Below are 72,089 nucleotides of genomic sequence, written 5' to 3'. Positions count from 1 at the left end.
CTACAGAAGAACCATCTGAGAAGCACCTCAATATTAAAAATGGAAAAGGAAGCAACATTTTCCAGCACTTATGAGTTACAAGAAAAGAGAATCAACTCAGTGGAAAATATACATAAAGACCTTGGACGTTCCAAACCCATCATTTCTAATCAAGAGTTCTATGTTTTTGGTGCCATCAGAAATTTGGGGCTTTAAAATGTGAGTAGGAAAAGTATAATGATGGCGGGCGCCTGTAGTCCCAGCTACTCGGGAGGCTGAGGCAGGAGAATGGTGTGAACCCGGGAGGCGGAGCTTGCAGTGAGCCGAGATGGCACCACTGCACTCCAGCCTGGGCGACAGAGTGAGACTCAGTCTCAAAAAAAAGTGGTACACTTTTATTACATTGGAGAGAGGAAGAGACCCACAGGTGAGGAAAAGGCAATCTTCCCAACTCTAATAAAGAAAGCTACTGAAATTAACCTAGGGTGGTTAAATTCAGCAGTGGGCCATGGCAACAGAAAACATTGCAAAAAAGTACAACTCAGCAGGACTATTTGCCAATAATTTATTTTCATCAAGAAAAGAAAAACATATCCTTGGTAACCTGCCAATTCTCAACAAGCTAATTCACGTCAAGTCTTTCTCTGGGAAAAGAGATAATTAAATCTTTCTGAAATCTTTGCTCCCTAACTACAGTGGTCATTAGGGCTGTTCACAAACATTCTTGTTCTCTTTCCTTCCTGACATATGGTGGATTGTAATTTCCCCCATACTTGGAGGCACTGCCATGTGACTTGGCCCATGAAATGTATGTGGAAGCTGTAAAAGTCAAGATGCTTCACCAGCTTATCTTTTTGTTGTCATGGCAACCAGCAATATTCCTATAGTGGTCGCTCTGTCAGCCCCACGTCTGGAGTAAGGATGACAATGGTGTGGAATAAAGCTTCTAGCAGACAATGATAGAGAGTATAATGAGTAAGAACTATATCTTCAAATTTAAGTCATGGAAATTTTGAATTTACTTGTAACTGCAGTGCAGCCCAGCCTAGCCTGGCTGAAATACTGATAAATAACAGAAGTTTATGTTCAACAGTCCTGTTTCTTCAGATGCTGGATTAGCAGCTGTTGGGGCTCAGAAAAGGCTACCCCAAAATATGGTGCTTTGACATGCTGAATGGAGGAAGCAGCCTCAAAATTCTCTCTGACCTCCCTGCACCCCGTCTCTTAATCCTCCATCTCTCCCAAAGCACAGGATGAAGTTGTTATCTAAAGTTCCCGTATCTGCCTACAGTCCAGATCTGCCAAGGGAAAAAACAAATCCCTCTCATCCCTTCCCTGAGTTTTAATTAACTAAACTCATATCACAGGAAGAAAGACAAGTCTATTGGCCAGGCGCGGTGGCTCACACCTGTAATTCCAGCACTTTGGGAGGCCGAGGCAGGTGGATCATGAGGTCAGGAGTTCAAGACCAGCCTGGCCAAGATGGTGAAACCCTGTCTCTACTAAAATAAAAATGCAAAAAAGTTAGCCGGGCGTGGTGGTGGGCGCTTGTAATCCTGGCTACTCAGGAGGCTGTGGCAGAGAATTGCTTGAACCCGTGAGGTGGAGGTTGCAGTGAGCCGAGATCACGCCACTGCACTCTCCAGCCTGGGTGACAGAGTGAGACCCAGTCTCAAAAAAAAAAAAAAAAAAAAGGACAAGTCTGTCAACAAACCTGGACAGCCTTTTGTCCCAAAACATTGTCTGCTTTGTGAGCCCAACAGGCTTTGTCTCTCAGGCCATTATATGTTCTTGGAGCCCATTAAATTCCCCTAAAAATCATTTACTAACCCCCTTACATCACCCATACTTCCCCATCTCTCTTTCTTCTAAGAAGAAAGGCATAAAAACATCTAGACCCCAATTCATGGAGAAAGAGGGGATAATATCTGGGATTTTCCTCCATGCACTTTAATAAATTTATATGCTTTCCTCCTATTAATCTGCCTTTCGTCAGCTGATTTTCAGCAAACCTTTAGGGGGCAAAAGGGAAGTTTTCCTTTGGCTGCTACACAGCTCTGAACTGATGAGGAAGAGCTACTGTGTGTAAGAGTCTGGCTACGAGCCAGGTGCCTTCCATCCTACATCTCAGTTCAATTCCACAATAAAATGGAAAGGCAGGTATTATTGAACTCATTTTACCTATAAAGAACCTGAGAAGCGAAGTGACTTGCCCCAGCTCATTGGCAAGCAGCAGAGCTAAGACAGGAAGCCAGGTTTTCCGAGTATAAAACCCAAGCAGAGTCACTATGCTGTACTGAGACCTCCTATTACTGATTATGAACCAAGGTAATTTTATCCTACTTGATAACTCAGATGTCACCTCCTCCTGAATTAGTCACTTTTATATGCTCCTCTTGTCTCTCTTCTTTTCTATTTTCTCCAAGAACTGAGCTGTGGGATGCTTACCCTCATCATATTCCCTTACTTTGAGATAACTGCGATTCTCTCACTTAATGGCAAGGAAAAAAATACTTGGAATGTGGCCCCTGAAAGGTAATGTTAAGCATTTTATATACATTGCAATCTTGTTTAGTCTCTATACAAACTCATAACAGAAGTATTATAGATCTATTTTAAAAGTGGGGAAACTGAAAGAAGAAAAAACTGAGAAACTGAAGCCATGGCAGGTTATATAAATTGTCTAAGGCAGAGGCCGGGCGTGGTGGCTTACACCTGTAATCCCAACAGTTTAGGAGGTCGAGGCAGGCAGATCGCCTGAGGTCGGGAGTTTGAGACCAGCCTAACCAACATGGAGAAACCCCATCTCTACTAAAAATATAAAATCAGCTGGGCGTGGTGGTGCATGCCTGTAAAATCCCAGCTACTTGGGAGGCTGAGGCAGGAGAATCGCTTGAACTCGGAAGGCGGAGGTTGTGGTGAGCCGAGATGGTGCCATTGCACTCCAGCCTGGGCAACAAGAGCAAAACTCCTTCTAAAAAAAAAAAAATTGTCTAAGGTTGGGTGAAGTTCAAGCCTGTATCCACCTGAATCCAAACTCCTTCCCCTTTACAGTTCCTTTTCCCACAGTAATATTTGCTGTGTCTCAATTCTTTTTTTTTTTTTTTTTTTTTTGGTTGGGGGTGGGAGATAGGGTCTCACTCTGTTGCCCAGGCTGGAGTGCAGTGATGTGTTCACAGTTCACTGCAGCCTTGAATTTCTGGGCTTAAGCTATGCTCCCACCTCAGTTTCCAGAGTAGCTAGGACTACAGGTCCCAGCTAATTATTTTAATTTTTTACTTTTTGTAGAGATGGGGCCTTGCTTTTTTGCCCAGGCTGGTCTCGAACTCCTGGCATCAAATAATTCTCCTGCTTCAGCTTCCTGAAATGCTGGGATTACAGGTGTGAGCCACTGCATCCATGCCTGGCCCTGCTTTCAATTCCGTTAGCACTTGGAATTCCCTCACCTCTATGATGGCACTCAAAGAAATGGATCTAAACTATGGCATTTGGACATTCTTGAGCAGGCTCTACTAGCATTTAGTGAACTGAGACCAGGGAGGAGAGACACGCTGCCATAGTGAGACAGCCCATACAACAAAGAATTTTCTGTCATCATATGGGATCTTCTAATGTCCCAACAGATAAAGGTTCTTGAACGTGGAAAACCTGTTTATATTTCCAAGCCTAAGGTCTAATTTCATTTTATATACAAATATGAACCATTTAGGAATGCAATAACCAGCTAAACAAAGGGAAGATTGTACTGTGTTTTGTTTGGACTTTTCAAGAAATGATCACCACTTCAGAAAATATATCACCTATTGCAATACTGCTCATGGTATTTGACTCACTATAATGCCACACGTGTATCAGTCTGCAATTGTAGCTGTCAGGTGCAAATACGTAGTGTAGAAGCTTTGACACATCTTTCAATAGACTTAGAATTGATCTCACTGAATTTTATGACTAAAGATCATTTTAAAAATATTTCATATTATTACTCCCTATATTTGAACAAATTTAGCAGTTTGATAAGAAATCCATAATATGAAAATAATGAGATGGAAGGATTTTTATTTATTTTTGTGTTATTTGGATGCTGCCCCCAGAGCTGTGCCGCATAACCTCCATGTAACTCCTAATTTCTTTTCTTTTCTTTTCTCTTTTTTTTTTTTTTGAGATAGAGCTTTGCTCTTGTTGCCCAGGCTGGAGTGCAATGGCACGATCTCGGCTCATCGCAACCTCCACCTCCCAGGTTTAAGTGATTCTCCTGCCTCCGCCTCCCGAGTAGCTGGGATTACAGGCATGTGCCACTACGCCTGGCTAATTTTGTATTTTTAGTAGAGACAGGGTTTCTCCATGTTGGTCAGGCTGGTCTCGAACTCCCGACCTCAGATGATCTGCCTGCTTTGGCCTCCCAAAGTGCTGTGATTACAGGCGTGAGCCACCGTGACTGGCCACTATTTCTTTACACAATTTATTATCAAGTTCCTGTTGTCCATCCAAGAGCATGGTCCCCAAGGTCATTTTAAGTACTGGTGCCTAACTTGATGCCACAAAGCACAGAGGGATTTCAAGAAAAGAGACCCTACTCTGTCCCATGAAGTAGCATATATATGTACATATAGAGAGACCCTATGTTTATGACAAGACACAACTCAACTGGGGATATCAGGGTCCTCATGTTTTCAACTTTGACATTGTAATTTGTTTTGCATGTTATCCCTATTCCAATTAAATTGACACTTTTTCCATTCTCACATGAATAAATTTAAATTTCTCTAAACTATATTTTATTCTAGTGTAGCCCACATCCTTGTTCTTTCATTTTCTTATTTCTTGTATAGATATGCTTACTTATATCCTAACATTCATTATAAGAAAGTGTAAGCAGGCTGGGCGCGGTGGCTCACACCTATAATCCCAGCACTTTGGGAGGCTGAGGCGGGCGGATCACCTGAGGTCAGGAGTTCAAGACCAGCCTGACTAACATGGTGAAACCCCATCTCTACTAAAAATATAAAAATTAGCCGAGTGTGGTGGCGGGCACCTGTAATCCCAGCTACTCAGGAGGCTGAGGCAGGAGAATCACTTGAACCCGGGAGGCAGAAGTTGCAGTGAGCCGACATCACGCCATTGCACTCCAGCCTGGGCGACAGAGCAAGACTCTGTCTAAAAAAAAAAAAAAAAAAGTATAAGCAACTGACTAGTTCAATGTGTCTTCTCATGTAACCTGGCCCAAGCAAAGTCTTCTAATACATGATAATTTATTTTTAATTACTCTCCTTTTATTGTTCTTTTTTTTTTATTATGGTTAAGGCTTAGTGCTGAAAATCTCTGTCCCAGAAAAATCCCTTAGTCCAAGGAAAACCAGGATTGTTGGTCACTCTAGATAGTGCTGGGTTTTTTCCTGAAATTATATGAGTAGGTAGGCTTTATTTTATTTTTATTATTTTTTTTGAGACAGATTCCGATCCCTGCTCTGACTTAATTATTCTGTCTAAGCTTCTCTTACTGTAAAACGAGGATGATAATAACGCATCTGTCTCACTGAGTTAATGTAAAGAATACAATGGACTAATGTCACTAATTCTTTGCACAACACACAGTAGATGTCTAAAATATTTTATTTATCATTCTTCCCAGGCCTACCCAGCTCTACCCTTCCCAGTAGTAACTGGTGAATCAAAATGATTCATTTCTCATTCCTTGACCTCCTCTCTCACCTGGGCCGCTGGTTTCTTATGGCTTATAGGAAAGCATTCCACTCAATGAAGCAATTCATATTGAGGTGTGAGTTGCTAATAGACCACCCTCTTAGCAGGCTGTAGGTATTTTAAAACTTATTACCCTCCACCAGAAGATTATGTATGAGATATTTTTTGAATTGAAGAGAGAATAGGAGTATATTTTCCAATGCCGCCTGTTATGGGCTACATTTGTGACACCCCCAAATTTATATGTTGAAGCCCCAACCCCCAGTACCTTATGAATTATTTGAAGATAGAGTCTTTAAAGAGACAAGGCTAAAGGAGGTCATTGGGGTGGGCCCTAATCCAAAATGTCTTGTGTCCTTATCAAAAGAGATTAGGACGCAGACACACACAGAGGGAAGACCATGTAAAGACAGAGAGAAGATGGCCATCTATAAGCCAAGAAGAGAGGCCCCAGAAGAAATGAACGCTGCTAATACCTTGATCCAGGGCTTCTTGCCTCCAGGATGGTGAGAAAATAGATTTCTGTTGTTTAAGCTACCCAGTCTGTGGTACTTGGTTATGACAGCCCTAGAAAACAAAAATGGTCCCTTATTTTTGTCACATATCTTTTGTAGATTAAAGCTTCTAGGACCAGATTCCAGATTAGTTCTCTGAGTTCTCTGTTCTGCTTTTTCATTCCATGGCAAACCCCAGAACTTCAGTCTGTGGGTTCACCATGGGGAACATGCATGGCATTTAATCATCATGGTACTTATGATGGTGGTTATGATTGATTGCAGATTGGGAATCCGAGTGTCAGGGAGGTTATATGTCTTGTCTAAAGCAATCATTTATTCAACAAGTATTTATTGAACATCTATACGATATTTATACACCAGGCACTATGAGAGATGCTGGAGTCACATCAAACTGACTTTGCCCTGCCCTCATAGAGCTAAAGGATTAGTAAGAAAAACAGATTTTAAATAAGTAATTATGTAATTATAATAAATATCTGTGAATGTGATAACTTATGAAGGAGCATAATATTTTAGTAGGAGAGCCAAATCAGCTTAGCTCCACCCAAAACAAATTTAGTGAGCACCTATTATATGCCAAACATTGTGCTAAGTGTTTGAGAAATATCAGGGAACATGACAGATATGGACTCTTCCCTCATAGAACTTCCATGTCTAAAAGGAAAAGAAGACATCAAACAAGGCGTACAAATGAAAGAGAGATGATACAAGGCTTAACTTCAAGATTATGTGTGAGCATTTGGCAAAGGCATATAATTTAGCATAAGAAGTCCAGGTAGGCCTCCTGGAAGAATCACTGTGCATACTGTGACCTGAAGAATCAGGTAGCCATGAGCCTGACAGAGGTGTTGGAAGCCTTCTTCAGTGAGATCATCTCCTGTTTAGACAGTGCTTTCCTCCCTGTACATTTTCTCTGAAGGCATCTTTGCTCTGCCTGCCCATAAACATGTTACTCAGCTAGAATACTGAACACTAACCAGAGAGCTATTTCAGTACTGTCTTGTCTAGAACGGGACTTTACCTTTTAGGGCATAAGCCTGAGAGCTTCCCATCTCAGAGGGTGACTTTAGATTGCTTCCTCTCCCTTACTATTCTGTTTGTGGCAGATGCTGGGGGTTGGCTTATCCAAAACCTTTTTCCTTATTGCCCTCTATTATAGAAGCCAGAAAGCCAGAATATTTATCTCCTGACTTAAATGTTGTGAGAGGCTACTAAGTCTGTCAATCTTAGGTGTTTTTGTTTGTTTTTCCCTTTTGTTTTTATTTGCAAAATATGTCCCCAGTTGATTCATTCATTGTCCTACCTCTCTGGTAACAAAACAAACAAACAAACAAAAAAAAACCAGAGGCTTGAACCACTATACCTAAGCTTTGAAAGAATCCAGATACTTTCTTAATTCTGTTTCATGTCAGGATATTCCTGGTTGGAAAGCTCTTGGCATTACAACAAATTCAAGCTGAATCATATTTGTTTAGACTATTATATTCAGGATTGCAGAGCCAGCTGCCTTTTGAAGTGCTTTGATTTAGATACCTGGGGCCCTTATATTTAATGCTTCTTGTTAAAACAGGTAAAAGTATTTGGGAATATGGCCCCTCCCAAAAGTTTGAACACAATAAAAAATGATGCAGATTATCTTTTAAAAAGTATAGATAGCTAAGCATGGTGGCTCACATTTGTAATCCCAGCACTTTGAAAGGCCGAGGCAGGCTGATCACCAGGAGTTTGAGACCAGCCTGGGCAACATAGCGAAACATCATCTCTACAAAGAATACAAAGATTAGCCAGGCATGGTAGTGCACACCTGTAGTACCAGCTACCCCGGGGCAGGCTGCGGTGGGAGGATCTATCGAGTCCAGGAGGTTGAGGCTGCAGCGAGCTGAGATCACGCCACTGCACTCCAGCCTGGATGAAAGAGTGAGACCCTGTCTCCAAAAAGAAAAAAAGTATAGCTAAAGGAAAAATGGAAAAGGGAAAAATGAAGAGAGGAAAAAAAGGCAAAGGTATGAAAACTAGTTCTAGGTGGTGAGTTAGATTATACTTCCTTTTATAGTATCTAGGTGAGTGGAAAATACATCCTCCTGGATAAAGTCTTTGCTTGAGATAGAAAATTCCTTCAAATTACTCCTTTCTTCCAACTATTGTATCTTTTAGTCACAGAGAGGTGTTTAGAAAACAGATTTTGTAAGGCCATCACATTGTTCTGCAGTATAATTTAAAAAATAGTGTCTCTTTTTTTCCTTTTTAATTTTTATTTTTTGAGACAAGGTCTCACTCTGTCACCCAGACAGTGTCATGGTCATGGCTCAGTGTAGTTTCAACCTCCTGCTCAAACGATCCTCCTGCCTTAGCCTCCTGAGCAGCTAGGACTACAGGCACGTGCCACCACACCTGGCTAGTTTTTAAATTTTTTGTAGAGAGGAGGATCTTGCTGTGTTCCTCAGGCTAGTCTCCAACTCCTGGGCACAAGCCATCTTCCTGCCTCAGCCTCCTAATGTGGTGGGATTGCAAATGTATGACACCATGCCCAGCCAAAATTATTCTCTTACTGAAACAAACCTACCTTTTTATTCGTAAGAATCTTTCCCCTTGGAACACAGTATCAGAGTTTGTCAATCAAAACTACATGTTTACCTTATCATAGAATAAATTGTTTGATTCAAAAATTTTGATTTTTGTAAAGTTGATCTTTGAAGAGCCAGATTAACCACCTGGATTGAGTAGTGTGTCCTGTGTGTTGCCTGCCTCACCAGTTGAATTGGAGAGACCACAATGAGCCGAATTTCCTGGTTTGGCCAGAGCCTTTCTTTGTGGGCAGAGAGGAAATGAGAGCAGCAGAAAATCTGGAGATAAGATCAGCCACCTCCCCTAGTGAGATCTGAGAGACTCCCTTGCCCCATATCTCTTCCTGTTGGATAGCTGACAGGGGCCACTGCTTTGGAATAAGTCAGCAAAGATCACTACCAGGTAGAGAATGGAAAGCCTCCTTTGGTTTTAAGGAGGAGAGAAACACTGAGGCACTCCAGGAAAGGGAGTGTTTATCATAGATACACAAACTGGAACCAGAAAACTGTTGGGGGATTGAGGGAGCTCTAGGGACTGGGTGTTTCCTTTATCTTTCTCATAGCCAGGATCATCTCCCTCTTGTTATCTTTCTGCTTTTTTCCTATGAAGTGTCTGCTCTGTTTTCCCTCTTTATCAAGAGGCCAATCCCGGCCGGGCGCGGTGGCCTGGAATCTCAGCACTTTGGGAGGCCGAGGTGGGCGGATCGTGAGGTCAAGAGATGGAGACCATCCTGAACAACATGGTGAAACCCCATCTCTACTAAAAAAAAATACAAAAATTAGCCGGGTGTGGGGGTGCACACCTGTAGTCCCAGCTACTCAGGAGGCTGAAGCAGGAGAATCGCTTGAACCCGGGAGGCAGAGGTTGCAGTGAGCTGAGAATGTGCCACTGCACTCCAGCCTGGCGACAGAGTGAGACTTCGTCTCAACAAAAAAAAAAAAAAAAGGAAAAAAAAAGAGGCCAATCCCTCAATCCAAATGCCTGAGAGAGCAAGTCTAGTTGCCTTTGTTCCGTGAGGCTGCCCTTTGGGTAGAGCTCTTTGCCCAAGGCATCTTCATGAGTCATTAACCAACTGATGGAAAGGCTGCCTCAGGCCAGGTGTCTACCTCTGGTCCACTTAGGGTCCCTTGTGCATAGACACCAGCCTAAGGTAACTTCCTGATCCTGGGGATTATGGATGTGGCAGTTTATACTAAAAGCAACTGTTGGATGACAGTGCCTGGGATCTGCATTTAGTCTGAGTCCCAATGCGATCACATGCCTTATTTGTTTGACCAGTCAGCGCTGATTTCTTCCTCTGTAAATAGGGGATAATAATGAAACCAACTTCACAAAGTTGTAGTGAGGCTCCAACAGGGTAATATATAAGTGAAAGGGCTTTGTAAACTATTAAATATTATACGAATGATATTATTATCAAAAAGAGATAACCTCTTAAGCCATTTTGACCCCTTTGGGTTCTCAGGCTAGTCATTCATCTTAAAAAGGAACATGGCAGGGAACAAGTGGGGAGTGTCAGGGGGCCAGGAATCTCTTGTTACCCTCTATTAAGGGATGTCCAAGGACAGCTAGCTGGGAGTCCTGGGCCTCAGGGCATCACAAGGCTCTGGGTTCTTGATGTGTATATGTATAAAATGAGGGGGAATAGAGGACCCCTCTTCTCCTTGCCTCTAGTGACACATCCCTTTTCATTGATAACCCCTCCAAATTTCTTTAAAGAGAAAAGGAGACGAGAAGTAAGAAAATGAAAGTTGAAAAGAGAGAGGTGATAGTGACTAGGCAGAAGTAATAAGATACTGGGTGTGAGTTCCCTAGAAGGGCTGGGCAGTTCAGCTCACAGAACTGAATTGCTGGGGAATTTTGGCTCACAACTAAACATCCTGCAGCTGCCAATAAACGGCAACCCCTTTGTATGAAATATGGCCCTGACCTTGGGCAGAGCTGCATCTGAGCACCCCTGGACCCCCTGACTCACTGCTGAAGTAGCTAAATGAGGGTGGAGCACTGGACGGAGTACAGTGGCTTTGTAATTAAGTTTACCAAGTCCCTCATTGCACAAGGGGAAAGATGGAAAAGAGGTTGGAGAGATACTTCTTTAATAAGATCCCTGTCCCAAATCTGAAACCTAGGTCCTGTTTGAGTAGGCTCAAGTTGCTCATATCTAGGCTGTCATGTAAAAATGATCTGTGTGCTCCAGAAATTTATAATTTATTCATAAAAACACATTTTCAAAAACACACTGCAAACTGGAATGTTTTGGTGCAGCACAGACTAGCTATTAAATTCCGATGGCCTAGATGGGCCTCTGCAGAGCCATGTGGTGTGAGAAGATTAAATAGGGAGGAAGAAAAGTAGAAGCAAACTTTTGATATGTTCCTTTGAGAAGAGTATAGGAAGGTCAAGCAAGGGGAGATAGGGAAGTGAAGAAGTCAATGAATCATTCTCCTCTATATTTGGCTAATTTCCTCATTGGCATTGGCAGATATGACTTCCAAGTTCCGGGGTCCTGACTTTCTTTTTCCAGGGTTTTTCATTCTCTGTTAATTAGGACATTGGAAGAATTGTCATGATAATTATAACGTCTAGACTAGGGGAACTACAGGAGGCAGTAAGAGAATATTTAATTGCAGAGCTGAGAAGACACATGAAGATGACAGGATTGTGTAAGTCTCTCCTTAGAACAATGCCACACGGAGCTGTGTTTCACAGGTGCTCTGACATTGCCTCTTATGTAAGGGGACTCTTTGGTGTTTTCTCTGAGCATTTAGAGTTTTCAAAATTCCCATTTCCTCCAGAAGATACCAAGGATCTGCAGAAAAAGCAGGGCTGCAGTACTCTGACGTTTATCAGCTTTACCCTCAGAGTCTGTCATTGTAAAGGTAGGGATGGATGCTCTGAGAGTTTCTTGCCCAGACTAAAAGACACCCGCTGATTCCTTTGGAGAGGTAGGAAAAATGATCAGGCAGGGAAATCTCTTACCTTGCCAAGTTTGGTCATCATATTTCCTCTCCCGCAATTCAATTGTATGCTTTTTCCAGTTGGTTAGTAGAAGTATGGCGCAGAATGTTTTCCTTTCCAACACATAGTAAATCCTTGCTTATTGGTATCCAATTAACTAGGAGAAGACAAAATGATTGGTATTTATAAGGATGCCTGGAATGTGCCAGGCCATCTCCAATTACCTTTTATTTTCTCCAAATGGAATTATCACTGTTGTTTGTGCTGATGATGGATGTAAAACTAGCTTATTATAAAAATTCAACATTGAAAACTGGGGTGGTGAAAAATCCCTTTGCAAACGTTTCACCTCATAGCTGACCTTCCAGTTAACCACTCTATAGACTAGACCCCTTGGAAATTTTCATGCACATAAATACACACATGTATATATAATGTAAACTATATGCAAATAAGATCATACACATCCTGTGAGTAAGCTGCCTTTTCACTTTATATGTTATTAACATACATTTCAAACATATACCTCAACCTTTTCAGTGGTTACGCTTTTTTTTTTTTTTTTTTTTTGAGACAGGGTCTCACTCTGTCACCCAGGCTGGAGTGCAGTGGCATGATTATGGCTCACTGCAGCCTCAACCTCCTGGGCTCAAGTGAATCTCCTGCCTCAGCTTCCTGAGTAGCTGGGACTACAGGCACATGCCACCATGCCTGCTAATTTATTTTTTGTAGAGACGGGGTCTTGCTATGTTGTCCAGGCTGGTCTTGAACTCTTGACCTCAAGTGATCCTCTCACCATGGCTTCCCAAAGTGCTGGGATTACAGGTGTGATCCACTCTCTGCCTAGTATAGGTTCTTCATAGTTGATTTTACTAAGCATCTGATAATGAATATTTCATTTGCTTTCCATTTTTGCTACTGTAATCAATTCTTCAATGACATCACAGTTCTCTGATTCTTTTTTTGTTGTATTTGTTGTTGTTGTGTTTTTTTTTTTTTTTTGAGATGGAGTTTCACTCTTGTTGCCCAAGCTGGAGTGCAATGGCGTGATCTCGGCTCATGGCAACCTCCGCCTCCTGGGTTCAAGTGATTCTCCTGCCTCAGCCTCCTGAGTAGGTGGGATTACAGGCTCACGCCACCACGCCCAGCTATGATTTTGTATTTTTAGTAGAGATGGGGTTTCACTATGTTGGCCAGGCTGGTCTGGAATTCCTGACCCCGTGATCTGCCTGCCTCGGCCTCCCGAAGTGCTGGGATTACAGGTGGGAGCCACTGCGCCCGGCCCTCTGATTCTTTTTAAAAAGATAACTATTATTGCTTCACAATTTTCTGATTTTTTTTTTAAAAAAAAGCTAACTATTGGCCTGGTACGGTGGCTCATGCCTGTCATCCCAGCACTTTGGGAGGCTGAGGCGGGTGGATCACCTGAGGTCGGGAGTTCGAGACCAGCCTGACCCACATGAAGAAACCCCGTCTCTACTAAAAATACAAAATTAGTTGGGCGTGGTGGCACATGCCTGTAATCCCAGCTACTCGGGAGGCTGAGGCAGGAGAATCGCTTGAACCCGGGAGGCGGCGGTTGCGGTGAGCTGAGATCGTGCCATTGCACTCCAGCCTGGGTAACAAGAGCAAAACTCCACCTCCGCCCCCCACCAAAAAAAAAGATAACTATTATTGCTTTTTATAAAGTTAACTTTGTTGAAATATAGCTTATGTACAATAAACTGAAACCATGAACAGCTGTAGTTTGATGAGTTTTGACAAATGTATGCACTCATTTAACCTCTACTGCAGTCAAACTATAGAAAATTTCCATCACCTTAAAAAGTTCCCTCATTCCCCTTTACAGTCAACATCACACCCATCCTCAGCCCCAGGTAACTGTTGCTCCACTTTGTGTTACTATAGGCTAGTTTACATTTTCGAGAATTTCATGTAAGAAAAATTATATAGTATGTGCTTTTTTGAGTTTGGATTCTCTCACTTAGCTTAATGTTTTTCAGATTTGTCCATGCAGTTGCTTTTATCAATAGTTTTTTTTTTTTTTTTTTTGACAAGGTCTCACTTTGTCACCCCCGCTGTAGTGCAGTGGCTCAACCTCCTGAACTCAAGCAATCATCTCACCTCAGCCTCCCGAGTAGTTGGGACTACAAGCTCACCCATTAGGCCCAGCTAATTTTTTTGTTTTTTGTATCTTTTGTAGAGACTGGGTTTTACTATGTTGCCTGGGCTGGTCACGAACTCTTGAGCTCAAGCAATTGGCCTGCCTTAACCTACCAAACTACTGGGATTATCGGTATGAACCACCGTGTAGGTCCGGTTCATTTCTTTTTAATGCTGCATAGTATTATCTTGTACAGATGAATCACTATTTATTTATCCATTCACTCATTGATGGATATGTATATTGTTTCCATTTTGGTAACATATAAAGTTGCTATGAACATTTGTGCAGAAGTCTTTATGTAGACATATGTGTTAATTTGTCTTCCCTATGAACTTTATAAGAAACTGACAAATTGTTTTCCAATGTGGTCGTACCATTTACATTCCTATCAGCAGTGTGTTAGAGTTCCAGCTATTATATATTTCTAGTTTTAGTCGTTCTATTGGATGGATGGTAATATATCATTGTGGCTTTAGTTTGCATATCAATGATGACTAATGATGTTGAGTGTCTCTTCAAGAGCTTTTGACCATGGGTATGTCTTATTTTATGATGTATCTATTCAAATATGTTGCCATTTAAAAACAGTAGGTTGTTGTCATCTTATTATTGAGTAGTAAGGGTTCTTTTTTTCTTTTATATTTTCTTTTAATATTTGACTTTTATTAGTATGATTTTCCTTATTTATTTATTTTTGAGACGGAGTTTCACTCTTTCGCCCAGGCTGGAGTGAAGTGGCACGATTTCGGCTCACGGCAACCTCTGCCCCTGGGTTCAAGCGATTCTCCTGCCTCAGCCCCCTGAGTAGCTGGGATTATAGGTGCATACCACCATGCCTGGTTAATTTTTGTATTTTTAGCAGAGACAGGGTTTCACCATGTTGGCCAGGCTGGTCTCGAACTCCTGACCTCAGGTGATCCACCAGCCTTGGCCTCCCAAACTGCTAGGATTACAGGTGTGAGCTACTGCGCCCGGCCCATATGATTTTCGTTTATAGTTTTTCTCCAGGTGGAAAGAGGTCTTTATATAATCTAGATACAAGTACCTTGTCAAATGAGTGCATTGCAAATGTTTTTCTCAATCTGTGGCTTGCCTCTTAATTTTCTTAACAATGTTTTTCAAAGAGCAACATTTTTAATTTTAATAAGGTCCATGAATTATTTTTGGAAACATCTAAAAAAAAAGAGAGAGAGCATGATAGGTTAAATAGTGGTCAGTCTAGTTTTAATGCTGAACTCATACAAAATTTCAATTCCTTGAAAACTGTCAACTATGTATTAATTAAAGTGTTGGATCAATCAAAACATCCCTTTTTCTTATTGCCTTTGATAACATAATTTGCTGTATTTATGTGTCCTCATGTAGTGACTCTGAAATTTAAATGCTATCTTAAACCTTTTTTTGTTTGTTTTAAGATGGAGTCTCACACTATTGCCTGGGCTGGAGTGCAGTGGTGCTATCTTGGCTCAGTGCAACCTCCGCCTCCCAGGTTCAAGCATTTCTCCTTGCCTCAGCCTCCCAAGTAGCTGGGATTACAGGTGCCTGCCACCATGCCCGACTAATTTTTTTGTATTTTTAGTAGAGATGGGGTTTCACTATGTTGGCCAGGCTGGTCTTGAACTCCTGACCTCATGATCCGCCCACCTTGGCCTCCCAAAGTGCTGGGATTACAGGTGTGAACCTCCAATATTAGCCTCTCAACGTGCTAAGATTACACCCAGCCTCCAATATTTTTTTTAATGCCAATGTTTTATGCTATTAATAGATGTATAATAAACAGTCCATCTTAACCACATTTTTTATTTTTAAATAGTTTTTATGTGGATGTCTCATTATCCTTATCTAGGCATTCATTGATTTTGAGGGCAAACTATTTTGAGATTTTAAAAATATTTCATTTTAGCCTCAATAAGAATTTTCTCAATGTAGAGACTGGAGTTTTAAATTCATATTTGCCAATATTCTCAAGTAAAAAAATAGAAGATTCTAGTATTGAACCATTTAGTTCACTGGCAATGTACAGCTCCCAAGACAAAAATCTGGGAGGATGGAGAGAAGCTGCTAAGGGAGACGAGGTGTGTCCCTCATAAATAAGAAATTTTGCTAAGTCACAGCTGTCCTTCATTTTCAGATAAATTAATAAGAATCAATGGAAGCTCTCAGTGCAGCACAGGGTTGCCTCCTAGGAAGGGGTGTATTTTCAACACGGGATCCAAAGAAATGGTTTATAGCACATTAGTGCCTTGGTTTTTGAAGGTTGAATACGGCTTTGTTATTCGACTCTCCAGTTACATCCTCTAGAGGATACAATCACTGTTGCCCTGGGGGAATAATATCTGAGTAGAGTTACAGAAGGCAATTGTAGGGTATGGAGGAGGAAGGACCTCTCCCTCATTACTTTATGCTTTAAAAATTAAATAAACAGTCAAGTGTACTGTTAGCATTTTTCTTTCTCTTCTCCAGTTTCTGGAAGCAAAAAACAACAAAGAATTAAAAAGTACGGGAAAAAATTCATTTTGCTTAATATATATGGTGTTTTTTCTTTTTTTTTTTGACGGAGTCTCACTCTGTCTCCCGGGCTGGAGTGCAGTGGCGGAATCTCAGCTCACTGCAACCTCCGCCTCCCAGGTTCAAGCAATTCTCCTGCCTCAGCCTCCCGAGTAGCTGGACTACAGGCGCCACGCCTGGCTAATTTTTTTGTATTTTACTCACCATGTTGCCCAGGCTGGCCTCAAATTCCTGAGCTCAGGCAATCCACCCGCCTCAGCCTCCCAAAGTGATAGGATTACAGGCGTGAGCCACCGCACCTGGCCCCTTTTGCCTAATACTAATTTACTGAACTAAACATCATACACTTATGACCTTCCTTTTTTCAGTAATTCATATCAGCATGAACATTTAGGAATAAGAAAACTTTGAGGAGAAAGATTTATTATGTAAATATGAACATCTGCTATCCACCCGATGAGAGATATTTAATTGTAAAGCCAGGGCATATATTTTGTCAAAACAAGTAGAGCCAGGCCTGCTGTCTGTATCAGCCCCACCCAGGGAGGTTTGGGATAAGGGAGGGAGTGAAGAGGGAAGGCAAGTCCCCAGAGTTCTCTTATCTCAGCCGCAGCAAATAGATCCCTGGAAAAAGCAGGAGACACTTTCCCGGCGAGTCCTCTTAGCCTCCCACCGTACCCCGCCCTCTCTCTAGGCCTCTTTTTAGAATTTCTGAAAAGGATATGGTCAGAGAGGAGAAGACTGGAGAGAAACAAGTGGGAAACAGCGATTCCAGGTTCAGGATGGGGTGTGTGTCAGAAAACTCCTCTGGCCACCCTTGTTTTTTTTTTGAGACCGAATCTCGCTCTGTCGCCCAGGCTGGAGGGCAGTGGCGCGATCTCGGCTCACTGCAACCTCCCCCCCTCCCGGTTTTAAGCAGTTCTCTGCCTCAGCCTCCACAGTAGCTGGGATTACAGGCGCGTGCCACCATGCCCGGCTAATTTTTTTTGTATTTTTGGTAGAGACGGGGTTTCACCATCTTGGCCAGGCTGGTGACCCACCCGCCTCGGCCTCCCAAAGTGCTGGGATTATAGGCGTGAGCCACCGTGCCTGGCTACCCTTGTTTGTTTTCTAGTGGTGATGCTTTCACTTATTTTATTAGCTGAATGACCTTGGACAAGTACCTTCAACCTTTCTGTTAAAATAACTCCTTTTCCTACCATCATGTGCTTCTTTAAAAACAAGTAAGAGAATTGTATTGATCAGAATAACTTGCTTCTAGAAATATCTGGGGCAGGAAGGTCACTAATTGATGGAAAGTACTATTTCTTTTTCCTTGAGTACTAGAACTAGCCCAGTATAACACTGCATACACTTTTCCTTTCTTTGAGTCAGATCTCAGCTAGTATACTCTAGTAAGTATTGATGAAATTGTATGAAAGGTGAAGTAAGTTTCTCTTTTGAGACAGGAGAGTGAACCTATATGCACTCACCTTCCCCCATGACCTCACTGAAATAAAAGTAAATAAGCACAGGGAAAAAAAAAACAAAACAAACAAACAAAAAAAAACATGTAGTAGGGAGAGGTAGAAAGCAATAAACTGGAAATTTCAACAAATCCTAAAATAAAGTGAAAGGGGAGGGTTAATGGTTAAAATGGGTAGAAAATGCCACGGGCTAGAATACACAAGATAAAATGACAACTGGAAACTTGAGAGAAACAAAATTCTGAACAATAAAGTCACAGACCACACATGAAGCAAACTACAACTGGGCAGGAAAATAAGCAGTTAATGGAGTGTACGAAAAGGCAATTCATTTGACCTTCATGCTAGAAATAGCCTCATTTGAGAGACCCAGGGGTTATAACATTAAGTCCATGGAAAAGAAAATATCCTAGCACATTAACATTGAACAATGTTTATATTAATCATAATTGAGTATGTGCAGTATATTGGATTCTTTTTTTCTTTTTCTTTTGGAGACAGAGTCTCTCTCTGTCACCCAGGTTGGAGTGCAGTGGCACAATCTTGGCTCATGGCAATCTCCACCTCCCAGGTTCAAGGATTATCTTGCCTCAGCCTTCCAAGTAGCTGGGACTACAAGCACACAGCACCATGTGCAGCTAATTTTTTGTATTTTTAGTAGAGGCAGGGTTTCACCATGTTGCCCAGGCTGATCTCAAACTCCTGAGCACAGGCAGTTGCCCACCTCAGCCTCCCAAAGTGCTAGGATTACAGGAGTGAGCCACTGTGCCCAGCCTGTTTCCATTTTTAAAAAAACATTTTAAATAACTTTATTTTTTAGGACTGTTTTAAATTTACAGAAAAATTGCAAAATAGTACAGAGTTGACCCTGCAGTTTCCCCTGTTATTAACATCTTACATTAGTATAGTCCAGTTGTTACAATTAATGAATGAGTACTGATGTTATTAATAACTAAAGTTCATAACTTATGCAGATTTTTTTATTTTCTCCCTCATGTCTTTCTTCTAGAATCTCATCGCATCCAGGTTATCACATTTCATTTCGTTGTCATGTCTTCTTAGGCTCCTCTAGGCTATAGCAGTTTCTCAGGCTTTTCTTGTTTTTGATGATTTTGAATTTTGAGGAGTACTGATTACGGTTTTGTAGACTGTCTCTCACTTGGGATTTTTTTTATTTTTATTTTTTTCTTATTATTAGACTGGGGTGATTGGTTTTGTGAGGAGGATCGCAAAGGTAAGGTGCCATTTTTATCACATGAAGTCAAGAGCACATTCATACTATGTATAGATAGTACATACTATCAGTATGACTGTTGACCCTGACTTCAATCACCTGATTGAGCTAGAGTTTACCAGGTTTCTCCAATGTATGATTACTTGTCTTCTCCCTCTTTCCTTACTATACTTTTGTGTCCGGAATTGGTGGGTTCTTGGTCTCACTGACTTCAAGAATCAAGCTGCGGACCCTCGCGGTGAGTGTTACAGCTCTTGAGGTGGTGCATCTGGAGTTTGTTCCTTGTGATGTTCGGATGTGTTTGGAGTTTCTTCCTTCTGGTGGGTTCGTGGTCTCGCTGGCTCAGGAGTGAAGCTGCAGACCTTCGCGGTGAGTGTTACAGCTCATAAACGCAGTGTGGACCCAAAGAGGGAGCAGCTGCTGGATTTATTGCAAAGAGCGAAAGAACAAAGCATCCACAGTGTGGAAGGGGACCCCAGCAGGTTGCCACTGGTGGCTCGCGCAGCCTGCTTTTATTGTCTTATCTGGCCCCACCCACATCCTGCTGATTGGTCCATTTTACAGAGAGCCAAGTGGTCTGTTTTGACAGGGTGCTGATTGGTGCGTTTACAATCCCTGAGCTAGACACAAAGGTTCTCCACGTCCCCACTAGATTAGCTAGATACAGAGTGTGGACACAAAGGTTCTCCAAGTCCCCACCAGAGTAGCTAGATACAGAGTGTGGATTGGTGCATTCACAAACCCTGAGCTAGACACAGGGTGCTGATTGGTGTGTTTACAAACCTTGAGCTAGATACAGAGTGCTGATTGGTGTATTTACAATCCCTTAGCTAGACATAAAGGTTCTCCAAGTCCCCACCAGAGTCAGGAGCCTAGCTGGCTTCACCCAGTGGATCCTGCAGGGGGGGGGCTGCAGGTGGAGCTGCCTGCCAGTCCCACACCTTGCGCCCGCACTTCTCAGCTCTTGGGTGGTTGATGGGACTGGGCGCCATAGAGCAGGGGGCTGCGCTCGTAGGGGAGGCTCGGTCCGCACAGGAGCCCACGGAGCTTGGGGAGGCTCAGGCATGGTGGGCTGCAGGTCCCAAGCCCTGCCCGGTGGGAAGGCAGCTAAGGCCCTGCGAGAAATTGAGCACAGCAGCTGCTGGCCCAGGTGCTAAGCCCCTCACTGCCTGGGCCGGTGGGTCCGGCTGGCGGCTCCGAGTGCGGGGTCCGCCTAGCCCACGCCCACCCGGAACTCGCGCTGGCCCGCAAGCAGCACGCGCAGCCCTGGTTCCCGCCCGCGCCTCTCCCTCCACACCTCCCTGCAAGCTGAGGGAGCCGGCTCCGGCCTTGGCCAGCCCAGAAAGGGGCTCCCACAGTGCAGCGGCAGGCTGAAGGGCTCCTCAAGTGCCGCCAAAGTGGGAGCCCAGGCAGAGGAGGCGCCGAGAGCGAGCGATGGCTGTGAGGACTGCCAGCACGCTGTCACCTCTCACTTTTTGGAAGGAATTATGTAGATTTTTAACTTCTAAAGTCGACCTATAAAAAAAGTAGAAAATAGTTTTTTATGATGGCAGTACACAATACAAATATTAACCATTTTGTTAGTTGTAAAGTATAGCTGACAAAAATGGAAGAGAGAAGAAAAGTGCAGGAATGGGAAGGGGAACCACTACATTTTATAGAACAGAAAGCCAGAGATATGCTATTAAAAATCAATAGAAATTTGAGTACTTATTTAAAAATATAAAAGTTTAGTTCCAAAAGAGGAAATAAAATATATGATTACTGTTTTAAACATTGGGAAGAGGAGGGTAATATGAGAGACGTGCTCATTTTTATACTGTGAAATTAACTGCTATTGATTAAAGTTGGTAAACCAAGAAGAGCAATATAGAGTGCAATGGAAGTAAACACCAAGTGATCTCATACCAGATGAAACAAGGAAGTTTTTCTGTGCAGAAGAACTGGAGCTCAGCAAGAATGGGAGGGAGGAAAGTGTTGCTTTTCAATGGAAATTATTTTATACAATGTGATTTATTACCACATGCACAAATTATTTGCTTTAAACAAAAGATGATGTATAGGGTAGTACCAGGACTCCTACTGGACAACCTGGTATGACCCTTTTTTTGGGTAGCACCCAGCTTCAGTTACACAAGCAAACCAGCGAACTGCAAAACCTTCATCCATACAAACCACATTACAACGTGGTGTTTTGTTGGAACCTCACTTGTGAGATAGTCAAAGGAGCAACCCTCTTAGGTCTTTGATTTGTAGGAAAGGCATTAAAAAAAGAACTTCCTTTGTTTCCCTGGGATTAAAGATTAGGAAGATTTCAGTTGCAAAAAAAAAAAAAAGAAATTGGCTGAAAGATGTGTCCAATTGTCTCTGGTTGCAAAGTATTGGCAATCAGTGGGAATCCTCTGTGTGTTTCCTGTGTTTAGCATTTATATAACATGTTTCAAGTTTAAAAGCCCTTTACTGTCATTAGCTAATTATCTCCCAAGGGCTGCAGGGTAGTTAGAGGAAATGTTGGAATCAAGCCAGTTTTTAGAGCTGTAAGTTGTATACACACATACAACTGTGGCAGCCCTGATTCAGGGTGTAGTTGTTATACCATTTCCCACACATAGATCAATCAGTTAGTGTGTGGTTATTCAATCTCTGAAGTTCTTTTTCTAGACTTGACATTTTCTTCTCAAGAGGTACAAGTTACTGAAACAGAAGAGCACTTATTCTAATAGCACCTCTCCTAAGTGTCTTGAAAATAAACATTGTTGATAGTTTTAGGTTCATCATCAAATCAGAATCCCTGAAGTGAGGCCTGAGTTTGGCGATGGAGATGTGCCCTGGGTGATTCCAGCGAAGAGCCACTATCAAGAACCACGGACTTAAATGGCCAATAGAGGTTCCCCACACCCACCATCAATAACTATATCTCCAAAAAGAATGAAACACAATATGTGGCTACAGAGAACTTTTCATAAACGCTACCCATTAATAAATATTAAATCTTGTTTTGTGCCAAATATATATTTTACATTATCAAAGTGCTCAAGAAATTTGGAGGATACAGAAAAATAAAAATGCATGTATATCTAAAAAGTCATCACAAAGAGAATCACTGTTCATGTTTCTTCTTTCCATTTTATTTCAATGCTTTGTCTTTTCTTTTTTCTTTTTCTTTCTTTCTTTCTTTTTTTTTTTTTGAGACAGGGTCTCACTCTGTTATCCAGGCTGGAGTGCAGCTGCGCATTCACAGTTCACTACAACCTCGAGCTCACAGACTCAAGCGATCCTCCCGCCTTAGCTTCCCAAGTAGGATAGCTGGGCACACACCATCATGCCAGGCTTGCTTTGTCTTTTAAGAAAATGTATTGACATAGCAGTTATCAGATTTCATATTGGCTCCATACACCAATAGACCTAAGCAGTTTTGTATCTTGCTTTTCAAATTTGCCATTATAATAAGCATTTTTCACTGTTTCATTCTTTAAAAGTCGTCTCTGAAAATGAAATGAGGCAAACAGGAACATTTCTATCCTGATTACACCAAAATAGAAATACAGGTACTTGCAGAGCACAGGCCAACAATATTCTCTGCTTTGGTGTCCATTTAGAATCCTTCAGATCAGCAGGAACTAGAACTTGAACTCAATTTCTGTAGCCACATTCTGACTTCATTTGGTGTGTGATGCCCTCTACTGGCTATTCTAGGATGGTGCCTTTTCCGTTTGTAAACTGTGTAAGGACTCTAAAGAAGGGGGTTTAGATTGTGTCCATGCATATTTGAATGTTCTGTGTCTGTATTTTTATTTATAGGTGTTGCCTTCATGTAGAATTGAAGCTATATGAATACAGGAGCCGGCTGTGTGTCTGTTTCCTTTTTTTTCATTCAAGAAACATTTTAAAAAATCTACCACATGCCAGGTATGGTGCTAGGAGGCTGGAGACACAAAGATGAAATCTCCACCTTCAAGTGGCTCATTATCTTAACTACTGGGAGAGACACAGTCAGGCAGGGGAACCTACTCAACATGCCTTGAGTATTCCAGCAGAAGAACTTGATTCTCTGTAGACCGTGGTCTTTCTCCATCTAGAGAAATCATTCTCTCCAGTAAAGTGTCCAGATTTTGGAAAAACACATGTGGCAGAGCCAGGAAGAAATGGGACACCATCTTAACAGGGCAGATCCAGCAAATCAATTCTGGCAATCAGTGAGGTTGACATGTCACAGCCAGCTTGCTGTCAATATACTTGGTAAATTAAAATTTATGATGGAGTGTAACACAAAAGTAAGATAAAGTGAATGGCAATAATTCAGAGTTGTAATTGAGTTCCTATAAGGGAATATACTTCATTTTCCAGAAAAGTGTACTTTATATAATATGTAACCAATGAAGGAAGGTATCAATTACATTTTGAAAGCAGTTTGTATTTGGAACTTTACCTTGCTTTCTTGGAAAAGAAATTCATATAAAATGAACCAGTTTTTTTTTTTTTAATCTGAGGAAGACCTGGAGCATAGGACAAAGCATTTGATCGCTTACATAGTTACCTTATATGTATTAATAGTTCTGTTTGACTGCATTATGCACAATTATATAAAAATCCTCTATAGATTAGCAAAGTCTTTTTTTTCAAACCTGAGGACTCTGATGATGGTATTGGCTCTACAAGGTTGGCTCCATACACCAATAGACCTAAGCATGACTAAACAATATTTATCATAAATATGAAGCCAGCAATTGCTGGTTGTATGGTCTTGAGTGAGTTACTTAACTTCCTTCAGTTTTCCTTGTTTGGGAAAGGGTATAACTTACCTTATTGTAAAGAAATGGGCTTGTAAAGTATCCATCAGAATTCCTCAGTAGAGCACAGTAGGTATGTCAAAATGACAGAGATGCAAGCTTAAGCCCTGGAGCCAGGCTGACTGGGTTTGAATCTTGGTGCTACACTTCATTAGCTTTGTGACTTTGAACAAATCTTTACCTTTCTGGGTCAGTTTCCTCATAGATAAATTAAGGATGATTATAATACCTACAATCATAGCATTGTTGAGCAGATAAAATGAGTTAACACCTGTAAAGTGCTTTGGAACATTTATGAACATATAGGGCTTAATAAAGGTTAATTGTAATTTATATTGCTATTCCTTTCAGCTTTTAGAGACACTTGCATCTTTTTGTAGTTCTATATTAAAACCAGGGAGAGACATCTTCCCGTGTATAAAATAACATTTCATTCAATGCTGTCATACCAGCTGTTTTCAGCAGTTTTCCACTATTGTGGCCCTGTAACTAGCTCTTCTTTGATATGACCTCAGATCCTCAGTAGAAATTACTTTAAGTTTGGCTGCTTGGCTGTACCATAGTAATTGTTAGCTCTTGACTTCCTTCTCTAAGCCTCTATGGATTCCCTAAAGAACATGGAGGAAGATGGCCGGGCGCGGTGGCTCAAGCCTGTAATCTCAGCACTTTGGGAGGCCGAGGCGGGAGGATCATGAGGTCAGGAGATCGAGACCATCCTGGCTAACACGGTGAAACCTCGTCCCTACGAATAATACAAAAAATTAGCCGGGCGTGGCGGCGGGCGCCTGTAGTCCCAGCTACTCGGGGAGGGGGCTGAGGCAGGAGACTGGAGTGAACCCGGGAGGCTGAGCTTGCAGTGAGCGGAGAGCGCGCCACTGCACTCCAGCCTGGGCTGCAGAGAAAAAACAAACAAACAAACAAACAAACAAAAAAAGAACACGGAGGAAGAATTATTTGGCGGCAAATTAGGAAAGCATCGTGTAATCAAGACTCTCCTTTGCAACTCTATTGTCACTTTCTCTCCAAAGTAATTGTACAACAGTGATTTTCTGCAGAAGAAGCTCTGAGACCTCATTTCAGTCTAAGTTTTTTCATCATTTGGTTGATGCTCCTCCCCTTCAACATACATAGTGACAATGTGCTATGTACAGGCCATACAAAGGGTTGCAAAGAAGGGTCTCCACACTCAAAGTGTGAACAAGGAGCAAGGCAAGGATATAACTAATTCACTCACTAATTATAGCAAAAATCCAACTGTGATAACCACTTATAAGGTTACAGAGAGTGAAGGGGATTCTGATTAAGAACTTCGGGAGAGGTTTACAAAGAGGCAACACTTATATTGAGTCTGAAGAATGGCAAAGGAAGAGAGGAAACATGATAGAGGCAGAGAGTTCAACATGAGCAAAGGCCGGGAAATGTGAAAATACACAGCTTGTTTGGGGAACAGCAGACGGGCCTGTATTGTTAGAGCAGAAGGAATGTAGGCAGGTGGTTAGGAGATGAGGAACAAAGGTCCCTGGCTCCTCAGGGAGTCCACTCACTTAGTTCTTCTCAGGTTCCAGGGTGGGGCTTCTCTGACAACTCCCTCAGGATCAGGTCCTAGGTGTAACCTCACGTTTCCTCCTTCTCCCAGAAGACTTCTCTTGACTTCAGCCCTATATCGTTTTACATCTTCACATAAAAAGCCCTATTCTTTTTTATTTTACTTCGGACTTTGCTGGTCTGGCATTATTTACCTACCACCTGTTGTAAAATATATGGAAGATGAAATGGCATGAGACTTTGTACAAAGCATTGGCCCTTTAAGATAAAAATCTGCGCCTAACAAAGTAAGAACAGGACAGGCAGCCTAGCTAGACTGTGGGGTGTGGGGGGTGGGAGAGAGGTAACTGTGAAGTAAGAAAATGATGCTTGGTACATAGTTGGTGTTCAGTCAATATTCGTTTAATAAATGAATTAGGAGACAGCTTGATAGTCTCATGTATTGTGAGATATCTCTGCAGTATGGCCATCTGCCTCTGGAACAGCACCTCCTATTTGGGAAAGAGGAGGGAAACAGGAAGGAAAGGGAGAAAATATATGTGTATTGTGGCTTTCCATGCATTTGTGCCAAGGTCAGGTTTGTTTCTGAGTTAGGAATTCCTTGTCTGGCAGTCTTCTCTTTTAGGGAAGAGGGGCGTGTGTGTGTGTGTGTGTATGTGTGTGTGCACACATACACACATGACACACAAATACAATGACCCAATATTTATTCCCTTCTAGTCATGCCAACACCTAAAGACCTCAGGCTACAAAATCATTTCTTTGCCAGAAGGTAAACTGGGGGGAAAATGATACGAAAAAAAAGCTAAAAACATTCAGTGAAAACTCAGTTTTCTTGGTAAACATATATATTTGGCACTTAAGATGCAAAGAAGTCTTGATTCTAATCCCAAAGAGCTTTTAATATGGGAAGACATAAAGCCAGGGTATTTAATGCATGGGAGATAGTGCAGTCACAGAACCCAAGGCCTTCCTACTCCACGTATGGCTCCACCAGCGGCAGCATCTCCTGGAAGTTTGTTAGAAATACAGACTGTCCAGTTCCACCCAAGATTGACTGAATGTGATTTTGTCTTAACAAGTCCCTAGGTGAATCATTTGCAGGCTAATATTTGAGAAGTACTGACCCAGGGGGTGGGGTTGGGATCTGGGACTGATTCTTAGAGGAAATAAATCCTGAGCTGTGTTTTGAAGATGAGTACGGTTAACCAGGTGGTGTTCCAAGCAGAGGAAACAACATAAGCAAAAGTTCAGTGGTATGAAAAAGCACAGGGGTGTTTTGGGAACCTGTCGCCTAAAATTGCTAATCAAAAGAGAGAGTGTGGGAGAGAGGAGGCAAGGGAAATGCAGAGAGATGATGCAGTTCAGGCAGTGGCCAGATCCTGCTGCATGTGTTCTAGGGTAAGGAGATTTGACTACACCTAATCCTTGATAGAGACGCATGATGACATGTTCAGATTTGCATTTAGATCACTGCAACCCTGAGGAGGCTGAAAGACAGAGAGATTAATTAGGAAGCTGAGGCAATAGTTTTGGAGAGAGATAATGAGAGTCTAAACTTAGGTTGTGGCAGTGGGGATGAAGAGGAGGAGGCAGGTTTAAGATATTTTAGGCGCTAATAAACAGATGAAAGACTTCAGAATGGATTGGAGGTGGGAGGATGAGGGAGGGCTGAGTTTTGACTAGATGACTCGTAAGCTGGGATTAGTGTGTGGCTGTTCATGATGCCACTAACAGAGATGAAAGGATACAGGAGGACGAACAGGTTTGAAATTATGAGTTCAGTTTTCAAAATGTTCAGCTTAGGTGAATATAAAACATGTATAGATGGTCTCTGACTTACTATGGTTTGACTGTATAGCTGTGTGAAAGTGACGTGCATTTAGTAGAAGCTATAATCCAATTTTGAATTTTGATCTTTTTGCAGGCTAGTGACATGAAGTAGGATACTCTTTTCCAAGGCTGGGCAGCATCTCCCAGTCAGCGATGTAATCACAAGGGTAAACAACTGATATTCTACAACTTACTGTGCTGCCAGATGACTTTGCCCAACTGTAGGCTAATGTAAATGTTCTAAGCACATTTAAGGTAGGTTAGGTGAAGCTATGATGTTCAATAGGTTAGGCATATTAAATGCATTTTTGACTTGTGATATTTTCAATTTATGAAGGGCTTATTGGGATGTAACCTCAAGTAAGTGGAGAAGTATCTGCATAGAAGGGAAAAAAGGAGGAAACAAGAAAAGGGTGGAGAACAGGGTGAATCAATCAGGATGGAGGAGGAAAAAATGCCCTGCCCATTTTTGGGGCAACAGTAATACACATAGTGTATCTGTGAGCTTTTCTTGTAGTTGTATTTCCAGAGGTTGCCTCCTTGAAACTTGGTTCCAGCAAGTGGGTGGACCCTGAAAAAAGGTAAATAATTTGATTCATGGTTTCCTATCTGGTGATCAACTCATTGTTGCCACCGTTTGCTCTATGAAAAAAAAAATTTTTTAATCTGTGGTTCAAACTGCTCCAGTGTCAGTTTGTCTTTTTCCAGATTCCTGAATGTTTGAATAACTTTGTCCATGTCTCAAACACTGTTTCCAAAGTGGCAATAATACAATACAGTATGTGTGTGTGTGTTTCTATAGGTCATCCTTCAAGCTCTAGATGACTCTTCTGCCACAAATCTTACCCATCTGTGAACTGTTACAGCTCTTTTATTTGCACCTTAAAATTCAGAACTGGATCATAGCCTGTCTCTAAAGTTATTTTTTCTAGACTTGACATTTTCTCAAGGAGTACAGGTTACTGAAACAGAAGAGAAATTAGTCCAATAACATCTCTTTTAAATGTCTTGAAAATAAACATTGGTGACAGTTTTAGGTTCATTATCAAATCAGAACCCCTGAAGTGAAACCTGAGTATTGGCACTTACTAAAAGTGCCCTGGAGGATTCCAGAGTAGAGTCACAATCAAGAACCACTGACTTAAATGGCCAAGAGAGCCCACCACCTCCGCATCACTAAGTATATCTTCAAAGAAAATGAAACATAATATTTGGCTAAAGAGAACTTTTAATAAACACTAATCATTAATAAATAATAAATCTTGTTTTAGGCCAAATATATATTTTACATTATGAAAGTGCTCAAGAATTTGGAGATATAGAAGAATACATAATCATGTGTACATAAAAAGTCATCACAAAAAGAATCATCGTTCATGTTTTAGAATTCTTTTTTTTTTCTCTAAGCAAGAACTTTAATGAATTGAACTGTTACCGACAACATAAAAAACCAGTATAATATATACAAAATTATCATTTTATGTCGGGATAAAATTTATCATGTTGGCAACAGAATATGTCCTGCCGACCTCCAAGTGGCTGGCACAGTACATCCACCCCGTGACAGGCCCACTGGGACAGTGGTGAACATGCCTGTACCTCAGTACAAAGTCCCCTTTCCCTGAGAAATGTACAGAAGGAGAGATGAAGAGCGCGTATCCAAAAGGAAGAGGAAGAGGCTGGGTGCCCTGTGCCCCGAGCTCAGAACTTCAGGGGGATGACCGGCCAGTAATTGGGCTGCTTTGGATCACAGTGCTTGTCAAAGCTGAGCTGCACGGTAGCCTCCATGGCCTGGATCTTGGCGGCGCTGTCCCAGTACAAACGCTTCATTTCGGCTTGGCGCCGCTCACCAGGCCTCTCAGCTGGGGCCTCTACCGACCGGCGGGTGTTGCAGTACAGGTCGTGGTCAGCGTTCACGTAGCTGTCCAGGCGCTCCGCATCCAGCTGTTGCCGCCGCAGTAGTTCTTCTCTGTGCCTCTCTGTCTCTGCAAAGTACTGGCTGAGCTCTTCGGTGATTTCCATATTGCTCAGGTCACATGCTACCTCTGCATCTGACTCGGTCTCCATCTCTTCCTCCTCGGATAAAGCTTGGTCTTCTCTTGTGGATGCCTGGATCCTACTGCTGCCATGTGGATGTTGTCCAGACCCTCTGAAATGTGAAGAACTGCAGGGGGAGTCCTGCTAGGCCACATGATGGTCATAGAAGGACTGAGGATACGCAGCCTGGTTATCGTAAGAGCTTTGGGGAAGAAGCGCAGGAAGGAAGAACCATGGAAGACTGAAACAGGATTCCGCCGCCTTCCTGTAGGCATTGTGGTGGCTTTGCATCCAAGCCATTGCTTGATGATAATGTTGCCAGTATCTCGCATATACTGGATGAGAATACCAAGGCCTGGTAGCTTTTGATGTTGATGCCTTCACCACTGCCATCTCCGATTGTGAAAGTCCAAATGGGTGCCGAAACTTGTGGGCGCGCAGCTTGCAGATCCCGGGCGGTGGCCAAGCAGGCCATGTTTTAGAATTCTTTCCAGGCGGGTCGCGTTGGCTCACGCCTGTGATCCTAACACTTTGGGAGGCGGAGACAGGGCTGGGGGTGGGGGGATCGCTTGAGTCCAGGAGTTGGAGACCTGCTTGGGCAACATGGCAAAACCCCCATCTCTATAAAAATAATTTAAAAAATTTTTTAAAGAATTATTATTTCCATTTTATTTCGGTGCTTTGTCTTTTAAGAAAATTTACTGAAGTAGCGATAATCAGACTCCATACGCAATTTTGTATCTTGCTTTTCAAATTTGCCACAGGCTTCTAGAAACGTCCCAGACTTCTGTGTCTCCATGGAGGAAACCCCGTAAGTACTTACAAATGTTATGATTAGTCATCCCTAGCCAATACTAAGCAAAAGGTAGGCATGCGGTTTTATTAGTTTGGGCAGGAAGAAGGCATTCCAACCGGCTTCTTTCGCTCTTGCCAGGTTTAAACATGGCGGGCCGCAGCCGGCCCTTCCCGTACACTCGGCTTGCTTTCCCACAACCCCCGCCAATCTTTAGCGCTCCTTTTTTACCTTCCTTCCCCCTCAGCGGCTCCAGAGGGTCAGCACCTCCGAGCGTGACAGCGGACCTGCTTCCCGCCCCCCACGCGAGGGCCCGCCCACCAGCCCACGTCAGCCAATAGCAGGCCGCGCCGATGGGGCTGGTAGCGCCGGTCGGCCCCGCCTCCCCAGCCTCGCTGTGGCCTGCGGTTCCCGGGCTGGTAGCGCGCCGCTCTCGGTCGCGCGGACTGATCGTGTGGAATCGCGGATCGCGTACGCTCGCCGCCGGCCATAGCTCAGCCTAGCGCCGCCAAGGCCGACGGCCCCCAGCCTCTGCCATGGACTTCGAGGACGGTAAGCGCTGCCTCTGGCTGGTCGGCGCGGCTGGCAGGAGGCGGGGTGGCCTACGCAGGGGGTCTGTTTACCGTCTCAAGATGGCCGTGTGGGCTTTGTTCTGCGGGCCCGGAGGCCGCCCGCCCGCCCCGGGCCCAGCGCCCGGAGTCGGCCTCTTTGGGGACCCGCGGGCCCCGATTCGGCCCGCTCGGCGCCCGCTGCCGGCGGAGACAAGAGAACTCGGTGTCCGGTAGGACGCGCCTAGAGCGCGAGAGCCTCCGGGCTGGAGCCCCAGACTCGCCTTGGCCCCTGGTAGTGGAAATTGCCCCGACGTCTCCAACTTCCCGGTCTCGGGCAAACGGGCGAGTGCGGCCTCACCCACCTAGTCTCGCATTCGCCCCACAGGGCAGCGACCCAGACCGTCCGTTTAGTTAATCCTCAGCCTCGGGTTACTTCTTGCCAGATAGAATTTTCAGAGGCTTGTTCACAGTGATGTTTCTGTTTGTCCCGGTTTAAGATGAGTTGAAAGGGTGTCTTTAAGTGATATGTATAGATAAATATCTATGCAAAATGGAAAGCAAGATGTTTCCTGGTTAGTAAACTGGGGTGTTTATCACCAAAAATTACCTGCTTGTTAATCCCTAACTTGAAATATTTATGTGAACCAAAGCACTTTTCTTTGGATCGTGTGTAGATAGGATTTAAGTTAATCAGAATTTTGGCACAGCAAGCATCAAATGTCCTTCACATTTAGACCTGTACACAGCCTTGTAAGTGTTTGACTTACGGATTAAATAAACTGTATTTTAGCAATACTTTTCAGTTGTCTCAGATACTAATTCTTTAAACCACTTTTACAGGGTCACAAAATAATATTAATTTGGTCTTCACTTTTGTTTTCAAACCTTGCTTGGAATTGGTGTCAAGATAAAGTGGTATGTAGTGACAACATTAGGGAGACATGGGAAAGGACTTGCATGATTAAACTGGATTTAATCCTGAGTAACCAGGCATGCTTAAGTAAAACCAGTTCACTAAGTAGGCTGTAAACCTTTAACCCCACCAAAAAAATGATCTTTAAATGAGGTGTGATCTCAGCATATGTCTTATTCGATGAGCTTTTGATTTTTCATAACATTTCATGCAACAAAGAATTAAAGCTTTCATATCTAGGTACAGATTTGTGAAAGGGGACTGGAATAGCCCTCTTGTAGATACTTTTCAGTTACTTTGAAATAGTAAGTTCAGCTCTTAAGAGTAGCACACTCTCGTGGTTTGGGTTGGACTTTAACTCATTTTGATGTAGATACCTTTAAACTATGAATATTTGGGCTGGGCACGATGGCTCACACCTGTAATCTCAGCACTTTGGGAGGCGGAGGCAGAGGCAGAAGAATCACTTGAACCCGGGAGGCGAAGGTTGCAATGAGCCGAGATCGTCCCATTGCACTCCAGCCTGGGCAACAAGAGCCAAACTTCGTCTGAAAAAACAAAAAACAAAAAAAAAACCAACAACAAAACAAAAAACTATGAATATTTGAAGTGGCCAGAGTTGGGAGTGAAAATAAAAAATATATTATTGTATTTTCATGCAGTAGTTTGATGATAATGCCAACACCCAAGGTATAGCAGAGGCTAACAAAGTGGAGGTGGGGCAGTAGAAACAGTTCTTTCCACTCCCCACCCAAGGCAATAAGGGAATCCATTTTCTATGGAGAATTGAAAAACAATAATAAAATGTAGTATGTATGCTTTCTATTATTGCCATATGCCAGAATTCTAAACAGTGTCAGTGATAGAAATTCTAAACAATATTAGTGATGAAATACGCCCTGTCTCACTGCCCAAATATACCACTGCTGTATTTGGAAGATGGAGTTTGACTAACACCATATATGAATCTATTCCTGTATAGTGTAGCAGGATTCTGTTGTATCCAGATGACCACTATATTAAATTCTGTTCTTTCAGTATATATTTGTAAAATTAACTAAAGAATTTAACAGTTGTTGAATTAGTTTTGATGAGGAAATTGGCAATATGGTTTTCAGTGATGACACATTCTGGATGAATATAGAACACAGTCATATATGTATATGCATATGCATGTCTCAGATAAGATCTTGAAATCTTTTTTTTTTTGAGACAGAGTCTCGTTCTGTCGCCCAGGCTGGAGTGCAGTGGTGCAATCTTGGCTCACTGCAGTCTCTGTCTTCCTGGATTCAAGTGATTCTTCTGCCTCAGCCTCCCTAGTAGCTGGGACTACAGGCACGCACCACCAGGCCCGGCTAATTTTTATATTTCCAGTAGAGAAAGGGTTTCACCATATTGGACGGGCTGGTCTCGAACTCCTGACCTCGTGACCCGCCCACCTCACCTTCCCAAAGTGCTGGGATTACAGGCGTGAGCCACCGTTCCCGGCCAAGATCTTAAAATCTTTAAAGAGCAAATTAAATGGTAAAATAAATTAACTTAGCAAAAATTTCATGTTACGTACAATTCTCAGATGTCTTTGCTTTTGCATTATTTGATACATAATTTAATCTATCTGCCTTTGTGTTACTTGGTACAAATCAGTGCTGAATCCCCTCTTTTGGCTGTTATTATGTATCAGGTGTTGTAAACTAATGTTTACCATAATTTGGATAATAAACCTACCATTTGGGGAGATAGTGAAGAAAAAAGAGATACATTTTCTGGAATGGAGTATTGGTAATTATTTGTTTTAACTATTCTCAGTTTTGCAGATAATTGGGTTAATGTCATTTTAAAAATTGTGCTTGTTTTTTACTGGATCGGCATATAATTTTGAATTATTGCTAATATCACACTAATTCCTTTTTGTTAAATGTGTCTTCATAGATTACACACACTCCGCCTGCAGGAATACTTATCAGGGCTTTAATGGTAAGTATCCTCTTTCAGCTTTTCTCTTCATGCGCATAAAAATATAGTATCAATGTAAAAGGCCAGTTCTACCTATTTCAGTCCTTGTTTTGGTTCTTGATATATCATTTATGTGTTAATATTGTCTTACTATATGTAGTATTTGAATTGGGGAATTTGCTATCAGAAAATGTTAGGGGTTATTCACATTAGTTTGATTTTTTTTTGGTCCATTTTGTTTGAATTATGATTATTTTAATGTGTTCCAAAGGGCCTAACTACATTCTGAGTGATGAATCACAAGACACTGGCTGAGTTATTTTGGTTGAATTAGAGGCTTTGGTATTGAGTAATGTAGACTAAGTGGATTATTGGCTTGGTTCTATATAGCTTGTATTGTAATGCATTTTGACCTTGTTTTTGAGGTCATTTTCTTCAGTGTGTCCAAATGTGTTAGTATATAAAGAGCTGTCTAGAGGAGCACATGAAGAAGCTTGATTGTTTATTGACATGAGCATGACCTTAGACTTGTGACTATAGAACTAGATAGAGTCATGAGAGGTATGTAGAATACAATTGGATGTCATTTTGATAGTTATTAGAGTTAGGGCCCTGCCACACAAGATAATAATACAAAAAAAGAACACAGAACAATTAATGCAGGTTAAAAAAACATATGAAGGACTTGAGGCATTAAATATCCTGATTGCCAGAGAAATGTAAAATCCAACTTTCGTACAGAATAGAATATATTCACAAAGTAAAACTGAAGCAAATGTATACTAAAGACTATGCCATTTATGGGAATAATTACTGAACAGTTAATTTTTATTTCATTATCTTTAAAGATTAAGATAAACTTTGGATTTCATGTGGGCTAAAAAGGCTTAACATATAGGGAGTTAGTACTGAAGAATGTGTTTGTGAGCTGGAAATTGAAAATTACCAAAGGAAGTTTAATTTGCATCCACATGTAAGTTATATTGAAAACTGAAAAATTAACGAGAAAGCCATTTCATAAGTTTTGATATAAAGATTTTAAGGCCTTGAACTTGGGAGGTGATAGTAGTAATCTTAAAAATAAAGAGCAAATTAGCAGAACTTGCAGGCTGACTAGTAATGGGTAGAAAATTGAGAGGGTTGAATAAAAATGAATCCAGGATTTTAAACTGGAATGTATGACTAGTGCTTTTACAAGGGAGAGGGGGAGGGGAAGAGGGAGGGGGAGAGGGAGAGAGTTTGTAATGATAAAAGGCCATCTAGGATTTACTGGATAGTTGGATTTAATGTCTAAACATAGGACTTGAAATGCAGACTCATGCAGGGCCAGATGTTTATTTATTAATTAGTATACAGTGTTGCAAAAAGATCTAATATTATGACTTTTATTTTTTCTCTTAATTTTAGTTATAACTGGTTCTCATCTGAGGGTGATTGTTGGAATCTCCTGGGGAGCTTTTTCAAAGTCTCTCTTTTCAGACATAGCCTATACCTCTTGAATCTTAATTTCAGGGCAAGTGGTCTTTGGCTGTGTATGTTGTGCAAAACTACTCTGAATGATTTTGGAGGGCACCTCTGATTAAAGGCCAATGCTTGACAGTACTTCTAGGTCTAGATTACTTATATTTTACAAATGAGGAACTTAATTTCAGGGATTCAATTTGACTTTGTTCAGCAAATATTTATTTAGTGCCTGCTGGGCATCAGATGTTCTAGGAGGTGGGAATGTAGCAGTGAACAAAATGGACAAATATTCCTGCCTTTGTGAGGCTTTCCGTCTAGTGGGATGAAATAGTAAACAAGATAAGAAATAATATATATGTCATAATTTAGTCCACAGGGGAAAAAGGGAGTAATATTTATTGTATGTTAGATGATGATCATTGCGAGGGAGAGTAACATAGAGAAGGAGGATAAATGTGTGTGTGTGCTTGTATGTGTTGCAATTTTAGAGTCTCTGGGGAAGGACTCACCAAAAAGATGACATTTGAGCGTAGATTTAAGATAGGTGAGTATGCAAGCCATGAAGCCATTTAGAAGAAGACTTACGGGCTTTAAGAAATAAACAGTGTGTAGGTACCAAAAAGCCAAAAACATATTTTATTGTTAGCACTGTATTTTCTAGGAAGTGAAATGAAGTAGAAGGCATTGGAAAACATGGCAAGATACAGATTTTCCCCACACTATTTCTTGGAAGGAAAATGTATTTCCAGCGTCTCCATGTTTTCCTTCTTGCTTCATAATACCTTTTACATAAATAGCATATAGAATAGGGGAGAGAAAAGGGTGTGGTAGCTCATGCCTATAATCCTAGTGCTTTGGGAGCCTGAGGTGGGAGCACTGCTTGAGGCCAGGTGATTGAAACTAGCCTGGGCAACATAGTGAGACCCTGTCTCTACAAAAATTTTTTTAAAAACATTAGCCAGGCATGGTGGTGCCCCCCTGTAGTTCCAGTTACTCGAGGCTGAGATGGGAGGATTGATTGAGCCCAGGAGGTGGAGGCTGCAGTGAGCTATGATTGTGCCACTGCAGTCCAGCATGGGTGACAGAGTAAGACCTTAGCGCTGGCTTGACTAGAACAGATGATTTTTTGCTGAGCAATCTTAAGACAAGGTTAGAGTGGTGAGGTGTAGCCAGAAAGCATTGAAAATCAAAGATAACTTGCTTATATATCAGAAGCAATACAAGTGAAGATCTGAAAAAGTTGAGGGAGTAAACAGTGCAGGTTCAGGGGAATGAGCATTCCAGGCAGAGGGAACAGCAGCTGCTGAAATGGGTATACACCTTGTGTTCTAGAGACATCAAGGGGCCTGGTGTTGTAGTAGTGGAGTGAACAGGGGTGTATATAATTGATAATGAAGTTAAGAGGTGATGGGGCATATCATGTAGGGCAGGGTTTCTCAAATTTCTTACATTTTGGACTGGGTAATTTTTTGTTGGAGGGGGATGTCCTGTGCATTGTGGAACATTTAGCAGCCTCCTTGGCCTCTATAATATGCCAGATGTCAGTAGCATCTGCCCCCTAGTTGTGACAACCAAAAATGTTTCAGACATTGCCAATGTCCCCAGGGGGTGCAAAATCTCCCCTAGTTAAGAACCACTGTTATAGGTTCTTAGATGTTATTTTAAGCTTTGGCTTTTACTTGGAATAAGAGGAACCCATTGGAGGTTACTGAGCATTGAACATGATTGAACTTAACATTTTGTCAGAATTATTGTGGCTGTTGTCTTCAGAATAAACACAAAGGAGCAAAAGTGGAGCAGGAAAACCAGTTAGGAGACATTTGCAATAACCTAGGTGGTAGATGCTGGTATCTTGTAATAGGGTGCTGGTAGTGTAGAGTTGCTAAAAAGTAGTCCCACTCAAGACTTAATGTCACATAGTTAGTTATTTTGGTCATAGGTCAGTTTTTAATTTTTTTTTTTTTTTTTGAGATGGAGTTTCTCTCTTGTCGCCCAGGCTAGAGTGCAATGGTGTGATCTCAGTTCACTGCAACTTCTGCCTCCTGGGTTCAAGCAATTCTTTTGCCTCAGCCTCCTGAGTAGCTGGAATTACAGGCGCCCACCACCATGCCTGGCTAATTTTTTTTGTATTTTTTAGTAGAGACGGGGTTTTACCATGTTGGTCAGGCTGGTCTTGAACTCCTGACCTCAGGTGATCCACCCGCCTTGGCCTCCCAAAGGGTTGGGATTACAGGTGTAAGCCACCTTGCCCAGCCCATAGGTCAGTTTTTTTCCCCAGTATGTCACAGCTGCTACTTTGTATTTTAATGAAAAATGAGTTTTAGCATTTTTGAGCATATTATTTGTATAATAGAGTGATCCAAGTGATAGAATATATTTGATTTAGATTATTAGGTCAGTTTTATTTTTCTGGGTAAATTACTATCATTTAAGATATACTACTGTGTTCTCACGGTTTTATTTTTAAAAGTGATTTTAAAATTCATTTTGGTGACCTGGAAGAAAAATTTATAAAAAAGCAGTCATCTTACATTATCTGTAGCCCTATAACTACACTAATTGTATACAATATAAAGACTTTTCCTCCTGTTTAAATGAGTAGTAACGTTACTATGAACAATCAAACAGAATCATTGCTGTATAAAAGTAGCTTTATTAATTTTTGTTTTTTTTTTGTTTTTTTGTTTGTTTGTTTGTTTTTTGTTTTTTTTTTTTGAGCCCTTACGGGGTTTATTAGAGGTGGCCCTTGCTGCCACATTTTCAGAGCAAGCCTGGTTTGACAGCCCCTCCTGCCTTCTGCAAGGGCTTTTTCCACAGCAACGTGCAGGCCTGTGTCTCCTCTCCTGCCTGTTCATGGGAGCTCAGGAATCCCACGTGCAGGTGACAGCTGCTCCCTGAGCTTCCAGACACACAGGCTTCCAGCTCGAGAGGCACGCAGTTTTACGGAGCCTTGGCTCACAGCCTGGCACCATGCTCAGTGCTGGAGACGTGGAGGAGAGTGGCAGTGGTTTCCTGCACATGAGGACCTTAGCTCTCAAAAGAGAGAGATAGGCACCTGGGAATGTCCGGTCACACTGTGACAGAGAGGCAAGTCCAGGTGCTGTAGGTGGGACCATCCAAGGCTTCTTGAGGAGAGGACACCTGAGCAGAGATTCACAGGTCACCTGGGAGTTGTGTGAAGTAGTGGGGGAGGTCTTCAAGGGCCCAGAGAACAGCATCCATGGGAGCAGGGGACAGCGGGAGGGGAACTTGGAGAGTGGGAGAGGCAGGCGCAGAGTCCAGGGATCTGAGGGAAGAGAGTGTTTCATGGAGGAAGGTGGGGCCCACATGTCCCATCCCCATCAGGTCCAGTAGGTGAGGGCTGGAAATGCAGCCTTTGGTGCTGAGCAGTGGTCATTACAGAGGCCTTGCTCCAGTGAGGATTTCTTGTATGATGAATGATGGCATAGTGAGTTTGCCTGGAGGCTATCACATTCTGTGCTGATCCTTGGCGTATGAGTGTCTCCTCTGTGGAACAGGGGCTGCATTTGGGTGTGCTGGGGAGTGGATTGTGCATGGGCCTCATTCTTAGTGAGGGCCATCATTGTAGCTGCTATGTTTTTTTTTTTTTTTTTTTTTTTCCCAAGGCAGAAGAATTTTTTCTTAGTACAGAACAAAATGAAAAGTCTCCCATGTCTACCTCTTTCTACACAGACACGGCAACCATCCGATTTCTCAATCTTTTCCCCACCTTTCCCCCCTTTCCATTCCACAAAACCGCCATTGTCATCATGACCCGTTCTCAATGAGCTGTTGGGTACACCTCCAAGACGGGGTGGTGGCCGGGCAGAGGGGCTCCTCACTTCCCAGTAGGGGCGGCCGGGCAGAGGTGCCCCTCACCTCCCGGACGGGGCGGCTGGCCGGGCAGGGGGCTGACCCCCCCCACCTCCCTCCTGGACGGGGCGGCTGGCCGGGCAGAGGGGCTCCTCACATCCCAGTAGGGGCGGCCGGGCAGAGGCGCCCCTCACCTCCCGGATGGGGCGGCTGGCCAGGCGGGGGGCCGAACCCCCACCTCCCTCCCGGACAGGGCGGCAGGCTGGGCGGTGGGCTGACCCCCCCACCTCCCTCCCGGACGGGGCGGCTGGCCGGGCGGGGGGTTGACCCCCCCACCTCCCTTCCGGATGGGGTGGCTGGCCGGGCGGGGGGCTGACCCCCCCACCTCCCTCCCGGACGGAGCGGCTGGCCGGGCAGAGGGGCTCCTCACTTCCCAGTAGGGGCGGCCGGGCAGAGGTGCCCCTCACCTCTCGGACCGGGTGGCCGGCCAGGCGGGGGGCCGAACCCCCACCTCCCTCCCGGACAGGGCGGCAGGCTGGGCGGTGGGCTAACCCCCCCACCTCCCTCCCGGATGGGGCGGCTGGCCGGGCGGGGGGCTGACCCCCCCCACCTCCCTTCCGGACGGGGCGGCTCGCCGGGCGGGGGGCTGGCCCCCCCACCTCCCTCCCGGACGGGGCGGCTGGCCGGGCGGGGGGCTGACCCCCCCACCTCCCTCCCGGACGAGGTGGCTGCCGGGCGGAGATGCTCCTCACTTCCCAGACGGGGTGGCTGCTGGGCGGAGGGGCTCCTCACTTCCCGGGTGGGGTGGCTGCCGGGCGGAGGGGCTCCTCACTTCTCAGACGGGGCGGTTGCCAGGCAGAGGGTCTCCTCACTTCTCAGACGGGGCGGCCAGGGAGAGACGCTCCTCACATCCCGGACGGGGCGGCAGGGCAGAGGTGCTCCCCACATCTCAGACGATGGGCAGCCGGGCAGAGACGCTCCTCACTTCCCAGATGTGATGGCGGCCGGGAAGAGGCGCTCCTTGTTTCCTAGATGGGATGGCGGCCGGGCAGAGATGCTCCTCACTTTCCAGACTGGGCAGCCAGGCAGAGGGGCTTCTCACATCCCGGACGATGGGCGGCCAGGCGGAGACGCTCCTCACCTCCCAGACGGGGCGGCAGCCGGGCAGAGGCTGCAATCTCGGCACTTTGGGAGGCCAAGGCAGGCGGCTGGGAGGTGGTTGTAGCGGGCCGAGATCACGCCACTGCACTCCAGCCTGGGCACCATTGAGCACTGAGTTAACGAGACTCTGTCTGCAATCCCGGCACCTCGGGAGGCCAAGGCTGGCAGATCACTCGCGGTTAGGAGCTGGAGACCAGCCCGGCCAACACAGTGAAACCCCGTCTCCACCAAAAACATACGAAAACCAGTCAGGCGGGGCGGCGCGCGCCTGCAATCGCAGGCACTCGGCAGGCTGAGGCAGGAGAATCCGGCAGGGAGGTTGCAGTGAGCTGAGATGGCAGCAATACCGTCCAGCTTCGGCTCGGCATCAGAGGGAGACCGTGGAAAGAGGGGAGAGGGAGAGGGAGAGGGAGACGGAGAGGGAGAGGGAGAGAATTTTTGTACATTTCACAGTGCCTAACCCATACATGGTTAGTGTACAATAAATGTTAATAATTTTATGATTATAGTGAAATAAATAGAACAAAAAACTAAAGGTTTTAGTATTCAAAGGCAGCCAATGCTAACTCAAAATAGAAACTAGCAGAAATAAAACATAAGATTTTTTTCTCTGTGTACCTGACTAAACATAATCTTATTTTTAAATATGAGGCCTTAGAGGAAAACTTTTCATTTTGAAAACTTTATTTTAATCTCAGAATTATCCTCTGAGAGATATGAGCATAAATTTTACTATATACCTACCAACCGTATCACAAAAAATTAACTATTTTATTAATGTGGGACTGTGTTGTCCAGTTTGGTAGCTACTAGCTACGTGTTACTGTTGAGTACTTAAAACATGGATAGTTTGAATTGAAGTGCTCTGTAAGTGTAAATTACACACCAGATTTGAAGTCTTCAAATGAAAAAAGCAGTAAAATATCTCCATATGTTTTGTATATTGATAAACTTTTTGTACTGTTATATTAAAACCCATTAGTATGTCTTGCACTTTGAATGGATCTTTTTTACCATATATTATTTTGTAATATCGGCATTATTTGGAAAATACTAGTTTTTATATAAAATGCAGATTTTCCAAATGTTGATCAGTTTTATGGCAAAATATTTAAAAAATCATATTCAGTGATACTACCACCAACCTTTCAGAAAGCCTTTAAGTATTGGGAAGGTGTCAAGCTCAAGGTGGTAGATACAACTTTTAAAAAATTCTAATGTTCACTTGAAAGCATGAATTTTGTCATTGACAACAAATAATGTCAGTCATTTTCATTAAAACAATGGTTTCACTTAGTTCTTTTTTTTTTTTTCTTTGAGACGAGTCTCACTCTGTCGCCCAGGCTGGAGTGCAGTGGCACGATCTTGGCTCACTGCAGGCTCCACCTCCTGGGTTCATGCCATTCTCCTGCCTCAGCCTGCCGAGTAGCTGGGACTACAGGCACCTGCCACCACACCCAGCTAATTTTTTTTTGTATTTTTAGTAGAGACGGGGTTTCACTGTGTTAGCCAGGATGGTCTTGATCTCCTGACCTCGTGATCTACCCGCCTCGACCTCCCAAAGTGCTGGGATTACAGGCGTGAGCCACCGTGCCCAGCAACTGCTGTTCTAAGATAAAAATTGGACCCTTACCACAGGACTAGTAAATTTAAGATGAGGCCACAAATGGCAGAGTAAGGCAGAGTATCACAAGCACCACATGAGAGTTACAGGCTTTTGTAAATATTCGGAAGAAGGATGACACTCAGCTGAGAGAGTATCAGTAAAAGTTTTCTTGAATGCATTAGTATTTGAAATGGACTTTAAAAGATTAGAAAGTTTCAATAAGCTGATATTTAGGGTAGCAGAGGAAAATGTTTCATGTAGAAGCAATAGCATGAGACTAGACAAGAGGATATGTATGGAATTTTGGGAAAATCATTTCATCTCTTTGGACTTCAGTTCCCCAGATCTATAAAATGAGAGGATTGATTTTGAACATTCAGGTTGCTACCAGGTTTAAAGTTGGTGACTTCGAGTACTATTTTTATAAAGTTGTTATTGTTGTCATTATTATTGTTGGGACTAGAGATATTTAAATGATTATATAAAATTTAATGTTTTAAAAAATATAAAATTAAGGTATTTACTCTGTGTGTACTATTGTATTTATTTGTGTATGACATTTGGGGAGGAGAGTAATGAGGGATTTTTAAAGGACTTTATAGAAAACAAATTCTAAATGTTTGTTTTACTTTCTGATTTTTATAGTCATCCTAAATTGATTTTGTTACCTCTTTTGTTTTATTTTTCATTTCAGAGGTTGGTATATAGGCAGAATTGCAGTGTAATAAAATAAACTTAATATGCTTATTGTATTAGTTTTTTTTTTTTTTAGTGTTCACATTGCTAGAATTTGCATTCATTTGTTGAGTCATAATTTATAGGCACAGTGCCATAGATTGGTCTCAATCTGTGATTTTACTTTATAAAAATATCTGTTTCAATTACTGTGAACAAGGCTAATTGGAAATGTGGCTGCTTCTGAGTTTTCAGACATTTAAAGAGCAGTTAGATGCAGAAAACAAGTATAGTCTACTGCTGTCATATAGGACAAAAATTTCCCCTTTGACTTTATTAAATGCTGACTTCTTTTAAGAATAGGAATTATGTATCATTAATTATATATGATATAGTACTTAATACAAGGCCTTATAGTAGTCCCCTAGTCCAACAAATATTGGTTAAATTGAAAATAATTCTGTGGCCAGGTGCAGTGACTCATGCCTGTAATCCCAGCACTTTGTGAGGCCAAGACAGGTGGATTGCTTGAGCCCAGGAGTTTGAGACCACCCTGGGCAACACGGTGAAGGCCCATCTCTATCAAAAATACAAAAATTAGCCAGTCTCATAACCCAGTCTCAAAAGAAAATAAAAAAAAATAATTCTAATATAGAACTTTTTAGTTGAAAATATGTTTTTCTTTGAAATATCAGGGCTTTTCTTTTTTTTTTTTTTTTTAGCAAATTTGATTTAGTAGCTTCTCATCTTTGTGTTTTTCCCTTCAGCATTTAGTGTGAATTTAGTTTAAATGTTAATGGTAAATTATCTCAGGTGATAGATAGGAATATCTTGTGTTTTGTGCAAAGATCCCTGAAGAGAATGGTGTATTTTAGTGACGATTTCTTATTGACTCTCTTTTAGGAATGGATCGTGATTATGGCCCTGGATCTTATGGAGGTCTGACATTCAAGGATATTTATCTAAAAATTCTTCTTTTGAGTGCCAGTAAAGGTGAGCATCATATAACTTTTTTCTTTTTAAACTCTTATAGGGATGGATCGTGACTATGGCCATGGATCCTATGGGGGTCAGAGATCCATGGATTCCTACCTAAACCAGTCATATGGCATGGACAATCACAGTGGTGGTGGTGGGGGTAGCAGGTAAATTGCTTAATCATTTGGCCAAATAATTAGACAACTATAAGATTTTGGATATATTACTTTAAGTACTCTTTAGGCATATTATGATACTTGAACTTCACTGTTTGCTATTGAATCATCACCTTAAATATTTAAAGGTGTTAATTAATGGGTATAAAATTTAAATCAGTATTACTGGCAGATGTTATTTTAGGAAAACACCAGATAACTATATCATGTCAATATAATAGAGTAAGATACTCTTTTTAGCAGTGAACTTTTTGAAAATTCTTTTACTTTTAACTTCTTGTCAATCAAAATATCCTGAAAAATGATATAAAAATGTTATTGAAAATATTATTTATGAAGCTTTTTCTTAATAATTAAAAAAAATCTTTTCTAATGTGGGGTGCTATGTAAATTAGCAAAGCAGTCTAACTAGAATGGATTTTACTGAACCAGTCTAACATTTACTTTCCAAGAAACATTCAGGACATATTCCTTTAATTCTAATTTTAAAGGAAGAGCATATTGCAATAATAAAAATATTTTTAAAATTATGTTCAGGTTATTTATTGACAGGTACTACTTACACCAAAGCACTTGTGCTCTAGGCTAGAAGCATTGTATTAAAGCCATGAATACTATACCTTTGACTAGTCGAGATTGTATTTATATTTTACTGTTACTACTGTATAAAGCTTAAACCTACTTAAACAACTACAAGCTTTAAGGTTGACCATATTTCAGGAGAAGGGGTGTCTACTTTTTGAGGCACAAAGGTTCCTGCTGAGTATAAGTAAAACTAGTTAGTAGACATGTGAAACAGTCATCCTTCTGCATAAATTGAAGGATCCGGATTCCTTAATGATGGACTGAATGATGCTTACTTTCCTTCTTTCTGCTTCCAGTGTACCACTGTGGTTTATAGTAAAGGAAAATTAAGAAAGTGAACAGTTGCAACTATTTTGCTTATGTGATAGATGTTTTGAAAAATGTAGTTGGAAATAGGAATAATTTTTATATGGTTACTAGGATTCAGAAGTAAATCTATTTAGTGATCTGTAAATAATTGAAGTAATGTAACACTTAATGTTTTAATATGTCAGTTATTGCCCTTTTATAATGTGAATGTAATGTGCATAAGCTATATCTGTAGATGTTATTGTTTTATCTCATGTGTAATTGTGGGCATTTATAAAATTGTGTTGTAAGATATCAAGCAACTTTTGTAATCCATGCTTTGGGTTTGTGAGAAGGAAGATGATTTATTTCTTCTGTTAACTCTCTTAAAACCTCGAGGAGACTGTGTGCTCCCTTTTTTAGGGTAGTTTTATGTGATAATTTCCTGAAGGAAATAATTTTGCAAATAATTGAATATATTATAAGATGTATTCTTTCTCATCTGCCTTGAAAATTCATATGCAGAGGGTATATGTTGGTGATCTTTTACTTTTATGTTTTATCTGTTTATCCTTCTAGATTTGTTAGATTTTCTAGTCTACAAGTAAAAAGTGATTGAGGATTGATTAATTGACCTTGGCTGAAGTTTGGCAGATTGTTAAATTTTTATAACCAGAGATAATTCCCCAAATTTTGACTCCTACAGACACAATGAAGCAGTTTGTGATATAGATTATTGGGAGTGCAAAAGGATCTCTCTGTGTCACAAATAACCTATGTCTAAGTAGACTTCAATTTGTGTCCCTATTGAAAGCCAAAATATTGTAAATGTTTTGTAATTTTTAATATTAGGGATAGATTCAAAAAAGTTTGAATAGTTTGTGAACTTTAGCAAATGACCTTTTCCAAGACTAGGGCTGGGCTTAAATAATGACAGACAAATCTTTTCTTCTTCATAAAATAGAAAAGCTGCTAAGAAGCAGATTTTAAAGCTAAGTTTTACTAAACTCAATTCATATTTATAATCTGACTCAGATAGCTTTCTATCTGGTCTCACGTTGAACTGCCCAGCCCTAATCAAATGTGAACAAAAGTAGAACTGTGCAAACCAGTATGGTATAAATGAATTTTAGTTGATAAATGTCATCTGATAATTTGTCTTTTGAATTGTCTAACATTAGTAAGCTTACTTTTGTTTTTTCCCTCACTGTGCAACTTTTCCAGGTTTGGACCTTATGAGTCTTACGACTCCAGGTCTTCTCTGGGTGGGCGAGATCTGTACAGATCTGGCTATGGTTTTAATGAACCCGAACAAAGCCGCTTCGGAGGTAGTTATGGTGGTCGATTTGAGAGCTCCTACCGGAATAGCCTTGACTCTTTCGGAGGTAGAAACCAGGGCGGGTCTAGCTGGGAAGCACCTTACTCCCGTTCAAAATTGAGGCCTGGGTTTATGGAGGACAGAGGAAGAGAGAATTACTCTTCCTACAGCAGTTTTTCTTCACCCCATATGAAGCCTGCACCTGTAGGCTCTCGGGGGAGAGGAACGCCTGCTTATCCTGAAAGTACGTTTGGAAGCAGAAACTATGATGCTTTTGGAGGACCATCAACAGGCAGAGGCCGAGGCCGAGGAGTAAGTACAACAGAATCTTTTCAGATTCTTTTCACTAGTCACTCTTTTAAACCCTTTCAAGACCATCGTTTTCAACTAGAATAAACACTGTTCATCCCGGTGTATTTTGAAGCAAAAGCTGAGTCATAAACATAATTTTTAGGTTGACTGTAAAAGTTTTTCTAGCACCTCAGAAAATAAGTGGCAGTTTGAGATTATCATAAAGTTGTGCCAAATCTCCCTTTATTAAAAAGGTGAGGCTATTAGGTTTGGTCTAAAAGGGGTTAAAAGGAGTTGCATTTTTCCTTGTAAACACTAGCAGTTTTGCTGGTGGAATAGTTTGTGGATTATTGTGAAAGGTCACTGAACCCTTTTTGAGTTTTTGAGTAGGTTAAAGGTGCAATGTATGATAAAATGTTTATACTTTGTGGCTAAACTCTAGCAAGTAGAATTTCTTCAAAGCTCCATGTTTCACATTAAACACAGGAGACTAAAAGTTGATGATAGATCAGGATAGCTTAGCCATGTTTATGTGGTGAAGAAGTTGATGTGTATAATAGATTGTACAATGATTTGTGGTCAGTGTAATTTTGCTAACTCACTCTTACAATATGTCCAGTTGCTGGTTGTTTTATTTTCCCTCGTGTTACTAGTTTTACTCTTGAGAAATAATTTCCACCTGTACAGATATGTTTATGGTTTCTTCTTAGGAAGTAATATTTTGTAAATTATTGCTTAAATGAGTAAATATACTAGTCCACAATTGTTTAACTTTAGGGTACATAGTGTAAACATTATGCTTTATGTTCTTAGGTCACTTGATTGACATGAAATTTTACCTAGTAAGTGTATGCAGATTGTGGGGTTATTATATAGTTTGATCATTTAAAGAGTATTGTATTTTTGTTATAATGTAAGAATCCTTTTAAGTCAGCTGCTCTTAATATTTTCTTTGCAGAGGAAAGTATTTCTAGTAAAAAATGTAGTAGGGTACACGTTTTTGACTGGTTATTAACCTTTGATATGTCAGTGTAGCTTGTTATACTTGTGTAGAAATTTTGCATTTTTAACAGTTACTCTTTACTTATGTAAAAATGCATTGCACCTTTAATGCGTAATTAAGGAAGATTTTCCTGTTGTGACTTTTTAAATTACCTGGAAACACAACTAGGTTAGATAGGCATTCCTGAGCATAGTATACAAATGTAAGCAACTGATACATTACAGTTCCACTATACTTCATGATCATAGGTTAATTGAAAATAGTTGGGATGATAGGCTGTGGGTTTTGAATTGAAAATCCATTCTAGTTTGAAAATTTGGAAAACACTTAATATTTTCCATGCTGTATATTATTTTAGGCAAAGTGTGTTTTCTTAATGAGGCTTCAAAAGTAAATTTCGTTTTCATAATAAACAAGTATTCCTGTACTTTGTATTTACCATTCTAGTCTGAATGGACTTTTCTTTCTTTCCTCCTGTTAGTGAAGTAGATGAGCCAATAGGACCTACATTTTAAATCTTCACTTGTACAATTCCCCTTGGGTCCTTCTCTTCAGATTACTCCTCCATCTTTATCTTCTAAAAGTAAGATTAGCAGAATAAATTTCTGTGGACATGTGGCCTCTTGGTGTAGTAGATTTGGATAATGACAAGAGAAGAGGAAGGGACACAAAGAGTCGTTTGGTTGCATGACTCTTCATCTGTAAACTTTTGTTTCTTGGGCTTCTGGGTCAGAAAATGTTTCTCTAGGTAAGAATGTGAATGGAACGTCAGATGCAATTCTTTATCTGAAGTGTGTCTTGGAAGTTGATGCATGGTTATGCTTTAACTCTCCTATTTCATACTAATGTTCCATCTCGCCTTCTCATTCCCTTTTTCAACAGGGAGAATACTAAATGATTTCTGGATCTTTTTTACTTCAAACTACAAATATGGTCTTCTTTGTGTATCTTAGTTTTAGTAAAATAAAGATTTCTTTTAGGGTCTTTTCATGGGAAAACATCAATTAGGAACTCTGAAGAGGAGTTGTCAGAGAGTTGTACAAGTGGTAACATTTGGACAGGCACATATGTTGTCTATAATCTCAAGTAATTTTGAAATGTAAAAGTAAAAACATAGTTAGCAAATATTCATTATTTGTTCTACTGGAAATAAAAATACTAATTCAATGGATTTGAGTTTATGTAATAATTTACAGAGTTTTTCAATGTGTTTTTTCAGAATGGACATGTAAAATTTAGTTACATTCCAGGGAATTTTCAGGTGAAAATTAGTAGATAGTTAACATGAAAATTTTATATGAATTCATATTTTTTCTTGGACAATATGCTAATATTTATTGATTTCACAAATTTACAGCATATGGGTGATTTTGGAAGCATTCATAGACCCGGAATTGTTGTTGACTATCAAAACAAATCCACCAATGTGACAGTTGCTGCTGCAAGAGGAATAAAGAGAAAAATGATGCAGCCATTTAATAAGCCCAGTGGAACCTTTATCAAGAAACCCAAACTAGCAAAACCTATGGAGAAGATAAGCCTCAGCAAATCACCCAGTAAGTAAGAAAACATAATTGCTATGATTCAGCATACTTTTTGTTTTTTAAAATTCCATACTTTTCGGTAATTTTTTCATGTTTATATACAGAAACTACATAACAATTATGATTGTAGAAGTTAGATCTGTAAATCCCCTATTGCAGTTAATAATTGGTCATGAATACCCAAAGATACTTTTAAAATGTACATACCCTGGTCCATTCCTTTTTCCTGAATCCTTGTGGTTGTGTATCAAACCCTCTACAGCTGAGAAAACAGGCACAGAATAGATAAATAATATGCTGCCTAAGTCAAACAACCAGTGAATGGTAATGCCAGTATTTATTCCAGAGCAAGTCATGCTCTAGAAGTCCTGTTCTTAAACCTCCATATGATTGTAACAGAAATTTGCTTTGTATTCATTTTTCCCTTTTATTTTAAAATAACTTTTTCCCTAATTATGACATTATAGACATTTTAATATGTAATATTTGAAAAAACTGAAATTGCAATGTTAGATTCTTTCCTCAAAATATATTTTCTATAATATAAAATTTGAAAAAGGTTTAAAAAGTGTACTTAAATTACTTTCTCATCAGGCCTTATTGTTTAATAAGAAACAATATTCTGGAATTTCTGGAATTCTGGAAACCTGATACTAAGCAGAGTATGTGTTGTGGGGATACCTTTAACAGTGTGTCAATTGATAAGACTGTTATGTATCAAATTTGACATTTTATTAGACATTACTATAATAGAAAATTCAGTTGATTCTCTTGGGACCTATTTCAAAGATATATTTTGCACGTATGGTTAAATATTGCAAAAGTTTGATAAAGAAACTGATTTGCCCTTAAAGCAGATATATATGTATCCCTCCCCCATACCCCCTTTTTATATAACAAAACTTGAGAAAAGTGTTGTGTAGCTAAGAATGAAACTAAAATTCTTTAAATTATGCCTTCTCTGTCAGGTGTAAAATGGGTATTTAAAAAGATGATTGCTGAATTTTCTTCAATACAAGGTCTTGCTATGCTATAGTATAGACTATGTGACTTTATAGAAAATTAGTAGGAAAGGAACCCTATTCTGTCACTTGGCTAGAAGTACAACATGTCATAGTTTTAGCATATGAAAGGAAGATTAAATTACTTATTTGAGGTAATATATAAATAAGTAGATTTTTCAAAGGCCATCCAAAAGGATAAGCAGTGCATGAAAGGAAAAATTTAAGGGCAAATAGTTAATTTTTTTTTTTTTTTTAAGTATAAAGTTAAATGTATTATAAGAAAGAACCTGCTCACAGTGAGTTACCACTCCATACCCACTTGGATGGTCATAATAAAAAAAGGAAAATAACAAATATTGACAAGGATATGGAGAAATTGGAACCCTCACACATTACTGATGGGAATGTAAAGCAGTGAAGCCACTGTGGGAAGCAGATTGGTGCTTCCTGAAACAATTAAACATAGACTGTCCATATGATCCAGCAATTCCACTTCTAGGTATTCTTCTACTCCAAAGAATTTAAAGTAGTATTCCAACAAAAATTTATTTATTTATTTATTTTTATTTTTGAGACAGGATCTTACTCTGTTGCCCAGGCTGGAGTGCAGTGGTGCAGTCTTGGCTCACTGCAACCTCTGCCCCTGGGTTCAAGCGATTCTCGTTCCTCAGCCTCCTGAGTAGCTGGGACTACAGATGTGCACCACCACGCCCAGCTAATTGTTGTATCTTGAGTAGAGATGGTTTCGCCATGTTGGCCAGGCTGTCTCGAACCCCTGGCCTCAAGTGATCCATCCACCTCAGCCTTCCAAAGTGCTAAGATTACAGGCATGAGCCACTGTGCCTGGTCCAAACAAAAATTTATATATGAATGTTTATAGTAGCATTATTCATAATAGCCAAAAGGTAGAAACAATTGAAATATACATCAACAGATGAATGGTTTAAAAAATGTGGGGTATTCATACAATGGAATATTATTAAACCATAAAAAAGGAAGTACTTACTAATACATGGTACAACATGGGTGAACTGTGAAAACAGGCTAAATAAAAATCAGACCAAAAAGGCAACAGACAGGATATTCTAGGTATATGAAATACTTAGAATAGGCAAATCCGTAGATCAGAAAGCAGATTAGTGGTTACCAGGGCCTTAGGGTAGGGTTGAAATGGGGAGTGACTACTTTATGGGATGATGAACAGTTCTGTAACTAGATAGCGGAGTTGGTTGCATAACTTTGTGAATGTACTTAATGCCATTGAATTGCACATTTTAAATCGGTTAAACTAGTAAATCTTATGTTTTGTGTATTTTATCACAATAGAGAATATTTTTTAAAAAAGAGAACAAATTTGCTTTTATTTTGGAGGTTACAAATTTTAAGAAACTTTCTGAGAGCTCCTACAATATGAACATGAGTTCTTGCATCCAGGGCTCTGCAGTGTTTACTGGACTTCCATTTTCATGCTTGGTCAGGTTACTTTGGTGTTTTTCCCAAAGTATGTGATGCCCAAGATGATTTTAGGTGATAAGGATATTATTGCTTAGAATAAGGATAGGACAAATGAGCACATTTAAAGAAAAATATGTAGCAAATAATCACATAGATGACAAGCAGATATGACAGAATTCATGATGGTGGTATTCAAATGAATGAAGTTCATTCAGTGAAGTTTCAGAAATACTGGATAGTCTCAAACTCTGATTTTTTTGGTGAGTTCAATTTTAGATTACAATCACTAAGTAAACCTCATAAGTATGTACTTTATGAACTGATGATTGGAAAGAGAGAATGGAAAAATGAATTTTAGCTTTTACTTTTTTGTGTAATATCCTAGCAAAAACTGATCCTAAAAATGAAGAGGAAGAAAAGCGGCGAATTGAGGCTCGGCGAGAGAAACAAAGGCGCAGAAGAGAAAAAAACAGTGAGAAATACGGAGATGGATACAGGTTTGTACTTAGAGTCAGAAAATTAGGCTCATTAAAAAATGATTTCCTAGAAAAGGCCAACACATCAATTGTAATATTAAAAAGTTCTTAAGATTCAAATGAAAAGACTTGTTCAAAGATATAGAGGAATGCTTTTGATTTTTGATATTTATATGTAATCACTACTTAGAAAACATAAGGAAAAAGGCATTCTATTCATATTGGCAATCCAAAAGATATCAAATATTCAGAAATAACAGTATTCTTAAAAAGAAACACTTGTCATTGAGATTTGACTATATGGAGACATAGTGATTTTCATGGGCAGGAACTAAACATTACAAATATGTAAGTTCTTTCCAATCCAGATCCCAAAGGAAATTCTGAAGAAGAGTAAATGAGTAGGTACTGGCTTTTATAGATAATCAATCATTAAAAAGCTATAATAGTTAAAAATATGTGGCAATACACAAAGCTAATTATTATACCAGATTAGCCCGTGAACAGACTGTAAGGAAGAATGTAATATTTAATAAAGAGGATATTAGAAATAAGAGGGGAATTGGGCTGGGCGCAGTGGTTCATGCCTGTAATCCCAGCACTTTGGGAGGCCGAGGCGGGCGGATCACGAGGTCAGGAGATCAAGACCATCCTGGCTAACACGGTGAAACCCCATCTCTACTAAAAAAATACAAAAAAAAATTAGCCAGGTGTGGTGGTGGGTGCCTGTAGTCCCAGTTACTCGGGAGGCTGAGGCGGGACGATGGAATGAACCCGGGAGTCGGAGCTTGCAGTGAGATGAGATCGAGTCACTGCACTCCAGCCTGGGCAACAGAGCGAGACTCTGTCTCAAAAAAAAAAAGAGGGGAATTGGTTGAACAATGAAATAACAACAAAAATCAGTTTAGAGCCTCCTCATATGACACCTGGAATGAATGTAGTAAAAAAAAAATGAAATTACAGAAAAACAAAATGTTCTGCAAGGAGTTTTTTTCCCAGGCTTAAAAGTTATAGAATAAATTACAGAGGAAATTATGAGCAGATTTGGCTAAATAAAAACTTAAAATTTGAAAGGAATGCAAACAGACTTGGAAAATATAAACATGAGAAATGATTAATGTCCAAGTTAGATTAAAACATCACCCAAATTATTTTAAAAAGAAAACTAAGATGTTTAATATGATGAGGAAACAAAAAACAGCTAGTAATAATTTTAAGGAAATTGTTTAAACTTAACAGTAATTTCATTAAACTAAAAATTTAAATAATAGTATGCCATTTTATTACTAAGGAGAAATTTGATTTGCTAATTAAGGAATGGTCAAAGGACACTTAAAATTTGTTGGTGACAGTATATTATAACTACTAGAGAGCAATTTAGCAGTTTTTTAAAAATGTCTAAATTTTTCTTAAAGCCTTGAGCCCAGAAGTTTGAGGCCAGCCTGGGCAACATGGCAAGACCTCATCTCTACACAAAACAAAACAATCCATAAAAAGAAGAGTAGTTCTAGTTTCAAGAACTACTGCTATTTTTAGTCCTTGTGAGTTCTCTGTCCCATTCATTATCTCTTGTGATTCCTTCTTTTGGTAGAAGTAACAGGCATAGTTAATATTTTGGTGTAGAAATGACTTTAAATTATCAGCGTCTCGGAGTGTAAAAATCATTTAACATTATAAGATGCAATTTTTTAAATTTAATTGCCCTATGAGTACTTTTCTCATGAAAAATTTTAGATATGGATTATGTTCATGTTAATATAATATATAAAATTGTGATATAGAGAAAATGAAAGAATTGAACTTTCATTTAGCTATTTTCTCTGTAACTCTAAATATAAATCTGATGATATAACCAAAAAGAATGTTAACTCATAAATTATCATTTTAGGATATAATTTCTTTAAAGTAGTCTATTTTCATTTATCAGAGCAGTTTTACTTTGAGTTATGAGGATTCGAGATTGAGTAAATCACTATTCTTGTGATAGGTTCCTTCCCTTGGATATTTGAATGCTTTCCACATAATAAAGCGCATGGAAAGGTTTATATCTACCCTTAAGGGAACCTAGGGAGAAAGAGATGGATGTGTGAGAGATGTACATAAATAATAGTGTATGGTGAAGGATACCAGAAGAGGAGTACAGTGTAGTCTCATGAGATATAACTTCTAAATAAGGGTATAGGAGACCAAGCATGGTAGCTCATTCCTGTAATTCAAGTACCTTGGGAGGCCAAGGTGGGCGGATTGCTTGAGCCTAGGAGTTCAAGACCAGCTTGGGCAACATGGTGAAACCTCATTTCTACAAAAAATACAAAAATTAGCCAGGTGTGGTGGCACGTGCCTGTGGTCCCAGCCACTGGGGAGGCTGAGGTAGGAGGATAGCTTGAGCTTGGCAGGTGGAGGTTGCAGTGAGTTGAGATTGCGCCACTGCACTCCATAGCCTGGGCAACAGAGCAAGACTCTGTCTCAAAAAATAAATAAATAAGGGTGCATGGAAATCAGGGGAGGCTGCAATGATGGAAGTAGTATTTGAATTGATCTGGGAATGGTAGGGTTACAGGAGGAGTTGTGAGAGGCAGCCCAGGTAGAGGCCATGGCTTGCCATCAAAGCAAACAGGAATGTGTTGTTATTTAGAAAATTGAAAGCAGTGTAGATTGAAGTGACTCTAATGGGTGAAAGGTATAATCTAATTTAAACATTTAATGAAGACATGCTGTGCCAGATAATGTTAAAGGTATTGGTGAGTAAAGCCAAAAAGGAGAGATTAGGAAATTTCCTGGATGGCAGCTGAAAACATTTTTGTCTTTGTTTTTGGAGCTTATGGAGCTAATGAAGCCCTTTGAGCAGTAATGTGCTCTTACCTCCTATAGGAAGTAGCAATAATTAATTGAATAATTATTGTGTTTTAGGAAATGTTCTAAGGGCTTTGTCTGCATTAATTTTTAAAAATCCTCAGACACCTCTGTGAGCGTTCTCATCTCAATGTAAGAAAACCAAGGCCCAGAAAACCAAGTCAAGTAACTTGCCCAAGATCACAAAATGGAATTAGGATATGAACTCAGCAGTTGGCTCCAGAGCTCATACTCTCAACCAGGAAAATAAATCGAATAGCATTGCAAAGAATTAATTGGAAAATGGAGACTGGAGACAGAAACCAGTTATGTGACTGCTGGCATAATTCAAGGAAAAGAAAATAATGTAAAATAGAAACAGTTATTCTGGGCACGGTGGCTCACACTTGTAATCCCAGCACTTTGGGAGGCCGAGGCAGGTAGATCACCTGAGGTCAGGAGTTCAAGACCAGCCTGGCCAAGGTGGCAAAAACCCTGTCTCTACTAAAAATATTAGCCAGGTGTGGTGGCGCATGCCTGTAGTCCCAGGTACTTGGGAGGCTGATGTGGGAGAATTGCTTGAACTGGGGAGGTGGAGGTTGCAGTGAGCTGAGATCGCACCACTGCACTCCAGCCTGGGCAACAGAGCGAGGCTCCATCTCAAAAAGAAAAAAAAAAAAGAAACAATTAGGTGGGACTGTTCATTATGGAGTGGCTCTTGAGCTTACAGATGTATGCATTTGTCCAGTCCAGGCCTGTTAGTTATCCCTAAGTGAAGTAGTCTTTAGAAGGCAAGACTTTTATCACCCAAGAATTCCACAGGAGTGAATTATGATTGTCTGGTGGTGTGCCACCTTGCTTTATTGATACTACCATTGGTTTAGAAGCTTGAGGATGGAACAACATGTAAAATAAGTTGTAGAACTTTGGAACTTGATACTTCTTGAGGTTTGCTTTGCCTTTTTAATTGGTCCAGGCTTGAAGTAGATAACTTATAGATCCCCTGATTCCATTTTTCCTACCCGGAAGCTCCAAGGTGGGCTAGAAATGCAAAGTGGTATATGGGTGCTGTCCAAATATGTACTTAAATACTGTTTTTTTTGGATTTAAGCTAAGTTTAATTCAGTCATAAAAGAGGAAGAAATGAAATCATTTATGTTGGTAAAATTAGTTTCAATGTTATATTCTTATGAACTCTATAGTTGAATAAAGTAATATTTAAAGGAAAACTTTTTTCTCTTACAGAATGGCATTTACATGTTCATTTTGTAAATTTCGAACATTTGAAGAAAAAGATATTGAACTGCATCTGGAAAGTTCTTCACATCAGGAAACATTAGATCATATACAGAAACAAACTAAATTTGATAAAGTAGTTATGGAGTTTTTGCATGTGAGTAGCTGTTTTTGAAGTGAGAAGCATTTTATTGATATGAATTTCTTATGATTTCATTTTTCACTCTCCCCATCTCTCGCATTTATGTTTCTAAAATTTTAATTTACTATTTAAAGAAAGAGTTGTTTTAAAATTAACCCAGAATTACTTGTGAATTCCTCTATAATAGAATTTGTATTTGTTATTTCAGAAATTATTACATTTTTCACAGTTTCTGTGGGAGGTGTCCTTTAACAACTTTATTGATGTGGAGTCAGCTATCATCCATTAACTGGAGTTGTGCTGGTTACATTCATTCATTATTTCAGTTGAGCCCTGTAACAATTCATTTTTATCATGAAAGATTATGCTCAGAGCAGTTAAATGACTGTTAAGTGGCAATGCCAGGAATTCAGAAATACTGTAGGAGTTTAGCAAAGGGAAAGACAGTTGGGAATGTTAAGGAATGCTTAAGGAAGGGGCTTGAGCTGGACTGTTGATTGTACATACAATTAATTTGGACAGAAAAGATGGAATTATTAGAAAGTTAAAAATACAATGATCAGGCCGGGCGCAGTGGCTCATGCCTGTAATCACAGCACTTTGGGAGGCTGAGGCGGGCGGATCACGAGGTCAGGGGTTCAAGACCAGCCTGAGCAACATGGTGAAACCCCGTCTTTACTAAAAATATAAAAATTAGCCAGGCGTGGTGGCGCGTGCCTGTAATCCCAGCTACTTGGGAGGCTGAGGCAGGAGAATTGCTTAAACCCAGGAGGCAGAAGTTGCAGTGAGCAGAGATCGCACCACTGGACTCCAGCTTGGGTGACAGAGCGAGACTCCATCTCAAAAAAAAAAAAAGTGATCTTTCAGACCACTGTAATTCTCATAGAACTGTGACTCTTAATTAACAATCTTCTGTAATTTATTTCCTTAATGGGTTTCTGTGTGTCCTTTATAACTTAAATACCCACCTACTCTGGAAGACCTCTTAAATATTCTAGCTCCCTTTGATCCCTTTCTCTATATGCTTAAAATATTCTTTGAAAAATGAATAATTTTTGTAGGTTCCTAATATTTTATGATTATCTTTTCAATTAAATTATAAACTCCTTGAGAAAAGATGTTAATTCTTACATAGCAGATACTGTATCTTCCATAGAATGAACATAGTGCTAAGCATTTATACTTGAGTGCTCATTGAAAGCTATTTAGATTCTTTCTATTTTGTTTTCTAGGAGTGTATGGTGAATAAATTCAAGAAAACATCTATTCGTAAGCAACAGACAAATAATCAAACAGAAGTAGTTAAAATAATTGAAAAAGATGTTATGGAAGGTAAGTATTTAAAACAAATTATTTTAAAATTCTACATGTATTTTTATATATCATAACCTGTTTAAATGTAAATGATAGCCACTAGAGTGATATAGTACAGTCATATATACAGTAGCTCTGAGTGAGTTACCAGAAATGAACTTCTTTGTCTTCCTGTTCTAATGCTTACAAATTTGTCATTACCTGCCATTACTTTCTTCACTTCAGTTTGAGAGGAAAAGTTACCTTTTCCTCTAGATGAAAGATACTTCTCTCTGTTCTCTGTTTCTGTTATTCCTTCTCCCAAAATTCAAGTTATGAACTCTTCTGTTTTTCGGTCTTTCCTTCTCTTTTGAGTCCATCTCTGGAGTCTGTAAATATGCTTTTACTTAAACAAAACAAAACAAGAACAAAAACAAGAACTAACCAAACAAAAAACAGCCAACAAAAGGAATAAAAGAAAAGGAAAAACAGACACTAGTTCTCCTAAATAACCTGTCTTCTTTTTCTTTTTAAATAACCATGCTTCTTTAAGCATAACCCACAGTATTCTCTGCTTCTTCATCTCCCATGTATTACATTAAGCACATTAAACAACTTTCTACTACTGTTAGTCTACTGAAACTGCTGTGACAGAAGTTACCAACACCAGCTTCTCTAGGTTCTTTTGAATCATTATCTTCCGTAACATTTTTTACTAACTATATTATTCATGAATCATTTTTCTTCCTTTGTTTCTGTGGCACTTCACTGGCCTAATGTTTTCTTTATCCTTTTGTCATTTTTTAAGTCTTTATGGTTTCTCTGCCACTCTTTTAGAATTTGATGTTTCTCAGTACCTTGTCATTAGCCCCATTACCATCTCTTTTTATATTCCTTCCTAATAAATTCACTTACAGAGCTTAAGTTAGTATCTAGATGTTCATTACTTATACATCTATGTTTCTAGCACAGATCTTTCTTCTGAACTCTAGTCTTACACATCTAACTGCCTACTGACATCTCTTTACAGCAGTCACACAAAATCAACATATCCAAAAAATTTATCGTCTCCTTGAGCATATCCTACCTTACAAAGAAAGCAAAACAAAACCTCACAGTTTTTTCCTTCACATATCTTGAGAAGGGCCTGCACCATCTACCAAAGCCAGAAGTAGAGAGTTATATACTAGGTACTTTTTCCTTACTGTATCTATAGTACTGATCAGTTGATAACATCAATTCTCTTTTAAACATTTATCAAATCTGTTTCTTTACCTCTCCTTTAAATACTGTATTTGTTCAAATCCTTTTCTGTTGTCTTGACAATTGTAGTATTTCCGAAGTAGTTTCATTACTTCCAGTTTTTCTTATCTTACAATTTTATTACATGATCTCATTATTTCAGGAACTTTCAGTGGCTCCTCATCCTCTCCAGGATCAAGTTTAAATTCCTAGGCGTGGCACATACAGCTCTTTATTATTTAGGCCTTTTTTTTCTATTTTCATCTTTAGTCTCTTCTTCTCTGTTCCAGTCGTACTAACTTGCAGAAAGTACCATTCTCTTACACCCTTCCCTTGCATATGTTTATACCTTCACCTGTAATAAACCCCGGTCACCATTTGCAAGATCCAGAATACCTTTGTTCCTTATGAATCCAGTTTTGACATCCTTTCCCCTTTTCTTACTCATCCACATTCATAATCATGGAAATTCTTATTTTACTACAAAATCAATATTTGTTTTCCTTTATATTATAGTTTTGGGAGGATGAATGTACAGGCCTCAGAGCATGGTTGTTTAACATGATTAGGAACTATAGTGTAATTGTACCTTAATAATTTTAATTAGCAATATATTAAATCTACAAATGTAGATTTATGAGATGTGGTAGAAATACTCAACATAAACCTATGCACTCTGATCTTTATTTTGGAAGAAGGGGTGTGAATAATCACGGAAATTAAGTAGTAAAAACTTCATTGGTCAGAAATAATATATGAATTATTTCTTTAATAATTGGATGTCTTTTGTAGGTGTTACTGTAGATGATCACATGATGAAGGTAGAGACAGTTCATTGCAGCGCTTGCAGTGTGTATATCCCTGCTTTACATAGTTCAGTTCAGCAGCACTTAAAATCTCCTGATCATATCAAAGGGAAGCAGGTAAAATTTTCATCTGTCTTAATAAAGTTGCCAGATTATCCATCAATCTTTTATTGTTCTTTGACCATAGCTTCACACCTATCTGCAATTTTATCAATTTATCAATCTCATATGGAAATAACTGTAAGTATACCCAGAGAGGCAGTATATAGTGGTTAAGATTGAGCTCTAAAGTAAGACTCCCTGAGTTGTTCAATCTATAACATGTGTTAAGCAAGCAAGTTAACCTTTCTTTGTCTAAGTTTCCTTATCTGTAAAATGAAGGTAGATGATCATTCTACTCTTACCTGATTTTTTTTAAGAATTAAATTAATTAAAACGTGTAAGGCAATTAAAATAGTGCCTGGTAATGGTAAGCATTCAGGAAATCGTAGCTTTTGTTGAACTGTTAACTTTTTAAAAAGTCAGTACAAAACAGTTTTGTGAGAGAGTGTGTGTGTTGTGTGTGTCTGTGTTTTAGAATAAAAAAGAAAGTAAAGATTTGATTATTACTGATACATTTTTCTGATGGTTGGGAAAAATACATTTAAAAACAGCATTATCAGCTAGCATCTATTGTTACATTTTTTAGTAGAATATCCCTGAAAAATTTACTGTCTTCTTTTTGGTCAATATATTTCTGCTTCTCTATTGGCTTGGCTGGTTTTATTTAGTCAGATTTACTTCAGACAATACAAATGTTTATATTGTGGGAAATCAGTTTGTTTGAAAAGCATATTTAAAGATTCAGATATTAAAGCCTTAAGTTTTAAATAGAACATACCCAAGTGTTAAACTTGTATTTTGTATTGAAGTGAACCTCATTTAATTCAGATTTCTTCAAGCATTTTTGAACACATACAATCTTTTCTTAATCTATGTCTTTTTCTTCTCTTGATATTCCCTTGACACCATTTTGGCAATTTTCTATACTGGTAACTTTCTTCCTCTGTATAATAGTCTTGAAATAACTACAGCCTAGAGGAAGACTAGTTACTCTTGTAGTATGAAAAATTATTCTTTATTTTTTGACAGCGTGAAAATTAATAGTTGGGGGCTGGGGAGGCAGATGTGGAGTGGAAAGAAGAGAAGGCAGCTATCTAGTAGAATCTAGACTTGTAGATTTGTGGGACTGAGTGTTTTCTTTTGAAGCTGATTGGCTTGAATCTTCATTGTTTGAATTCATAGATTTAGACTGTGGTTACAGTAGTTGCTATTGCTCTATAGTTTGTAAGAAGATAAGTCATTTAAATCTAAGGGTTTGAGCATGAAATGCTGTTTTAATTATGGAAATATTTTTCATGGCATGGTTTTCAAGAACCCTCAGTGTGTTCTGTTTTTTATAGGCTTATAAGGAACAAATAAAAAGAGAGAGTGTCTTGACTGCTACAAGCATTTTAAATAATCCAATAGTGAAGGCGCGATATGAACGTTTTGTTAAGGTAAGATTTTAGGGCAAAAACCTTTTCAATAATATTGTAGTATTGCAATAATTAACTGGTGACATAGTAACCTTTTGTGATACTTGAATATAGTATAACATGTTAAGAAGAATTTTACTCAGTATCTTGCATATAGGTAAAACATCTTTTTTCCTAATTGTTGGGTTGGTCAAGATGGGAGCAGTGATTCCTCTCTTATCACCTTTGTAGCTCTGAATCAATGAGAAATACACAAGAATTAGATAGAAAATCAAAATGTCAGCTTTATTCTTGATTTAAGAAAAAATTGACTTGGAGAATATATCTTAGCTATGTAGTTGCTGTGGACTTTTAATATTTCACTTAATTAGGTAGACTTAGATCCTCCCAATTTCTGTTACCAGCCCAGATGGACAGCAACAGGCTTCTCCTAGTTTACCACATGGCATAGAACAGACGAGGATGTACCTTTTCTGTCACTAGGAAGACCCAAAAGAGGGGACCCACAAGGGACTGTGTTGTGTCCACCTAGTTTTTTCTTCCAAGCATACTAATTGCATAAATCATTCCTTTTCCTTGCATAAAAGTTGGAGGGTAGCAGGAAGGTCAGATATGTTGCTCCAGAAGAAGGAATCTCATGGAATTTGGGGGGCGGGAGAAGAGAGGTTTGCTTCTAATATTAGGAAACTCAGATGTGAACAATTGGATATATACTCTTTACTCCTCAGGGTTTTTGCCATATGTTATGGCTTGAATCCATCTTTACATAAAATTTATGATAAACACTTACTATACAAATAAGAGCTTACTGTGATTCGGGAATAAATTTTAGAGGTTAGTCTTTTGGTTTTGTTGTGTTTTTACTTCTCTTATAATACCCAGACTGGTCTGATAGAAGTTATTTTTCAGTCTTTACAAAATAATACCTACCTTAAAATCATTATTCTACACTGAAGAGAGCTGTTGTGTTGAGGATTTACAACAGTGTGTTATTTAGTAAGTATAGATTAAAGAAGTTTTGTTTATTTTGTCTATTGTGACTCTTAACAGCTACTCTGTGAAGAAAACCTGATACATATTTAATGACCATTAAATTGTCCCTCTACCAGTCCTTTCCAAGCTAAATAATATTAGTTCTTGCAGCTCGTTCCTTAGGGGCCTATTTTCTAATTTGTTAATCTAATATTCGTTAATATTTGTCACCATTTACTACATTCTTGACACTACTTTAAAGAAATGAATGCAGCCCTCAGTTGAAATCCAATTTTATGAGAGGTATGGCATCAAAAAGAAGCATCATAGATAAAGAAGGAAAAATTAGATTTTTATTCTTGCATTGTCACAAACTTCTGAGAAGTCAGTGGTTTCTATTGATGTATGAAGATAATTTTTAATGAGGGAAGAATGCAAAATTAGAATTTCTATATAGTGTTTTCAAGTTACACAATTGAGTCACTTCATGGAATGAGAGATGTCACTGGTGGGAGTATCCTGCTCATGCACATGTTGTAGAGAACACACCTGAACTGAGAACTCCTCTAGAACTTTGTTACTCAGAATGTGATCTGTGGATCAGCAGTATTGGCATCACTTGGGAGCTCATTAGAAATGCAGAATTTCAGGTCATACCCAGGCCTACTGAATAAGAATCTTCATTTTAACAAGATTCCTGTTGATTTATATGTATGTGAAAATTCAAGAAGCACTGGGGTCACATTACTCAATGATGGCCCTTTATTCAGCATGCCTGTCTGCTCTGTTCCCTGTTGTCATTCCCCAGAACATCTTCTGCTCATGGTCAGCTCTGGTCATGGCTTAAAACTCCTCCACTGTCCCTCCACTGTCAAGTGCTCTCAGTCTGATAAAATGCCCTTTTAAATCTTTGTCCCTTAGAGACACAGCAGAGAAGACAGAGAAAAACAAAACAAAACAACTTTGTCCTCATTGAGATAATCAGTTCATCAATTTCTCCTAATTCTCCAACTGTATCATCTTGTTCTGCCTTCACTCCCTGCTCTGGGCATTGATAATCACCCCTTTCAGTAGGGAATGGTGCCGCTCTCAAATTCCTTATTAGTTCTAGCTCTACGGTTAGCTTTAATGTTTGTCTTGCTAAAAAATGTGGAATCGTGCGTGCCAGTCCTGTGTTTCCCAGATTTTCACTCAATTCACAATAATTTTACTTACTAACTACTGGTGTAATGTGTTTCCTGTAGTGACTCTTCCAACCTTTAATAACCTCATGTCTCAGATTTCATTCTTGCTCTCTTTGCTTCCCATATTCTTTTTCTTATATATATATATTTTAAGACAGAATCTTTTTGTGTTGCCCAGGCCAGAGTGCAGTAGTGCGATAATAGCTCACTGCAGTCTTGAACTCCTGGGTTTAAAGCCATTCTCCCACCTTGGCCTCTCTAGTAGCTGGGATTACAGGCACACACCACCACACTCAGCTACTTCCCATATGCTTATTTCTTCTCCTGCATCAGGGAGATTGAGACCATTAGATGTAAATTCAGTAAGTGTTCTCATTTCTGCCTTAGATATATCTTTCCTTCACCTTTATTATCTGTGAGGAAAAATCTTCTTTGCCTTTCATCTTTGTTCTAATGCCATCATTATTTCTTCCCTTGCTTGCATCTGATTTTTTTCCTGTTTTTTTTTTTCTAATCTTCCTCAAATAGATATGCTTATGAGTTCCCTAAACCAAAAATGACTTAACTTTTCCTAGACTTTGGCCCACCCTATTTTATCATCTTGTCTCTTCCCAGCATACTTGAAATGGTAGTTTACTTTGCACGTGCTCTTTTCTTCCTCTCTATTATTCACTCTTTAAACTAGTAGTTCTCAACCGGAGGAACGTGTTCAATCACCCGTGAGGCTAAGATAAACAAAAAGCTGCCTAAGCCCTTTTTTAGGCTTTCTGAATTAGGGTTTCCCAAACTTCACTGATAAATATCTCCAAAAATGCTTCTCTTATTTTGAGACAGAGTCTCACTCTGTTCCCCAGGCTGGAGTGCAGTGGTGTGATCTGGGCTTACTGCATACTCCACCTCCCGGGTTCAAACGATTCTCCTGGCTCAGCCTCCTGAGTAGCTAGGTCTACGGGCACGCGCTGCCACACCCAGCTAATTTTTGCCCTGAAATGCTTCTTAAATATGCAAGTTACTGAGCGTCTCCCCTGGAAATTTTGATTCAGGCAGTCTGAGATTGATCCAGGAATTTGTGTTTTCAGCAAGAGTTCCAGTACAGACTAAATGAAAATCTCAGGGTGCTGGAATCAGGGCCTGTGGTTTTTGACAGCTTCATAGGAAATTTTAAAGATACATTCTTGGACAACTGCTGCTGTCTAACTGTCACATCATACTTTTGAAACTGCTCTTCCTAAGATTACTAATGTTGTCATTATCAAATCTAGCGAGTGGTCTTTAAAAAATTATAACATATTAAATGTATGAAAATAAGGGGATAGTACAATAAATCCTCAAGAACCCCCATTCTGTATTGATGATTAACTCTAGTGACCTTTTTCAATTGCTTTCTGCTTTTTTATATGTATCATTTGACACTGTTGATCTATCACTTATTCTTGAAACTCTCTTTTATCAGGTAGTCTTTTTACTGTCCTGGGTTTCCTCCTGCACCAAGTGTTCCTTCACTTTTTTTTTTTTTTTTTTCGAGACAGAGTCTCGCTGTGTCGCCCAGGCCATGCAGTGGCGCGATCTTGGCTCACTGCAAGCTCCACCTCCTGGGTTCACGCCATTCTCCTGTCTCAGTTTCCTGAGTAGCTGGGACTACAGGTGCCTGCTACCAGGCCCGGCTAATTTTTTGTATGTTTAGTGGAGTCGGGGTTTCACCGTGTTAGTCAGGATGGTCTCAATCTCCTGACCTTGTGATCCACCCGCCTCAGCCTTGCAGGTGTGAGCCACCGCACCCAGCTGTGTTCCTTCACTTCTAACTTCTGCTGCCCCCATTTATAGTGTAGGCATCTTCATAGGGTTTTTATTGCAGCCCTTTTTTCTACTTAATCCACCAGTCCCATCCCAGGGCCTTCCCATTTAAGACCCTGGCTTCACCAATGCACTCTCTGCAAGCAGGCAATTCATAAATGTAAATATCTTATTTTGAACTCTCCTCTCTTTTGAGTTGCAAATTTATAGCTGCCTATTAGACATCTAGATATCTGAAGTTATATATATTAATAGCATATAAACACTTCCTCCTCTTTTCCTTTCCATTAGCATAGTGATTGTAATTTACCTGTTCTGTGAATAATGTCACCACATCTTTTACATTTCCCTGGTCTGGGATATTAGAGTAGCCTCCTCACTAGTATTCCTTCTTTTGGTTCTCTGCTTCATCCTACACATTCCTGTGTCATTCATCTTAAAGGGTAGTGCCAGTCTTAATATTTTCCTGCTTAATAACCTTCACTGTTACTTCATTTCTTACTACATTAATATAGCCTTCTGATATGGTCAAATTTATATGAGATTTGATCCAGATATATAATTGAAGTATTAAAATAAAATATTAAAGTTGTACCTGTGAATGTTTACTGAGAGGTTTGTCTACTTTTTAAAAGTAGAAGTAAGGCATGGTATCTAGTAGATTAAGCGAGGTACCTGATTTTCATTTGAGTTTTAAAGAGATTCTGTAACATTAATACTCATATAATTAAGCAAAATGTAAATCTTTGCATCATCCCTTTGTTTCTACCAAAAACCACACTTGCCTTTGTCATGTGTATATGTGTGTGTGTGTGTGTGTGTGTGTGTGTGTGTGTGTATGTGTGTGTGTGTATGATTATTTAGAAATACAGTTAAGGGGAAAATATGACCTTTAAGCATTTCAGTTATGGAGGATAAAGTAATGGCTTCAGTAAATTATATGCTCACATTGGTATGGAATGGACAGTCAACAAATACTTAATGAATTTGTTATAATTTACAATGAAAAGTTTCAAAATGGCATTTATTCCTCATGATATGGCAAGTAAAAATTTCACTTGCCAGATCATGTAATAATGAATGTGCTGATTTTGAAAGCCATTTCTTATGTTTTTAGGGTGAGAATCCTTTTGAAATTCAAGACCATTCTCAGGATCAGCAAATAGAAGGAGATGAGGAGGATGAAGAGAAGATTGATGAACCTATTGAAGAAGAGGAGGATGAAGATGAGGAAGAAGAAGCAGAGGAAGTGGGGGAAGTAGAGGAAGTGGAAGAAGTAGAGGAAGTGAGAGAAGGAGGAATAGAGGGCGAGGGAAATATACAGGGAGTAGGGGAAGGAGGGGAAGTAGGGGTAGTGGGAGAAGTAGAGGGAGTGGGGGAAGTAGAGGAAGTAGAGGAAGTAGAGGAAGAAACAGCAAAGGAAGAACCTGCTGACTTCCCTGTTGAGCAACCTGAAGAAAATTAAATATAAGGTATTAGATTTAAAAGGAGCTTTACATTTCGGTTCTAATGTAAAAAAGGGTAAGAAATTTAATAGCTTAAAATATGAATTAACACCCATGTTGCATGCATTCCACATACTAAAATTTGTTTTATATAATTTCTAAATGTTTAACATTTGTTTAATAAAATGAAGGTAAAACTATTTTAGTTTAGTTTTTATAGCTACCAAACTTAGATCCGATAAATTGTTTGTATAATTTTTAAGCTTAATTTTTATTACTTTATTGGTGTTAAGGATAACAAATGTGTATTGTTAGTATATCTATTCTAATCATTTTATCTTAAATGCTGCTCTTGGGAGTGAATATTCAAGTGTGCATCAATTTTTTGAATACTTACCCTAGAAGATATAAACTGGGCAAGTATTTTGTGCTCTGACTGTGTATTTTTTTACTGCATTAGACATTGAATAGTAATTTGCGTTAAGATACGCTTAAAGGCTCTTTGTGACCATGTTTCCCTTTGTAGCAATAAAATGTTTTTTACGAAAACTTTCTCCCTGGATTAGCAGTTTAAATGAAACAGAGTTCATCAATGAAATGAGTATTTAAAATAAAAATTTGCCTTAATGTATCAGTTCAGCTCACAGGTGTTTTAAGATGATTGAGAAGACTTGAATTAAAGAAAAAAAAATTCTTAATCATATTTTTAAAATATAAGACTAAAATTGTTTTTAAAACACATTTCAAATAGAAGTGAGTTTGAACTGACCTTATTTATACTCTTTTTAAGTTTGTTCCTTTTCCCTGTGCCTGTGTCAAATTTTGAAGTCTTGCTGAAAATACATTTGATACAAAGTTTTCTGTAGTTGTGTTAGTTCTTTTGTCATGTCTGTTTTTGGCTGAAGAACCAAGAAGCAGACTTTTCTTTTAAAAGAATTATTTCTCTTTCAAATATTTCTATCCTTTTTAAAAAATTACTTTTTATGGCTTATATACCTACATATTTAAAAAGAGAACATGAGCTTGATAGAGGATCTCTTCTTAAATAATTTATTTTCAAACAACTATCTATGTCACTAAAAAGTAGTGCTCTTATTTGTTTCAATCTTTACTGTGGCCTCTTTTGAGAGTAGGGTCCGTATTTTTTTTTTTCTTTTTTGGGACAGGGTTTCACTCTGTCACCCAGGCTGGAGCGCAGTGTAGCCTCAACCTCCTGGGCTCAAGCGATCCTCCAACTTAGTAAGTAGCTGGGACTGTTAAGTGTGAGCCACCATGCCCAGCTAATTTTTGTAGTTTTTGTAGAGACAGGGTTTTACCATGTTGTCCAGGCTGGTTTCGAACTCCTGGGCTCAAGTGACCTGTCTGTCTTGGCCTCCCACAGTGCTGGGATTGCAGGTGTGAGCCACCATGCCTGGCATAGGGGGCTGTATTTCAGTGAAATTAGAAAAGTTTTGAGGCATCGAATGGATAAATGGATGGATATATCAAATTGTAAGGTATTAAGTGGGTGAATGTATGGGCATTTGTAGAATCCCACAGATAATTTATCTTTTTGTGTAAAATAAGGCTTTTAAAACTAGACTTTCTGAACTAATACAGTTGTTTTTTTTTTTTTTTTTTTTGAGGTGAACTAGGTTTGCCTAGCTTTAAGCTAGCAATATCTAATAGATACTTGCATCTAATTTTAGGGATTTGGTGCCAAATAAGAGAAGGGTAGTTGAAGACTAGATAAATTTGGATACTATCTAGGAGTCTGTATTTACTTAGCAGGCTTTTGAAAGCCTTTTTGCTTAGGAGTTCAAATTTTAAGGATAATAGGACTTGTTACCCTCTTACTTCTCCTTTATTTAAAAATATTTGTGGAAGGGCTAAGGTAAAAGAATTATAAATTCCTCTAGGTTATTAGTATTTGGTTCTTCTGATACTAAGCTGAGTGATTTTTTTTAAAACAATGTCTCTGGTAGTCTGATTGAGATATGAAACTTTTGGAAAGAAAACCATTATGTAACAAGAATCCTATGTAACAACTGGGTAAATGTTTTAGAATGAGAGATAGGAAAGAACATCTAAGTAGTACTTTTTTGTGGGACGCATGAGCCTTTATACAGCCTAGCTAATTTGCAAGGTAATGATAAAAGTGTATTTTGTTACTGTGCTTAATTCAGAAATTCAAATTCATGTATTTCCTATTGGATAATTTGTAGACGGGCAGTTTACTTTATAGTCAGGTTAGTTTTTGTGATCCTTAGTGTTTATATTTGCATTGCTTTTGTAATAAGGATTTATGTAAGATCTTAAACACCTTTCAACTTCTGTTTTCCAAGTATCACTTGTTTTCTCTATTACAAAGTGAGATACATAGTTCTAAATAACCAAAGAAATTTATTTATAACCTACACAGTTGTTTCAGCTACATGCCTAGGGACTATCCTGTATTATTCCCTTTTTATCACTTCTACCTACAGTCTATCAAAAAGTCTGTCTGTTCTACTTCCAAAATTTATCTGCCGACTCTTCTACCTCCACTGCAACCAACCCAGTTCAAGTCATGATAATTTCTTGTTAACTAATCTTGATTCCACCCTTACCATGATAGATTCAGTTTTCTACACAAATATAAGCTTCTAAAAATGTAATTCAGATGATGTTAATCTCATGCTTTTTTTTTTTTTTGTACCTATACAGTTAGAACTCCTTATCATGTTGATCAGACTGGCCTAGCTTTCCAACTTTATATCATATACCATTCTTACCAGCCATAATGGCCTTTTGTTACTTTTTTGATGAGTTATTTCCTATAAAGACCTTTGCATTTTCTTATTCTATAGCCTATACCCATCAGCTTTCCTTGGCTGATTCTTCATCCTTCAGGTCACCTTAAATGTTATAAAAGGGGAGTAGTTCTAAAATGTTTGTAGAAATGAGGATTTGGGGGTACCAACCTAGATTTTACCAGAGCATATTCTTTGGAGGTGTTCTTTTTTTCTACTTTTTTTTTTTTTTTCTTTAGGGTCTGTCTTTGTCATGCAGGCTGGAATTCAGTGGCATGATCATGGCTTACTGCAGCTTTGACCTCCTGGGCTCAAGCTGTCATCCCGCCTTAGCCTCCCAAGTAGCTGGGACCACAGACGTGCACCATCACACTCAGCTAATATTTTTTTTGTAGAGATGGGGTCTTGCTTTGTTGCTCAGGCTAGTCTTGAACTCCTGGACACAAGCAGTCCTCCCACCCCAGCTTCCCAAAGTGCTAGGATTACAGGCATGAGCCACCACGCCTCTCCTGGAGGTGATATATTTTTAACAAATATCTCACATGATTTTGAAGGTAGTGGTCAGTGATTGCACTTTGAGAACATTCATAGGGCCCTCATACAAATTTCTGGTGCCTGTAACTCTTCCCCTATCAAGGCAGGAGTTTCCGCCCTTTTGAATATAAACATAGGTTTGGGGGATTCTTCATAATACTTTCTGAAAGCACTGGAATCTATAACAGACCTGTGGGAGTCAGAAAATGGGGACTTTTCCCCCGTCATTTAATACTTACAACTATATTGGTAAGTTAGTAGGAGTAGTAATTTTCCCATATAATAAGCCCACTCTTGTACATGTAGAAACAGAGAAAAGAACTACAAAGGTAAATGTTAGTGCATGTTGAAATGTATTTAAGAACTCTGTTTTTGTTGGCAAGATTGTTCTTATTGTAGAAGTGGATATTATCAGATTATTTTAGATGTTATTTAACATTTGATTTATTTACCAAATTGTCCTTACTTTGAATATAAGCAAACTTTTTTATTGTGGTAAAGTATACATAGCATAAAATTACCATTCTAATCATTTTTTAATGTACCATTTAGTGGCATTAATTACAAGCAAACTTTTTTTTTTTTTTTGAGACATAGCCTCACTCTGTCACCCAGGCTGGAGTTCAGTGGCACTATCTCAGCTCACTGCAATCTCTGCTTCCTGGGTTCAAGCGATTCTTGTGCCTCGGCCCTCCCGAGTAACTGGGATTACAGGCACACACCACCATGCCCAGCTAATTTTTTTGTATTTTTAATAGAGATGGGGTTTCATTATATTGGTTAGGTTGGTCTTGAACTCCCGACCTCAGGTGATCCACCTGCCTTGGCCTCCCAAAGTGCTGGGATTATAGGCATGAGCCACCGCGTCTGGCATACAAACTTTTGATTAAAGTTTGACACCTGTTGATGGACAGAAAATGGAGTAACCGTACAGGCAGGAATGTTCTAGTCTGCGTGACAGTTACAGTTCATTTTATAAATAAACAATTTGACTTTTTTTGGTAGTTACGGTCCCTCCCCTCAGTGCTGTATCTCTATTTGGTATTCGAACAAATCCAGGGAATCTGCAAGGCTGAAGGGCAGATTCTTGGCAATGGTAAATTCAGTAGGTCCTGCCACCATTTGAGGCCTCCTCGGAGACAGCCATACTAGTCTAATCTCTTCTTGACTTTCCCTTCTTCTTTCCCAGACCTCTAATTCCCAGAGGTCTGTTGTGAATTCTAATGCTTTCAGAAAATATTACGGAGAATCCCACAATGATAAAATTTCCCAGTTTTTGTTTTAAAACAAAGTTGAAAAATATTAGGGGTCAGGGTGAGGTGATGTTGATGGTGACAGATGGCCCCCTTGGTGACAGGGAAGTATGAAATAGCATGGAGTGTGGAAGGGTATTATGGGTAGCTTATTTATTAGGTCAGTATAAAGTATAGATTTAAGAGAGTTAGATTAAAATGGCATGCTTGATTCAAGTCATTAAATTCTAAAGTTCTATTAAAATTGTAGAGGAGATACAATACAAATTTCAGCAATAAGGATAGATTTATAATCACACTAGGAAGACAAGAAGGGTGCTGTGAAATATTTCTAGAAGATACAAAACAAGGAATTAGATCTTGGTGAAACCAAGAGGGCCAAGGAACTGACAGCCACATGCAGATGGTAATTAAAGAATTACCTCCAGTTGTAGAGACAGCTCTGAGATGGGGTGTCTGTAGTGTGCTAAGCCAGATTTTTGAAGGACTAAATAGTTATTCTGGTCTCTGACTCAGAGCTCCTGGTCCACAGAATTCCTCTAAGCTAAAGCTATAACACAATTTGATGTTTGCCAAATAAGGTTAGACTCACAGAGTATATGTGCAGAGCATATAATGCAGAGCATACAAATAGGGGCCATCGAAGTGTGGCAATGCCCTAGCTATATTGTGGTTACCACAAGGATCTTTATTCCTCATACTTAGAAAACAAGCAAACAAAGAAAAATCTGCCAGCTGTCTATTTCCCAGTTTTCCTTCTGACTGTTCCTTTCTCCTTCCTCACACAATTAAAATGCTAGGTTTCCTGTAATCGCAATCTTCAGGGAATTTTTCACTCAAGCCCAGAAAATAAACTCCAGATAATGATACTGAGAAATTTATTGGTTGGAAAACTGCTATCTGCAGGCCTCCCACTACCTATTTCTTAGTAGATTTTACATTTTTAAAGGGTTGTAGAACACCAAAACAATATATGACAGATAACTGTGTTTGGGCCTCAAAGCCTACCCTTTATATAAAAAGTTTGTTGACTCCTAGGCTCTCATTTGCAAGTAGACAAATGATAAACAGCAAATATTTAAGGAAAAGAGCAACATGAAAAATATACAGCAAACTTAACAAGCAGAAAGAATTCCTGGGGAAACAATTCAGGGCGAAAAAATGACCAAGTATAATTAGTATTATATGGAATAATAATTAGTACTACTTATAATAGTTTCATATGTAATCCTCATCATATTATATGTCATTATAATCTTCAAATATTTTAGAGGTTATTGTACTAATTTTAAAAATGCAAGTTGCTATAAAGAAGTATCTTGGAAATAAACAGTTGTGAAAATAAACTCTGTTTTAGGCTGATTAGTTGAATAAACATGGCTGAGAATCAAATTACTGAGCTAGAATTTTGAGCTGAAGATACTTCCAGAGCTTACAAGAAAAGATAAAAAAGATGGAAGTTACAGTAAAAGACAGATGTATCTCTTAAAGACATAGAAAACCCAGAACACCATCTGTTTAAAAATTAAACTTCATGAGATTGAGCCATATGTATAGAGAATTCACCATTGAATACCCTGCATATATCACAGTGCCAGGTAAATACTATGCAATAAATATTTTTGAATGTATGTATGCATGTTACAGTATAAATATATAGAGGAGTTCCAGAAAGTGAAAAAAGAAGCGAAGAATAGGAAAAAAAAAATCTTCTGATGAAAG

The 72,089-nt window shown here is 39.7% G+C and overlaps 1 protein-coding gene and 1 pseudogene across 4 annotated transcripts; one reads left to right on the top strand and one right to left on the bottom strand.

The window, feature by feature from the left end:
* Nucleotides 1–28,873: 28,873 nt before the first annotated feature.
* On the bottom strand, nucleotides 28,874–29,911 carry LOC101136313 (gem-associated protein 8-like; annotated as a pseudogene).
* Nucleotides 29,912–30,470: 559 nt separating this feature from the next.
* Nucleotides 30,471–66,667, top strand: ZNF326 (zinc finger protein 326). 4 transcript variants are annotated; one of them, XM_004026110.5, is made up of 12 exons: nucleotides 30,471–30,644; nucleotides 33,486–33,530; nucleotides 43,132–43,167; nucleotides 43,262–43,373; nucleotides 45,480–45,885; nucleotides 48,225–48,423; nucleotides 51,256–51,367; nucleotides 55,424–55,571; nucleotides 56,789–56,888; nucleotides 58,884–59,014; nucleotides 60,340–60,435; nucleotides 65,482–66,667. In XM_004026110.5, the coding sequence occupies exons 1-12, from the start codon at nucleotides 30,629–30,631 to the stop codon at nucleotides 65,827–65,829; spliced, it is 1,749 nt and encodes a 582-aa protein (XP_004026159.1). In that variant the 5' UTR covers nucleotides 30,471–30,628; the 3' UTR covers nucleotides 65,830–66,667. The 4 variants fall into 4 exon arrangements, with proteins under 4 accessions (XP_004026159.1, XP_018884245.1, XP_055207912.1 ...); XM_019028700.4 differs by lacking the exons at nucleotides 30,471–30,644; nucleotides 43,262–43,373; nucleotides 45,480–45,885 and having other exon boundaries at nucleotides 33,485–33,530; nucleotides 43,132–43,221; XM_055351937.2 differs by lacking the exons at nucleotides 30,471–30,644; nucleotides 33,486–33,530; nucleotides 45,480–45,885 and having other exon boundaries at nucleotides 43,131–43,167.
* The last annotated feature ends 5,422 nt before the right edge of the window (nucleotides 66,668–72,089 follow it).

Source organism: Gorilla gorilla, chromosome 1 (genome assembly GCF_029281585.2).
Source record: "Gorilla gorilla gorilla isolate KB3781 chromosome 1, NHGRI_mGorGor1-v2.1_pri, whole genome shotgun sequence".
NCBI lineage: Eukaryota > Metazoa > Chordata > Mammalia > Primates > Hominidae > Gorilla > Gorilla gorilla.
Note: the sequence above shows the minus strand (reverse complement) of the source record. Positions and strands in the feature narration are given on the sequence as shown.

Coding starts and splice junctions, on each gene's coding strand:
- ZNF326 (XM_004026110.5), top strand. Junction 45,886..48,224: donor GCAGAGGCCGAGGCCGAGGA/GTAAGTACAACA, acceptor ACAAATTTACAG/CATATGGGTGATTTTGGAAG. Junction 55,572..56,788: donor TAGTTATGGAGTTTTTGCAT/GTGAGTAGCTGT, acceptor TTTGTTTTCTAG/GAGTGTATGGTGAATAAATT.